Source organism: Protomyctophum parallelum, assembly GCF_964188405.1.
Source record: "Protomyctophum parallelum genome assembly, chromosome: 18".
NCBI lineage: Eukaryota > Metazoa > Chordata > Actinopteri > Myctophiformes > Myctophidae > Protomyctophum > Protomyctophum parallelum.
In genome coordinates, this window is record NC_139716.1 from 27,227,859 (window position 1) to 27,299,947 (window position 72,089).

The window sequence follows — 72,089 nt, forward strand, 5'->3', positions numbered from 1 at the left end:
TACAAGGGGGTTACTTTGGCCAGTTTAAAATCTTGGGGGACCTGTCCCTGTTTGATGGTTAAAGGCCTCACTAGAGTAGGTTTTGAGGTCCCTAGATATGACTGTTTTGTGACAGTCAAACTTTAGTTTTTGTATTTTGCGGGTACAGAAAATCATAAAATGATCACTGAGCCCACATACAATAACCCCTTTCTTTGAGATTCTGGATTTGTCCGAGGTCAGAATGAGATCAATGACAGTTTGAGAAGAATCACACACTCTTGTGGGTTGGGTAATTAGCTGACTGATACTATGCAGATCACAAAACCGACTAAATGACTTGAACACAGGAGCTTCCTTATGACGCATATCCGTATTGTAGTAGGGGGTGGTGTTCCTCGTTCAGCTCCATGATCACTGCCGCTGGGGTGGCTTCGGCGAACAAGACGCCTGCGGTGGTATGTGGGGGTCCACTGGCGTTGGTTGTCTGCAGTTCATGGGCTGATCTTGAAGTTGCGTCCGTGGTCCGTTCCGTGGGGGAGGCGCTCGAGGCGCTCGCGGCGCTCTGGAAGGCGTGGAAGCCGTGGTGCGTTGCGATGGGAACGGCCGTTGTTTGCGGAAGCAACAGTTGCTGCTGTGAGTGCAGTCTTGCTTGTGATCGGGTAACCGGTTCTCTCTCTCCCTCACGCACACACACACACACTCTTTCTCTCCCTCTCTCGTGGCCATAGTGTTTCTGTGTGCTTTTCCAGGTTATTTTTCTGTGTGTCCGCGGCGCTGCCTGTGTCGCACTCAGAAGTTTAAAATGTGCGGTCTTGTGTTGTGTGGCTGGCTGTGCGCTTCGCCTCGCTCCGGTCTCCTCAGTGTTGTCACCTCAGCTCAACCAATCAAGAGCAGCAGCGCTGCTGGCCCCGCCCATAGGTTCCCAGAACTCAGTGTTAGTACTACCTCAAAAGCAGGGCCGAAAAAAGGTTCTGAGAACCTGGTCTGAAACCGTGCCGTACCGCTGTGCGCTGTGGAAACAAACCCAGAACTAAAAAAATAGGTTCAGGTTCTGGAAAGTTCTGGTTCCACCTAGCCCTGGAACATGACTGCCATGATAATTATCATGACAGTCATGCAGTAACTTTGCCCTGTTTTTTGCAGTCGCTGCATTTACAAGATTTCCGTATATATAAACATTCAGATTTCAAATATAAAGTACTCACAAAGTGTCCCACGGGTGTTAGTTAGTAGCAGCGCGAGCGATTAGAATTGCTGCGTCCCGCGTTCTTTAATAAAAAGCATTTTTGTCCGAGCTCTCCGGCTACTTTTTTCAAACGGGGTTCGTTTGGGAAATCCACAGTTGCACACCGGGAGCACACTCGCCTATTAGTCTGTATTGGCAGGGCGGTCAGCGTACCGATATCGAACACACCGAGTGCCACCCTCCTCCCGACCGATAGGGGCGCGTAGTTGAAAGCCAATGGCAAAATAACACCTCGGATAAAAATGCTTTTTATTAAACAACGCGGGATGCAGAAATTCTAATCGCTGGCGCTGCTACTAACTAACACCCGTGGGACACTTTGTGAGTACTTTATATTTGAAATGCGAATGTTTATATATTTTAATTATTTGTAAATGTAGCGTCTGCAAAAACCAGGGTGAAGTTGCGTCATGAATCTCGTATGAATATGAGAGTCATGTTTACAGGGCTAGGTTCCACCTTGCTAGTGGAAAAGGGGCCTTGGAATCCATCTGCAAAAAAGTTAAATAAAAAATGACTCTGCCTCCTTATTATTATTATTATTATTATTATTGTCTCCACCAGGCCGAAGGCATGTGGGGAGAGTATGTTTTGCACTCCGTCCGTCCGTGTGTCCGTCCGTGTGTCCGTGTGTCCGTGTGTCCGTGTGTCCGTGAACAGCTAATCTCGGCCACCGTTAACCCGGTCGATGCCATATTTTGCACACACACTCCCTGGATGCCAACCATGAACCTCTGCCCCAAACTTTCCAGAACGGCCTGTTATAGCGCCACCAGGAGGCCGCTTTGTGCAAAACAAGTTTTTCGATGCCATATTTTGCACACACACTCCCTGGATGCCAACCATGAACCTCTGCCCCAAACTTTCCAGAACGGCCTGTTATAGCGCCACCAGGAGGCCGCTTTGTGCAAAACAAGTTTTTGCACAGTACACCTACAGATTTTGTCCAAACATCACGCAAATTGGTACACAGTCTCTCTAGAGCCATTCAACGAAACGGGCCTTTCAGATTTATCAGACTCCATCCTGATTGGTTAAGATTGGCTTCCAAAGTTCACAGGAGTGCTCAGTTTCAAACAAAATGCTGCAAATCATGAACACATCGCGTGATTTCCGTGAAATTGTGCACCCACATTCCCACTAGGCCGAGGACGAAATGCCACATGAACAATTTCAACTCAGCCTCAAGGTGGCGCTATAACTGGCCGAAAAGTGTTTTTACCTCTAACTGCACGGATCTGTGGATAACCTGGTGGAGACCTGTGCCCGGAAGGGCACTTTTTCTAGTTATTATTATTATTATTACTATTATTATTATTATTATTATTTTAGTTTGTACTTTACAAGGATATTGTATAGTAATGCATGGGTTGCACATTCTGGAGTCTCAACAACATTTCACTGCTCTCAGGCATACGTGACAAATATTGTAGTCTCAAGCATACTGTACATGACAAATACTGTACTCTTTGAATCTTACAATCTAAACCTCTTGCTCAATCTGAGAAGACTGAGCACAATAACTTGTTTGTTCATTTTGTTTTGTTTACCACAGCTTTAGCCTTGAGCCCGGCTATGACTTCCTGTCCATCTACGATGGGCCAGACAAGAACAGTCATCTAATTGGTAGCTTTAATGGCAGCAGACTTCCAGAGAACATTGAGAGCACTTCCAACTTTATGCACTTGGCGTTCCATAGTGATCGCTCAGTGAGCTACCCTGGCTTTCACTTGGAATACAAAGGTAGTTGTGGGGTCTGTCTCTCAAGTGGGATTCTGCCGTGAATTATAATGCAAAAGATAAAAAGATTATGTCTATGGATGACTGAAAATCGGTTCTGACGTTGCAGTGGGATTTAGTTGGATGTGTGTTGTATATGTATGCGAGAATTTGCAATTGGAAGGATGTTACGCAACTAATGTCTCTGATGTCGATGCCAACTGTGAGAACAGCCACTGATCCACCCTTGGTCATTTTCATTTAGTTTCACAAACGTCCAAAGTGTAATACTTTTTAATACGACAGTTTTGTCAAATGGGTGCTCAATTTGAACCTGACTTACTTACAATACTGCCAAATTGCGGCAGTATTGAGTTCACAAGTTCCTTCCTCCTGCCTGCATCTGGGATCTCTCAAGCAGAAACGATGAACCGGAAGCAGCGGGACAACAATCTGATATCTCCACAATAATTTCGAGTTGTAGTCTTGTTAGGTTGTGTTTACATTTGTGCTGTGGCACAGCTTCATTATGTCATCAGTCTCACGTTGATCCCGCCTCTAGCGGCCGCATACCGCTGCATATCGCTCCGGTCTGATTTGGTCCAGAGTACATCATCTCTGCTCGAGAGACACCAGACCAGGGTTCCCCAATAGGCGGCCCGCGGGCCGAGCGCCCCCTTGTGGCCCCTGGTGGAATTGAAAAAGAAAAAACCTCGACCTCGCGCGTGCGGTCTCGGCCCCCAGCCTGGTACCGTAGTCATGAACGCAGCATGACATAATTGTATGCTGCATGGAAATGCTCCATATTAATCTGTGATGTGTACTGATGAGACTTCCTTACGAATGTCTTTCTTTGCTATGAATTTCAGACTCTGCACAACAACCGTGGTCTGCGTCTGGTAAGCATCCAGGTTTATCTGCAGCGTTTGTCTTCAATTTCAGGCTGTTACTCACAACAGGCATCAAAATATGTGTCTGGCAAGCATCCAGGATTAGCAGCACTGTTTAAGCTCATTCAATTTCTCACTTTAGGCATCTAAAATAACTGCTTATTTTTCTAAAGAGCTCAGAGTATGCTCATCATCTCTTGTCAGGCAAGCATCTCCATATTTCCATATATTAGTTTATCGCATGACAGTGTTGTGCAAAAGAAGAATGCGTCACAAAAGGCATTTTTTTCTGGAAAGTAACCAGGGGTCATCGATTTGCCCGTACACGGACAAATGTGTCTGTGGCAAAGACTTGTCGTGGCATATTTTAGATTTTCTTTTTTGCATTTTCTTTTATATTTTCTGAGGTGGGTGGGTCTTTCAGTACCTCCATGATGCTCAGTGACATCATAGAACGTAGGTTTGTTTCCCTGCCCACATCTCTGTTTTTTATTTTCTACAGGCAGGTGTTCAGGTGAATTTCACCCGTGTTTAGCCATGTTTCTCTCTCTCATTTCATGTTCCAGGAATGGGTGGATAAAAGGTTCCCATCTTAATTTTTTTTTTTTTACCGACTTTGCTCCCCTATGATATAGGGCCCCCCATAATATCTACTTTGTGTGTGTGTGTGTGTGTGTGTGTGTGTGTGTGTGTGTGTGTGTGTGTGTGTGTGTTTTTTAACATTGGGTAAAATATACCTGAGTTTAGTGATGGTGTGACAAAAAGGATGTTTAGCGTTCTAGGGTTAATACGGACCACAATGGAAACAAGTCCCCAGGACTTTTTGTGTGTTATCGTTTTAGCCCTTGGGGCCCTATTTTTGTCTCCACCAGGCCGAAGGCATGTGGGGAGAGTATGTTTTGCACTCCGTCCGTCCGTGTGTCCGTCCGTCCGTCCGTCCGTGTGTGTGTCCGTGTGTCCGTCCGTCCGTCCGTGTGTCCGTGAGCAGCTAATCTCGGCCACCGTTAACCCGGTCGATGCCAAATTTTGCACACACACTCCCTGGATGCCAACGATGAACCTCTGCCCCAAACTTTCCAGAACGGCCTGTTATAGCGCCACCAGGAGGCCGCTTTGTGCAAAACAAGTTTTTGCACAGTACACCTACAGATTTTGTCCAAACATCACGCAAATTGGTACACAGTCTCTCTAGAGCCATTCAACAAAACGGGTCTTTCAGATTTATCAGACTCCATCCTGATTGGTTAAGATTGGCTTCCAAAGTTCACAGGAGTGCTCAGTTTCAAACAAAATGCTGCAAATCATGAACACATCGCGTGATTTCCGTGAAATTGGGCACCCACATTCCCACTAGGCCGAGGACGAAATGCCACATGAACAATTTCAACTCAGCCTCAAGGTGGCGCTATAACTGGCCGAAAAGTGTTTTACCTCTAACTGCACGGATCTGTGGATAACTTTGTATGCCAACTCCCTAGAGGCCAAGGAAAAACCTTTGTCTGGAATTTTTCACATCTGCTCTTTAGAGCGCCACCAGGAGGCCGACATATGTAAAACACATTTTCTATTATTACTCCTTCAGATTTTATCCAAATTTCACGCAAATCGGTACACATGATCTCCATAGTCATGTGATCAAGACAGGTTTGTTTGATTTCTCATATTCCATCCTGATTGGCCACGATTGGCTCCTACAGTTTTCAGGAGTAGCCCGCTTTGTACAATTCGCCATAACTCCTCAACGCAGCGTCCGATTGCGATGAAACTGTGCACGCATATTCCCACTAGGCTGAGGAAGAAATCCTGGTGGAGACCTGTGCCCAGAAGGGCACTTTTTCTAGTTGTCAGTGCTTTACCCCGTGTCCCTAAACTTCGTCTTTTTTTGAAAAACATTTAAAAATTGTTCAACTAGTTATTGTCACAGCCCCCTGTAGCTTGGCCTACCAGGGACTACTCTACCTGTCTCCACAAGGCCTGCAGGTTGGGGAATTGGGTGCCAATCAGTACATTGGGAGCACCTGCCAGTATCCCCAGTGTGCTGGGATATATATATATATATATATATATATATATATATATATATATACATATAATAGCAGATCGACAAAGCTGCACAATGCATAACATCTCTTTTTGCTACTTTTTTGCGACACTCACACCACAGTCTAACGTAGGGATGAATTGATGAAAAATCATGAAATATGGAGATGTGTTTCTGCTTGACAGTAATGATATGCACTCATGGTAAGATACAAGAAAGATATCAAGTATATAGTATTTATTTATGCAGCAATGTACTTTCAAATAGAATATGTTAGACTCGTACAACAATCTTATATGACTAACTTGCAATACTTGCTGTGCTCTGTTTTATCAAGTGTAGAGGATTTAAGTGGTATTGAATTGGTACCGAATTTGCAGCTCAACAAACGCTAATTAATCCTAGTATGTGATGGAGGACAATTTCACCATACATTTAAATCTTCTCGCGGTATGATTATTGTGAGCGATTTAACCGGTCCCATCCCAAACTAGTAGAAGTAATAATAATCATCATCTTCAGTACACATGATGAGTGTGTTGTTTTGTTAAGTGTGCGGCCAGGCTCCCATGAACCAGAAGATCGTCGGAGGGCAGACCGCGCCGCCTGGCAGCTGGCCATGGCAGGTCAGCATACAGTCTTACTACGGTCATTTCTGTGGAGGTTCCCTCATCAACAATGAATGGGTGCTGTCCGCTGCCCACTGCTTCCAAAAGTGAGACATAATTTAATTAATTGAAATGATTAATAATAAATCCTTGTTTTTTGCACGTCAATAAAGTAGAAAGGTCATTTTTTTTTGAAAATTGCTGATTTACAAGCTCACAAGGCATTGCGATGTGACGTGTTATCAAAATATTTTAGTTAAATTAATCGCAAATTTATAGAATAATCCCTGAGAAAAATCGATAGTTGAATCCCTATCAGTGTTCATAAAAGGGATGTGTGCGTTTTGCATGTGCGTGTGTGAAATCATCATCATACCAGGAAGTGGCAAAAAAAACTACTTTCTGGCCTCGACAGCCCATACATCCAAACAGAAAAGTTCTATAGACCAATTCATTGTTTACAAACATTGGGACTGGGCGCACGGGTGACTGTTTCATGTAATCAATTCCCAACTGATCTCCGAACCTGTTGTTTTGGGGAGCGCTGGTTTCAGTCCATTGAACCTCCTCTTGTGAGTTAATTGGCTAGTGAGATGCACCCTAGGAGACATTTATACTTCAAAGCCCAACAATATTGCACACAGAGAACAGCTGATATACAAGCTCACATCGCATCGCAGATGCGACTGTTGTGAGCTTAGAGGTCTGCGTGCGTGACACCATTGCGGAACGAAGCATAAATTATATTTGATGGGCTGCAGGTGCATGTACAGCTGTGCACAAATAGGCTCTGCTGCCGTGATCATGAGCGCACCTCCCGTTCTTATGACATCGACTGGAGGTGTGGTTTTGAGGACAACTGTTTTTAATTGCTATTATTGTTCAAACACAACAGAAACCAGGGATTATATATTTCAAGGGCGAGAGATCACAATAAAAATCCAGTTAGTGCAGTTAGAACTTTTCCATTGCATCTTATGAGAGGTGGTGTTCTTCTGCTGCCGTGATGCACGCGCATGCTGTTGCTTATCAGTGTGTACCACTCAATTTACCACTCACTTTATGTATGTGCATACCTCAGGTAATTCATTGTTACCCCCTCCTCCACACACTCTCTTGCAGCCCTGATCCCAATAACAACTATATCATCTTCTTGGGCCGCCAGTCCCAAGAATTGATGAACCCCAATGAGGTGAACCGCACGGTGGTGCAGATCATCAACCATCCTCAGTACGGCCAGATGTCCAATGACAACGACATGGCTCTGCTGAGGCTCTCCCACCCCGTCACCTTCACGCCGTACATCCGCCCGGTCTGTCTGGCGGCGACGAACAGCACCTTCTACAGTGGAACTATGAGCTGGGTGACTGGCTGGGGGACGGAAGGTAGTGGTGGTGAGTAATAAGTGCATGCAACGCACTAACAGTCCGACAGGCATTAGTCCCAAACACATTAGTCCGACAGACACCCTACCCAAAACCCGAAAACCTAATCCTAACCTCACAGGAAAGTCACGGGTGAGTTTTAACCGGCAGCTCCATGTCAGGACTCGGGAGCCACAGGTGAGTCTTAACCAGCAAAGCATAATATGCATACAACATAAAAACCCAACGAAACCAGCTAAGAAATATTGTTACTGCCATGACCAAATCAGCTAAAAGAAACTTTATCAATGATAAAGCTGAGGAAAACGAAAACAATCCTCGGGAGCTCTGGAAGCTACTCAACAACCAAATAGGCTGCGGTCAGAAACTGAAAACCAGGTTTTTGGTGTAGAGCACATTAAAACCTTCTACAAAAACCTAGGTGTTTTAAAGACGATTTTAAACTAGTTATGGTAACAACTGATGAGGTACTTAAGAAATTGAGTGCCCTCCAACCCCACAAGGCCACTGGCCATGACAATATTCCCTCCAAATTTCTCAGAGACTCTGCCATCTCTATAGCTCCAATCATCAACCACATAGTAAACTTCTCCATCAAACAGGGACAGGTCCCCCAAGATTTCAATCTGGCCAAAGTAACCCCCTTGCACAAGAAAGGGAGTAAATTAGACTACTGCCCTATTTCTATTCTAAGCTCCATCTCGAAAGTGATGGAAAAAATAGTCTATGAACAGGTTGAAAAGTATCTAGCCACAATTAAATCCAATCTGGCTTCAGAACATCCCACTCCACTGACACATGCCTCCTCTATTTGAGCCACCACATCAAACACGAGGTGGATGCTGGCAAATACTGCGGCATGGTCATGCTGGACCTCCAAAAGGCTTTTGACACAGTGAACCACTCCATACTAGGCAGCCGCGGTTTACCGAATTTCGGTAATACCGTGACAGTAACAGCCACGGTGTTGATACCGTGAGATTTCTGAGTTTACGGTATTTTGAATACAGCGTTGGTGGGCGGCGCATGCTGCTCATATGCAGTGCAACTCCACTCGCAGACTAAGGCAAAACATTTATTTTCACCACACTGAAAGCTGCAGTAGATTGAAAAGTTGCTTCCTACCTTATATGCAACAACATATTATGTTGTCGGACTGTTGCATGTTCGACTATGTTAGAACAGACCTTGAAGTCAGTGGTGGAAAGTAACTAAGTACATTTACTGAAATAATATACTTACTGTAAGTTCAATTTTGAGGTATTTGTAGTTTACTTAGTATTTCCAATACTTTTACTTCTAGGATCCAAATATTGTACTTTTACTCCACTACATGTATTTGAAAGCTTTAGTTACTAGTTACTTTGTGGACTTCGACCATTTGGAAACGGCCAATCTATAAGCTCACACTGCCTCGCGATGCGACACATTGTGAGCTTGTAGATCTGCTATTTTCAAATGATCTTTGAAAACTTGAAATGGGAAATTCTGTACAATGATTACTTTAAATTTTGGTACTTTACGGTACATTTTGATGCCAATACTTTTGTACTTTTGCTCAAGTACATTTAGAATTCTGAATTACTCTTACTTGTAACAGAATAAGGCCTGACTCACACGTGCACAACAGATTGATGTATGCTTGTTGTATGAGACTTATTGACTGATGCAAGCTCACAATGCATTTCCAATGGGAGTCACATGGTTTGACACAACATTTGTGTTGTATGAGGGGGTGGGGGGCAGTCGAAACACAGCCGAAAGCCGTACAACACAAATGTTGTGTCAAACCATGTGACTTCCATTGGAAATGCATTGGGGCAAGATGTATCACACCCTTTGTATACATCTAGCATGCATCAATGTTGTATGCTAGATCGAAAGGTGTGAGTCGGGCCTAAGACAAATGAGTCCCTTTTCCTCTCTTCCATTATAGTTCCCCTGGCCTCTCCCCAGAACCTTCAGGAAGTCGATGTGCCGGTCGTGGGGAACCAGCAGTGTACATGCAGCTACTATGGCCTCACAGACAACATGCTTTGTGCTGGCCTCAATGAAGGAGGAAAGGACTCCTGTCAGGTGACAGATCATACCTTTTCTCTGTCCATCATATCCTTCTATCCAGTGTTGTAGTGCTACTTTTAGAAGTGGGGGGACGTGGCACCCCATTGTATCTGCAAAGATGTTTCATTTAATCATAACGCCCCATAAGACACGTGCGCACACACATGCACGCGCATTTGCGTGCACAACACACGCAGACACTCACTATAAAACATGCAGACAGACATCTATAGCCTGTTTAGAAACCGGGTTTACCATGATTAATCGTATCCATAAAAGTAAATAAAAGTCAAAAAACATATCTTTGCCCTAAAATAATTTTAGGCGTTGCCATGTATTTGGTGTACTTGGTTTGTTTATTGATGGTATGACAAAAAGGATGTTTAGTGTTCTCGGACAGGGGTTCTCAAAGTTTTTTGCTGGGGACTTATTATAAACGATATCATGAATCTCTCATTTCCTCAGGGAGACTCTGGCGGGCCGATGGTGAGCCGCATGATGAGCAACGGCACGCCACCCCGCTGGGTCCAGTCCGGGGTGGTGAGCTTCGGCCAGGGCTGCGCCCTGCCCAACATCCCGGGAGTCTACGCCCGCGTGTCGCGCTACCAGGACTGGATCAGCATGCACGTCACCTCTGACCCGCCAGGCTTCGTTAGGTTCATGTCCGACGGCATGGACACCGACGTGGGTTTCCAGTGTCCTACTACACAACCACCCATTAACTGTTAGTTAATTCATTTAACAATTATCAATGTAATTAATTCTGGCCAGGGAAGAACTGAGCACTGGGCATGGGACATTATTTTATATACATGTTTATCTTATATTAGCTTACTTATTGATGGGATCATTGGTGTTGAGTTCCAGTCTGTTTAATGGATGTGGATAAAAACAATAGTTTGGGAGATTAGCAAGCTTTTTATTATTAATGTGTAATGAATTTTAAACTATCTTCCCTAATGGGAAGATACTAAAAATTCCTAATCTTGTCAGTGCTTTTGAATTGCATTGAGGATTTTCTTTTCATCTTAAAATATTGACTGTATATTTCCATTTCCCCAACACCAGGCAGTGGGAAGAAAATTGATTCAAGCTGTAGAAAACTACATTAAGTAGTCAAATATGTATATAACCAGCTACTTATCTTTTCAAAAGCTGTTATAAAATATTGCTCTTACCCTATCATTACATTAGAAGACACATTAGCTTAACCACATGGGCTGGAAACTGCAGGTTTTCCCCTCAATAATTACTACTGGAAATTATGTATAATTATGTAATTTTGTTAAAATCTACTTCATTTTCCTTTCAAGCTCCATGTGGAGGGAATGTGACTGGATCTTCTGGGTTAATTCTTTCTCCAAACTACCCCCAACCCTACCCGCACAACAAAGATTGTGACTGGCTCATTGCTGTCCACTCTGACTATGTCATCTCATTAGCTTTCATCAGGTAAGCAGTGGCGCTATGATACGTTAGTTCTTTCTTTAGTCCAATTAACTAATTAGATGTTCTTGGGTTAGGTCTTTATTTGCATATAATATGCCGAACCCTGCTGTAATAATTGATGTTCGAACAGTTAATCGTAATAAATGTATTATTAGGATGTTTCTGGTGTACAGGCATTTATAGAGACATGAAAAATGTCACACACGTCAGATGATTAAAACAAGGACTTTGTGGAGGACACTGAGCACATGACATCAGATGAAATGCACTGGAGCAGTAGGTCAGCATTATGGTCCAGTAGTCTTGTGTTTCCAGATAATATGAGATCTGCCTTCTGAACAATTTGTCTGGGGACTCTATAAAATGCAATGTAGTAACAAAACTACACTGACTACTTTCAAAACCAATCATGCCTCCACCTCAATTATGAGTTTAATACCAGGGGGATCCAAGTAAATTATTAATTGTATAGCGATAGTTATGATTGTAAATTGGAGTTGCCTTGATTCAACTCAAATGCAATTATCTCCAAGCAATTTACCTTTCTGTCATAAACCAAGCTCATTATTTTGAAAACAAATGCTCTCTCTCTCTCTGTCACTGCAGTATGTGATTTGATATACAGCACTACAATATGAAACGATCTTTTCACACTGCATAGCCATTGCCTTCTGGGAAGATTTTGTGCTACCGCGGTGTCACAACAATTTAATCTCGGAGAGATCTTGGGAGAGATACTTCTTTTGTTGTTCTTCTTTGTCTGGAGGGGCAAAGTAAATCGCCTGGCATGACTCACTGCTATAGCACTGTGGTGCATGCTATGCAAAAAAGATAATAATCCTATTATAATAATATCCTATTAGTCTATGGTATTGGTTACTCACCAAAATTATTAGGTTTTTACTAGTTTACACTTTATTACTTGAGTAATATTATATATTTTTGCTTTTTACTCCCTGTTCTCCCCAATTTTAGCAGTAAAGTAATACATAGTTTTAGTCAATACATTTCTCCCCACACACATTGTCACTGCTGTATCCTTCGTCCGGCTCCTCCCACCCAACACTCCCTGCTCACAGGTACAGGTACAGGTACAGGTACAGGTACAGGTACAGGTACAGGTACAGGTACAGGTACAGGTACAGGTACAGCCCCAGTACGGAGTACGGTGACAAATATCATCCTCCCAGCTTGGCTTCCCTCAAAGCCAGATGCACCACAGTTGATTCAAAGCCCCAGACTCTGCGGTGGTGGGCAGGCACTTTACCACTGCGCCACCCGAGCGCCCCTTTATTACTTTATATACAATCTTGGAATCCATCTGCAAAAAAGTTAAATAAAAAATGACTCTGCCTCCTTATTATTATTATTATTATTAGTTTAGTTTGTACTTTACAAGGATATTGTATAGTAATGCATGGGTTGCACATTCTGGAGTCTCACCAACATTTCACTGCTCTCAGGCATACGTGACAAATATTGTAGTCTCAAGCATACTGTACATGACAAATACTGTACTCTTTGAATCTTACAATCTAAACCTCTTGCGCAATCTGAGAAGACTGAGCACAATAACTTGTTTGTTCATTTTGTTTACCACAGCTTTAGCCTTGAGCCCCGCTATGACTTCCTGTCCATCTACGATGGGCCAGACAAGAACAGTCATCTAATTGGTAGCTTTCATGGCAGCAGACTTCCAGAGAAGATTGAGAGCACTTCCAACTTTATGCACTTGGCGTTCCATAGTGATCACTCAGTGAGCTACCCTGGCTTTCACTTGGAATACAACGGTAGTTGTGGGGTCTGTCTCTCAAGTGGGATTCTGCCGTGCATTATAATGCAAAAGATTATGTGTGTATGGATGACTGAAAATCGGTCCTGCATCTGGGATCTCTCAAGCAGAAACGATGAACCGGAAGCAGTGGGAAAACAATCTGATATCTCCACAATAATTTCGAGTTGTAGTCTTGTTAGGTTGTGTTTACATTTGTGCTGTGGCACAGCTTCATTATGTCATCAGTCTCACGTTGATCCCGCCTCTAGCGGCCGCATACCGCTGCATATCGCTCCGGTCTGATTTGGTCCAGAGTACATCATCTCTGCTCGAGAGACACCAGACCAGGGTTCCCCAATAGGCGGCCTGCGGGCTGAGCGCCCCCTTGTGGCTATTCATTTTACCTATTATTTTATCACAGGATTTTTAAGCCATTTTTTTCAGCCAGTTTTAATTGTCTAATGTAATCCTTTACGCTACGGCCACTACACTCCCTCTGCCAACCTGGGGAGAGCAACGGACTGACCTCATGCGTCCTTCAATCCATGAGGAGTCAAGCCACTTCTTTTCACCTGACAGTTTAGCCGAGTATACCATCCAACTAGTCTAAACCTGCACCCACAGGGATGACCTAGGAATTGATATGATTTGTAGGCTACTACTCATTTGGATTTGTTTCATTGGGCTGCTGCACAACTTTGAGAGCATCACAGGCATTCACTTGCAGAGATCAGTCAACACTATGCTGTTTTCTCTAACTGTGTTTGAGCAAGAGTTATAGCTTGACAGCTGTCTGCTGCATTGTATGTATTAATCCCTTTTGTACGTTTGTATGTGCACCATGTGTGTTTTAGTGTGTAGGCTCTTGCATCTGTGGGTGTTGTGTATATTATACCATACACTGTAAGCTTGCCTACCTTTCTGTGAGTGACTGTGTGTGTGTGTGTGTGTGTGTGTGCGTGTCCATCCTTCAGGCTCGCTCGCGACAGCCTGCAGCGACCCAGGTCTGCCAATGAATGGCAGTCGCAATGGAGAAGGGCGGGAGCCTGGCAATTCAGTGACCTTCTCCTGTGATCCAGGATACGAATTACAGGGGGAGAGCAGAATCACCTGCATCCACTTGGAAAATAGTTTCTACTGGCAACCCAGTCCACCAAGCTGCATCGGTGAGAGGGAGAGGGAGAAAGAAGAATAATGCCGAGAGAGAGGGGGAGGAGATGGAAAGAGAGAGGGAGCGGTGGAGAGGGAGATGTGGGAAAGTACATGGGGGCAGAAATGAACAAGTGAAGGAGCAGTGTATAGGGATTAGGAGTAAAATAAATGATACATGTGAGAGACGGAGAGTACTTTCTATAACTTATGATAACATCAGAGAATGTATTTCTTATCAAACCCGTAAAAGATATACAGGTATATATGTAGGATAACAGAAAGCACTCGAGAGTCGAGACACATCTTGAGCTGTTGCCAAGTGTTATCCTCACTGTAGCTAATCAAGGGCTGAGGTCAGCCAATATGTTGTTTCATCACAGCTTAACTGTTAGTTAATTAATTTAACAATTATCAATGTAATTAATTCTGTCCAGAGAAGAACTGAGCACTGGGCATGGTACATTATTTTATATACATGTTTATCTTATATTAGCTTAATTATTGATGGGATCATTGGTGTTGAGTTCCAGTCTGTTTAATGGATGTGGATAAAAACAATAGTTTGGGAGATTGGCAAGCTTTTTATTATTAATGTGTAATGAATATTATAACTTTCTATTAGGGAAGATAGTTTAAAATTCCTAATCTTGTCAGTGCTTTTGAATTGCATTGAGGATTTTCTTTTCATCTTAAAATATATTTCCATTTCCCCAACACCAGGCAGTGGGAAGAAAATTGATTCAAGCTGTAGAAAACTACATTAAGTAGTCAAATATGTATTTATAACTAGCTACTTATCTTTTCAAAAGCTGTTATAAAAAATTGCTCTTACCCTATCATTACATTAGAAGACACATTAGCTTAACCACATGGGCTGGAAACTGCAGTTTTTCCCCTCAATAATTACTACTGGAAATTATGTATAATTATGTAATTTTGTTCAAATCTACTTCATTACTTCATCTACTTTCAAGCTCCATGTGGAGGGAATGTGACAGGATCTTCTGGGTTAATTCTTTCTCCAAACTACCCCCATCCCTACCCGCACAACAAAGATTGTGACTGGCTCATTGCTGTCCACTCTGACTATGTCATCTCATTAGCTTTCATCAGGTAAGTAACTTTTTTTGTTATGTTCTTTATATTTGTCTGGATGGGCAAAGCAAATCGCCTGGCATGACTCACTGCTATAGCACTGTGGTGCATGCTATGCAAAGAAAATAATGATCCTATTATAATAATATCCTATTAGTCTATGGTATTGGTTACTCACCAAAATTATTAGGTTTTTACTAGTTTACACTTTATTACTTGAGTAATATTATATATTTTTGCCTTTTACTCCCTGTTCTCCCCAATTTTAGCAGTAAAGTAATAAGTAAATAAGTATATAATAAGTAATAAGTAAAGTGTATGAACATGGATGCAGCATACATTCTGCATATAGGCTATATTTGCCGCTATATAGGCTATATTTGCCCCTTTCCATGTGGGGAGTGGGAAAACAGTAAAACACCCGTTTTAAATGCATAAGACCAGTTGGGGGGGCATCCTCGTATAGCTCATATGATGCTAAATGATAACCCACCTTTTGAATATAGCATTCAACATGAGTGTGGGTTGCAATTATAGTGCCTCTTGAGCAGATTGTGCCATAACATCCAGTCCAGTTGTAATGTCAATATCAAGAAATGTGCAAATACAAATCAGTTAACCATTGTGCTAGTTGAATTTAATTATTCCAATGTGTACAGCACATTTCTAGTAATGATATGCCTAATGCCTTGCCCTGAAAAAAAAGTCTAGTGCACACTGCTGTCCGTGTATAAAACAATATACTCTACTAATCTCCAGTAGCATTAGCCTCATAATACTGTGCTTCTGTTCTGACAATTTAGAATATATGGCTCTCTCGCACACACACACACCCCCGGACACCCCTCTCTGCAGTTAGCCTAGCTGTTAGCGGTAGAACAACAACTGCAAGCAAACTCGTCGCGACAGCTTTATGGCTCTCCCTCACGCACACACACACACACACACGCTCTTTCTCTCCCTCTCTCGTGGCCATAGTGTTTCTGTGTGCTTTTCCAGGTTATTTTTCTGTGTGTCCGCGGCGCTGCCTGTGTCGCACTCAGAAGTTTAAAATGTGCGGTCTTGTGTTGTGTGGCTGGCTGTGCGCTTCGCCTCGCTCCGGTCTCCTCAGTGTTGTCACCTCAGCTCAACCAATCAAGAGCAGCAGCGCTGCTGGCCCCGCCCATAGGTTCCCAGAACTCAGTGTTAGTACTACCTCAAAAGCAGGGCCGAAAAAAGGTTCTGAGAACCTGGTCTGAAACCGTGCCGTACCGCTGTGCGCTGTGGAAACAAACCCAGAACTAAAAAAATGTTTATATATTTTAATTATTTGTAAATGTAGCGTCTGCAAAAACAAGGGTGAAGTTGCGTCATGACTCTCGTATGAATATGAGAGTCATGTACAGGGCTAGGTTCCACCTTGCTAGTGGAAAAGGGGCCTTGGAATCCATCTGCAAAAAAGTTAAATAAAAAATGACTGCCTCCTTATTATTATTATTATTATTATTATTATTATTACTATTATTATTATTATTATTATTATTTTAGTTTGTACTTTACAAGGATATTGTATAGTAATGCATGGGTTGCACATTCTGGAGTCTCACCAACATTTCACTGCTCTCAGGCATACGTGACAAATATTGTAGTCTCAAGCATACTGTACATGACAAATACTGTACTCTTTGAATCTTACAATCTAAACCTCTTGCTCAATCTGAGAAGACTGAGCACAATAACTTGTTTGTTCATTTTGTTTTGTTTACCACAGCTTTAGCCTTGAGCCGGGCTATGACTTCCTGTCCATCTACGATGGGCCAGACAAGAACAGTCATCTAATTGGTAGCTTTAATGGCAGCAGACTTCCAGAGAACATTGAGAGCACTTCCAACTTTATGCACTTGGCGTTCCATAGTGATCACTCAGTGAGCTACCCTGGCTTTCACTTGGAATACAAAGGTAGTTGTGGGGTCTGTCTCTCAAGTGGGATTCTGCCGTGAATTATAATGCAAAAGATAAAAAGATTATGTCTATGGATGACTGAAAATCGGTTCTGACGTTGCAGTGGGATTTAGTTGGATGTGTGTTGTATATGTATGCGAGAATTTGCAATTGGAAGGATGTTACGCAACTAATGTCTCTGATGTCGATGCCAACTGTGAGAACAGCCACTGATCCACCCTTGGTCATTTTCATTTAGTTTCACAAACGTCCAAAGTGTAATACTTTTTAATACGACAGTTTTGTCAAATGGGTGCTCAATTTGAACCTGACTTACTTACAATACTGCCAAATTGCGGCAGTATTGAGTTCACAAGTTCCTTCCTCCTGCCTGCATCTGGGATCTCTCAAGCAGAAACGATGAACCGGAAGCAGCGGGACAACAATCTGATATCTCCACAATAATTTCGAGTTGTAGTCTTGTTAGGTTGTGTTTACATTTGTGCTGTGGCACAGCTTCATTATGTCATCAGTCTCACGTTGATCCCGCCTCTAGCGGCCGCATACCGCTGCATATCGCTCCGGTCTGATTTGGTCCAGAGTACATCATCTCTGCTCGAGAGACACCAGACCAGGGTTCCCCAATAGGCGGCCCGCGGGCCGAGCGCCCCCTTGTGGCCCCTGGTGGAATTGAAAAAGAAAAAACCTCGACCTCGCGCGTGCGGTCTCGGCCCCCAGCCTGGTACCGTAGTCATGAACGCAGCATGACATAATTGTATGCTGCACGGAAATGCTCCATATTAATCTGTGATGTGTACTGATGAGACCTTACGAATGTCTTTCTTTGCTATGAATTTCAGACTCTGCACAACAACCGTGGTCTGCGTCTGGTAAGCATCCAGGTTTATCTGCAGCGTTTGTCTTCAATTTCAGGCTGTTACTCACAACAGGCATCAAAATATGTGTCTGGCAAGCATCCAGGATTAGCAGCACTGTTTAAGCTCATTCAATTTCTCACTTTAGGCATCTAAAATAACTGCTTATTTTTCTAAAGAGCTCAGAGTATGCTCATCATCTCTTGTCAGGCAAGCATCTCCATATTTCCATATATTAGTTTATCGCATGACAGTGTTGTGCAAAAGAAGAATGCGTCACAAAAGGCATTTCTTTCTGGAAAGTAACCAGGGGTCATCGATTTGCCCGTACACGGACAAATGTGTCTGTGGCAAAGACTTGTCGTGGCATATTTTAGATTTTCTTTTTTGCATTTTCTTTTATATTTTCTGAGGTGGGTGGGTCTTTCAGTACCTCCATGATGCTCAGTGACATCATAGAACGTAGGTTTGTTTCCCTGCCCACATCCCTGTTTTTTATTTTCTACAGGCAGGTGTTCAGGTGAATTTCACCCGTGTTTAGCCATGTTTCTCTCTCTCATTTCATGTTCCAGGAATGGGTGGATAAAAGGTTCCCATCTTAATTTTTTTTTTTTTACCGACTTTGCTCCCCTATGATATAGGGCCCCCCATAATATCTACTTTGCGTGTGTGTGTGTGTGTGTGTGTGTGTGTGTGTGTGTTTTAACATTGGGTAAAATATACCTGAGTTTAGTGATGGTGTGACAAAAAGGATGTTTAGCGTTCTAGGGTTAATACGGACCACAATGGAAACAAGTCCCCAGGACTTTTTGTGTGTTATCGTTTTAGCCCTTGGGGCCCTATTTTTGTCTCCACCAGGCCGAAGGCATGTGGGGAGAGTATGTTTTGCACTCCGTCCGTCCGTGTGTCCGTCCGTCCGTCCGTCCGTGTGTGTGTCCGTGTGTCCGTCCGTCCGTCCGTGTGTCCGTGAGCAGCTAATCTCGGCCACCGTTAACCCGGTCGATGCCAAATTTTGCACACACACTCCCTGGATGCCAACGATGAACCTCTGCCCCAAACTTTCCAGAACGGCCTGTTATAGCGCCACCAGGAGGCCGCTTTGTGCAAAACAAGTTTTTGCACAGTACACCTACAGATTTTGTCCAAACATCACGCAAATTGGTACACAGTCTCTCTAGAGCCATTCAACAAAAGGGGTCTTTCAGATTTATCAGACTCCATCCTGATTGGTTAAGATTGGCTTCCAAAGTTCACAGGAGTGCTCAGTTTCAAACAAAATGCTGCAAATCATGAACACATCGCGTGATTTCCGTGAAATTGGGCACCCACATTCCCACTAGGCCGAGGACGAAATGCCACATGAACAATTTCAACTCAGCCTCAAGGTGGCGCTATAACTAGCCGAAAAGTGTTTTTACCTCTAACTGCACGGATCTGTGGATAACTTTGTATGCCAACTCCCTAGAGGCCAAGGAAAAACCTTTGTCTGGAATTTTTCACATCTGCTCTTTAGAGCACCACCAGGAGGCCGACATATGTAAAACACATTTTCTATTATTACTCCTTCAGATTTTATCCAAATTTCACGCAAATCGGTACACATGATCTCCATAGTCATGTGATCAAGACAGGTTTGTTTGATTTCTCATATTCCATCCTGATTGGCCACGATTGGCTCCTACAGTTTTCAGGAGTAGCCCGCTTTGTACAATTCGCCACAACTCCTCAACGCAGCGTCCGATTGCGATGAAACTGTGCACGCATATTCCCACTAGGCTGAGGAAGAAATCCTGGTGGAGACCTGTGCCCAGAAGGGCACTTTTTCTAGTTATCAGTGCTTTACCCTGTGTCCCTAAACTTCGTCTTTTTTTGAAAAACATTTAAAAATTGTTCAACTAGTTATTGTCACAGCCCCCTGTAGCTTGGCCTACCAGGGACTACTCTACCTGTCTCCACAAGGCCTGCAGGTTGGGGAATTGGGTGCCAATCAGTACATTGGGAGCACCTGCCAGTATCCCCAGTGTGCTGGGATATATATATATATATATATATATATATATATATATATATATATATACATATAATAGCAGATCGACAAAGCTGCACAATGCATAACATCTCTTTTTGCTACTTTTTTGCGACACTCACACCGCAAAGTCTAACGTAGGGATGAATTTATGAAAAATCATGAAATATGGAGATGTGTTTCTGCTTGACAGTAATGATATGCACTCATGGTAAGATACAAGAAAGATATCAAGTATATAGTATTTATTTATGCAGCAATGTACTTTCAAATAGAATATGTTAGACTCGTACAACAATCTTATATGACTAACTTGCAATACTTGCTGTGCTCTGTTTTATCAAGTGTAGAGGATTTAAGTGGTATTGAATTGGTACCGAATTTGCAGCTCAACAAACGCTAATTAATCCTAGTATGTGATGGAGGACAATTTCACCATACATTTAAATCTTCTCGCGGTATGATTATTGTGAGCGATTTAACCGGTCCCATCCCAAACTAGTAGAAGTAATAATAATCATCATCTTCAGTACACATGATGAGTGTGTTGTTTTGTTAAGTGTGCGGCCAGGCTCCCATGAACCAGAAGATCGTCGGAGGGCAGACCGCGCCGCCTGGCAGCTGGCCATGGCAGGTCAGCATACAGTCTTACTACGGTCATTTCTGTGGAGGTTCCCTCATCAACAATGAATGGGTGCTGTCCGCTGCCCACTGCTTCCAAAAGTGAGACATAATTTAATTAATTGAAATGATTAATAATAAATCCTTGTTTTTTGCACGTCAATAAAGTAGAAAGGTAATTTTCTTTTGAAAATTGCTGATTTACAAGCTCACAAGGCATTGCGATGTGACGTGTTATCAAAATATTTTAGTTAAATTAATCGCAAATTTATAGAATAATCCCTGAGAAAAATCGATAGTTGAATCCCTATCAGTGTTCATAAAAGGGATGTGTGCGTTTTGCATGTGCGTGTGTGAAATCATCATCATACCAGGAAGTGGCAAAAAAAACTACTTTCTGGCCTCGACAGCCCATACATCCAAACAGAAAAGTTCTATAGACCAATTCATTGTTTACAAACATTGGGACTGGGCGCACGGGTGACTGTTTCATGTAATCAATTCCCAACAGATCTCCGAACCTGTTGTTTTGGGGAGCGCTGGTTTCAGTCCATTGAACCTCCTCTTGTGAGTTAATTGGCTAGTGAGGTGCACCCTAGGAGACATTTATACTTCAAAGCCCAACAGTATTGCACACAGAGAACAGCTGATATACAAGCTCACATCGCATCGCAGATGCGACTGTTGTGAGCGTAGAGGTCTGCGTGCGTGACACCATTGCGGAACGAAGCATAAATTATACTTGATGGGCTGCAGGTGCGCGTGCAGCCGTGCACAAATAGGCTCTCCTGCCGTGATCATGAGCGCACCTCCCGTTCTTATGACAGCGACTGAAGGTGTGGTTTTGAGGACAACTGTTTTGAATTGCTATTATTGTTCAAACACAACAGAAACCAGGGATTATATATTTCAAGGGCGAGAGATCACAATAAAAATCCAGTTAGTGCAGTTAGAATTTTTCCATTACATCTTATGAGAGGTGGTGTTCTTCTGCTGCCGTGATGCGCGCGTATGCTGTTGCTTATCAGTGTGTACCACTCAATTTACCACTCACTTTATGTATGTGCATACCTCAGGTAATTCATTGTTACCCCCTCCTCCACACACTCTCTTGCAGCCCTGATCCCAATAACAACTATATCATCTTCTTGGGCCGCCAGTCCCAAGAATTGATGAACCCCAATGAGGTGAACCGCACGGTGGTGCAGATCATCAACCATCCTCAGTACGGCCAGATGTCGCATGACAACGACATGGCTCTGCTGAGGCTCTCCCACCCCGTCACCTTCACGCCGTACATCCGCCCGGTCTGTCTGGCGGCGACGAACAGCACCTTCTACAGTGGAACTATGAGCTGGGTGACTGGCTGGGGGACGGAAGGTAGTGGTGGTGAGTAATAAGTGCATACAACGCACTAACAGTCCGACAGGCATTAGTCCCAAACACATTAGTCCGACAGACATCCTACCCAAAACCCGAAAACCTAATCCTAACCTCACAGGAAAGTCACGGGTGAGTTTTAAACGGCAGCTCCATGTCAGGACTCGGGAGCCACGGGTGAGTCTTAACCAGCAAAGCATAATATGCATACAACATAAAAACCCAACGAAACCAGCTAAGAAATATTGTTACTGCCATGACCAAATCAGCTAAAAGAAACTTTATCAATGATAAAGCTGAGGAAAACGAAAACAATCCTCGGGAGCTCTGGAAGCTACTCAACAACCAAATAGGCTGCGGTCAGAAACTGAAAACCAGGTTTTTGGTGTAGAGCACATTAAAACCTTCTACAAAAACCTAGGTGTTTTAAAGACGATTTTAAACTCGTTATGGTAACAACTGATGAGGTACTTAAGAAATTGAGTGCCCTCCAACCCCACAAGGCCACTGGCCATGACAATATTCCCTCCAAATTTCTCAGAGACTCTGCCATCTCTATAGCTCCAATCATCAACCACATAGTAAACTTCTCCATCAAACAGGGACAGGTCCCCCAAGATTTCAATCTGGCCAAAGTAACCCCCTTGCACAAGAAAGGGAGTAAATTAGACTACTGCCCTATTTCTATTCTAAGCTCCATCTCGAAAGTGATGGAAAGAATAGTCTATGAACAGGTTGAAAAGTATCTAGCCACAATTAAATCCAATCTGGCTTCAGAACATCCCACTCCACTGACACATGCCTCCTCTATTTGAGCCACCACATCAAACACGAGGTGGATGCTGGCAAATACTGCGGCATGGTCATGCTGGACCTCCAAAAGGCTTTTGACACAGTGAACCACTCCATACTAGGCAGCCGCGGTTTACCGAATTTCGGTAATACCGTGACAGTAACAGCCACGGTGTTGATACCGTGAGATTTCTGAGTTTACGGTATTTTGAATACAGCGTTGGTGGGCGGCGCATGCTGCTCATATGCAGTGCAACTCCACTCGCAGACTAAGGCAAAACATTTATTTTCACCACACTGAAAGCTGCAGTAGATTGAAAAGTTGCTTCCTACCTTATATGCAACAACATGTTATGTTGTCGGACTGTTGCATGTTCGACTATGTTAGAACAGACCTTGAAGTCAGTGGTGGAAAGTAACTAAGTACATTTACTGAAATAATATACTTACTGTAAGTTCAATTTTGAGGTATTTGTAGTTTACTTAGTATTTCCAATACTTTTACTTCTAGGATCCAAATATTGTACTTTTACTCCACTACATGTATTTGAAAGCTTTAGTTACTAGTTACTTTGTGGACTTTTTGGAAACGGCCAATCTATAAGCTCACACTGCCTCGCGATGCGACACATTGTGAGCTTGTAGATCTGCTATTTTCAAATGATCTTTGAAAACTTGAAATGGGAAATTCTGTACAATGATTACTTTAAATTTTGGTACTTTACGGTACATTTTGATGCCAATACTTTTGTACTTTTGCTCAAGTACATTTAAAATTCTGAATTACTCTTACTTGTAACAGACTAAGGCCTGACTCACACGTGCACAACAGATTGATGTATGCTTGTTGTATGAGACTTATTGACTGATGCAAGCTCACAATGCATTTCCAATGGGAGTCACATGGTTTGACACAACATTTGTGTTGTATGAGGGGGTGGGGGGCAGTCGAAACACAGCCGAAAGCCGTACAACACAAATGTTGTGTCAAACCATGTGACTTCCATTGGAAATGCATTGGGGCAAGATGTATCACACCCTTTGTATACATCTAGCATGCATCAATGTTGTATGCTAGATCGAAAGGTGTGAGTCGGGCCTAAGACAAATGAGTCCCTTTTCCTCTCTTCCGTTATAGTTCCCCTGGCCTCTCCCCAGAACCTTCAGGAAGTCGATGTGCCGGTCGTGGGGAACCAGCAGTGTACATGCAGCTACTATGGCCTCACAGACAACATGCTTTGTGCTGGCCTCAATGAAGGAGGAAAGGACTCCTGTCAGGTGACAGATCATACCTTTTCTCTGTCCATCATATCCTTCTATCCAGTGTTGTAGTGCTACTTTTAGAAGTGGGGGGACGTGGCACCCCATTGTATCTGCAAAGATGTTTCATTTAATCATAACGCCCCATAAGACACGTGCGCACACACATGCACGCGCATTTGCGTGCACAACACACGCAGACACTCACTATAAAACATGCAGACAGACATCTATAGCCTGTTTAGAAACCGGGTTTACCATGCTTAATCGTATCCATAAAAGTAAATAAAAGTCAAAAAACATATCTTTGCCCTAAAATAATTTTAGGCGTTGCCATGTATTTGGTGTACTTGGTGTGTTTATTGATGGTATGACAAAAAGGATGTTTAGTGTTCTCGGACAGGGGTTCTCAACGTTTTTTGCTGGGGACTTATTATAAACGATATCATGAATCTGTCATTTCCTCAGGGAGACTCTGGCGGGCCGATGGTGAGCCGCATGATGAGCAACGGCACGCCACCCCGCTGGGTCCAGTCCGGGGTGGTGAGCTTCGGCCAGGGCTGTGCCCTGCCCAACACCCCGGGAGTCTACGCCCGCGTGTCGCGCTACCAGGACTGGATCAGCATGCACGTCACCTCTGACCGGCCAGGCTTCGTTAGGTTCATGTCCGACGGCATGGACACCGACGTGGGTTTCCAGTGTCCTACTACACAACCACCCATTAACTGTTAGTTAATTCATTTAACAATTATCAATGTAATTAATTCTGGCCAGGGAAGAACTGAGCACTGGGCATGGGACATTATTTTATATACATGTTTATCTTATATTAGCTTACTTATTGATGGGATCATTGGTGTTGAGTTCCAGTCTGTTTAATGGATGTGGATAAAAACAATAGTTTGGGAGATTAGCAAGCTTTTTATTATTAATGTGTAATTAATTTTAAACTATCTTCCCTAATGGGAAGATACTAAGATAGTTTAAAATTCCTAATCTTGTCAGTGCTTTTGAATTCCATTGAGGATTTTCTTTTCATCTTAAAATATTGACTGTATATTTCCATTTCCCCAACACCAGGCAGTGGGAAGAAAATTGATTCAAGCTGTAGAAAACTACATTAAGTAGTCAAATATGTATTTATAACTAGCTACTTATCTTTTCAAAAGCTGTAAGCTGTAAGCTATAAAATATTGCTCTTACACTATCATTACATTAGAAGACACATTAGCTTAACCACATGGGCTGGAAACTGCAGTTTTTCCCCTCAATAATTACTACTGGAAATTATGTATAATTATGTAATTTTGTTAAAATCTACTTCATTTTCCTTTCAAGCTCCATGTGGAGGGAATGTGACAGGATCTTCTGGGTTAATTCTTTCTCCAAACTACCCCCATCCCTACCCGCTCAACAAAGATTGTGACTGGCTCATTGCTGTCCACTCTGACTATGTCATCTCATTAGCTTTCATCAGGTAAGCAGTGGCGCTATGACACGGTAGTTCTTTCTTTAGTCCAATTCACTAATTAGATGTTCTTGGGTTAGGTCTTTATTTGCATATATGCCGAACCCTGCTGTAATCATTGATGTTCGAACAGTTAATCGTAATAAATGTATTATTAGGATGTTACCGGTGTACAGGCATTTAGAGACATGAAAAATGTCACACACGTCAGATGATTAAAACTTTGTGGAGGACACTGAGCACATGACATCAGATGAAATGCACTGGAGCAGTAGGTCAGCATTATGGTCCAGTAGTCTTGTGTTTCCAGATAATATGAGATCTGCCTTCTGAACAATTTGTCTGGGGACTCTATGCAATGTAGTAACAAAACTACACTGACTACTTTCAAAACCAATCATGCCTCCACCTCAATATCAAGTGCCGCATTAAAGACTTGGATTGCTTCTGCAAAGTTTTTTTTTCTTCCGCCTGGTTTTAGCAACGAAAGCTGGAAGATTGTCCTCAATCTCCTGTTGAGCTTTTAGAGACTGAATTATGAAGTTAATGGTCCAATAGTTCCAGGGGGATCCAAGTAAATTATTAATTGTATAGCAGCGATATAGTTATGCATAGCCATTGCCTTTTGGGAAGATTTTGTGCTACCGCGGTGTCACAACAATTTAATCTCTTTATACCTCTTGGGAGAGATACTTTTTTTGTTATGTTCTTTATCTTTGTCTGGAGGGGCAAAGCAAATCGCCTGGCATGACTCACTGTGACTCCCTTCTGGCTCCAAAACTGTGGAATGCACTTCCCATTGCAGTCAGAACTGCAGCATCACTCCCAATCTTCCGCCGTAGCCTGAAAACCCACCTTTTCAGACTCCATCATGGCCCATAGCACTTACCCTAACCCCTTAGATAGCATTTCTGTTGGCTTAGATAGCATTTGACACAGACTTATAGCATGTTATGTAGACAGCACTATAATTGTATTGTATATAGTCATAGCACGCCATAGTACATATGTATAGCATAGTAGTGAATATGTATATTTTATTATGTATAGTGTATGTATAGTTTCATCATATAGATATTCCACTGTTACCTTCTTAGCTTACGCATGTTTCATGATAAATGCTTTTATGTGATGTATTCCCATGCTTTTGTTCTTGCTTAAATGTAAGTCGCTCTGGATTAAGAGCGTCTGCTAAATTGTAAATTGTAAATTGCATGACTCACTGTGGTGCATGCTATGCAAAAATACTTGAGTAATATTATATATTTGTGCCTTTTACTCCCTGTTCTCCCCAATTTTAGTAGTAAAGTAATACATAGTTTTAGTCAATACATTTCTCCCCACACACATTGTCACTGCTGTAACCTGCTCGCTCACCTACCTCACCCCCCCAAGAAAATGTAGAGCCTTCATCCGGCTCCTCCCACCCAACACTCCCTGCTCACAGGTACAGGTACAGGTACAGCCCCAGGTACAGGTACAGGTACAGGTACAGGTACAGGTACAGGTACAGGTACAGCCCCAGGTACAGGTACAGGTACAGGTACAGGTACAGGTACAGGTACAGGTACAGGTACAGCCCCAGTACTGAGTATGGTGACAGATATCATCACCCAGCCTGGCTTCCCTCAAAGCCAGTTGCACCGCAGTGGATTCAAAGCCCCAGACTCTGCGGTGGTAGGCAGGCACTTTACCACTGCGCCACCCGAGCGCCCATCTGCAAAAAAGTTAAATATGCCTCCTTATTATTATTATTATTATTATTATTATTAGTTTAGTTTGTACTTTACAAGGATATTGTATAGTAATGCATGGGTTGCACATTCTGGAGTCTCACCAACATTCATATGCGCTCAGGCATACGTGACAAATATTGTAGTCTCAAGCATACTGTACATGACAAATACTGTACTCTTTGAATCTTAGAATCTAAACCTCTTGCGCAATCTGAGAAGACTGAGCACAATAACTTGTTTGTTCATTTTGTTTTGTTTACCACAGCTTTAGCCTTGAGCCCTTCTATGACTTCCTGTCCATCTACGATGGGCCAGACAAGAACAGTCATCTAATTGGTAGCTTTCATGGCAGCAGACTTCCAGAGAAGATTGAGAGCACTTCCAACTTTATGCACTTGGCGTTCCATAGTGATAACTCCATAGTGAGCAGTGGCTTTCACTTGGAATACAAAGGTATGGTTGTGGGGTCTGTCTCTCAAGTGGGATTCTGCCGTGCATTATAATGCAAAAGATTATGTGTATGGATGACTGAAAATCGGTTCTGATGTTGCAGTGGGATTTAGTTGGATGTGTGTTGTATATGTATGCGAGAATTTGCAATTGGAAGGATGTTACGCAACTATGTCTCTGATGTCGATGCCAACTGTGAGAACAGCCGCTGATTCACCCTTGGTCATTTTCATTTAGTTTCACAAACGACCAAAGTGTAATACTTTTTAATACGACAGTTTTGTCAAATGGGGGCTCAATTTGAACCTGACTTACTTACAATACTGCCAAATTGCGGCAGTATTGAGTTCACAAGTTCCTTCCTCCTGCCTGCATCTGGGATCTCTCAAGCGGAAACGATGAACCGGAAGCAGCGGGACAACAATCTGATATCTCTACAATAATTTCGAGTTGTAGTCTTGTTAGGTTGTGTTTACATTTGTGCTGTGGCACAGCTTCATTATGTCATCAGTCTCACGTTGATCCCGCCTCTAGCGGCCGCATACCGCTGCATATCGCTCCGGTCTGATTTGGTCCAGAGTACATCATCTCTGCTCGAGAGACACCAGACCAGGGTTCCCCAATAGGCGGCCCGCGGGCCGAGCGTCCCCTTGTGGCCCCTGGAGGAATTTAAAAAGAAAAAACCTCTACCTCGCGCGTGTGGTCTCGGCCCCCAGCCTGGTACCGTAGTCATGAACGCAGCATGACATAATTGTATGCTGCACGGAAATGCTCCATATTAATCTGTGCTGTGTACTGATGAGACTTCCTTACGAATGTCTTTCTTTGCTATGAATTTCAGACTCTGCACAACAACCGTGGTCTGCGTCTGGTAAGCATTCAGGTTTATCTGCACCGTTTGTCTTTAATTTCAGGCTGTTACTCACAACAGGCATCAAAATATGTGTCTGGCAAGCATCCAGGATTAGCAGCACTGTTTAAGCTCATTCAATTTCTCACTTTAGGCATCTAAAATAACTGCTTATTTTTCTAAAGAGCTCAGAGTATGCTCATCATCTCTTGTCAGGCAAGCATCTCCATATTTCCATATATTAGTTTATCGCATGACAGTGTTGTGCAAAAGAAGAATGCGTCACAAAAGGCATTTTTTTCTGGAAAGTAACCAGGGGTCATCGATTTGCTCGTACACGGACAAATGTGTCTGTGGCAAAGACTTGTCGTGGCATATTTTTTTTTTGCATTTTCTTTTATATTTTCTGAGGTGGGTGGGTCTTTCACAGGGTTGGGAGGGTTACTTTAAAAAAGGAATCCCCTACAGTTACAAGTTACTTGCTAAAACATGTAGTCAGTAACGTAATCCCGATTACTCCATTTAAAAAGTAACTACAAGTTACTTTCAGTTACTTTTGGATTACTTTTAAGTAAAACTCAATTTAATTAGATAATACAAGTTTTACCATTGATAGACAAGAATGTTGAGCCTATGAAATTAAGATAAGGACAACTGAAATATGGTTAAGGTCATTTAATTAAGAATTTGACCTCTCTGAACAGTTACATTACTGTAGAGTCATTGTGTCAACTTATAACAGATCATAAGAAAAATGCATCTTGACCTACAGAACCATTTTGATTGATTGACAACAACCAACAACTTTGACAACCAACAACTTTGACAACCAACAACTCCATCCATGTGTGGTCAAAGTGGCAAATAAAAACTATTTTTGACATTCCTGGCTGACACTCATTTAGATAGACATGGCATGAGTTTAAAACATTGTAAAGACTCATTTATATAGTCTACAAAGAACTCAGCCCTATACAATTATATTTATACCCCGTAGGCTACTCTTTAAATAAAAAGCCTCATTGTATTTGACCTAAAAGAGAAGACTGCGCAACCCATTATTTATCCCCAATCCAATATATCATATCGTCACCTTATTAAACTAATGGCCTAAGTCATTTTTTTGCTATGTTGGCCTGTCGCGTGTCCCCCCACTGTAGTGCGTGCATGTGCACATCTTGTTACCGGGGCGGACCGGGGGGTTTTCCCAATCACCCAAATCACTGAATGCTCCTTTAAAGATTCCATATTTGTGGTTTCAATAATTGGGTCTTATCAGTACAGTTAGTGCTTCCATCACACGTTACATAACATGAGAAAAGGGCCATTTAGGTGCAGAGGTGAGTGGGTGCGTGTCATACGTTATTAGAGGTTGCTTGCTTTTCAGAGGACAGGGTTACTTGAGGTCAGGAGGAGATCAAGTTCTACCAGTTCTACCTTATCAAACCCAAACTATTTGGTTTGGTACGGTAGCTTCCATAGTTTGTGACATCTTGATGAGACATCCTAGAGACAGTCTTAGACCTTGCATAGTTGTGATGTCATGCATGAGAATGGACAATGGAAACAGAAAGATAAGAGTGAAAACCATCATGTGCATGTACGTACATGATGGGTGATTAGATAACGATAAAAAGAGCATGCCAGGATTTAAAGAAATGCACCGTCACACCTAGTTCCATGCTAGGGCTACTAACTTTGATCAGAGGTGAACAAGCTTCTAAGTGGATATTGTGGACGCCCAGGCTGCGGATCACTGGTCTCCACGGATTAGGATTGTGGAGAGTTATTATAGTTATGTATTGTTACACCACCAAGATCAAGCTCAGTGAGCAGATGGAGGTTCTGGGTCTGTAAGCTCAGTGAGCAGATGGAGGTTCTGTGTCTTTAAGCTCAGTGAGCAGATGGAGGTTCTGTGTCTTTAAGCTCAGTGAGCAGATGGAGGTTCTGGGTCTGTAAGCTCAGTGAGCAGATGGAGGTTCTGGGTCTTTAAACTCTCAACGGTGAAATCGTTTTTCAGCAAATGTATTTGCTCAGTACTGCCCTCATTTGCTTTTGTAGCAAATACATCCTTCTGAATAGAAGTGTTTTTGCTGCACCATTTTCCACTGTAAATAATACATAATAGGCTACAGACACATGTGGCTGTGTACAGACATGTTGATGACCCCTGGGGCCTATTTCACGAAACTTGGATTAACTAATCCAGGATTTAGGCCAAAGCCAGGCTTTTTAAATCCTGATCTTTATAGCCTGGTTTATTCCGTTCCACTAAAGCCAAGCGAGGCTCAGAATTGGTGGATTTGGCGAGCCGGGATCAGCAAGCCAGGCTTAATAGACAGTCTGGCTTTTTGTCTCTAGACTCCTTATGTGGATCACAGATTTACTGATCCTTCTTCTTCATGGGGTATTAAGGCAGTTTGCATCCTTAATAGTTGCATTACAGCCCCCTTCTGTATATCTCATTATCTTTACTAATCTATTCAAGACTTACTGATACAAGGACTTAAGCTTCTAAAATAAATACTGCTGCTGTAATTAAAGAGAGAACATACTCTCAATAGTGGATAGACTGAATGATTAACTACCCCAAAAATATAGTTTACATTTTACCACTACTATTAACCACTACTAAAACAGAATTCTTAATATTGTAAGCATAATGATATTGTCGCATTGTGATATTTGGCCATAACTCCCTCCTCTGAGGGAGCTACCTTTGGAGAAGGGGGTTGTGGTCCAGACAGGGCCGGGTCATGGTTCATGTAGCATGCCAAAGTTTGTGCTGTTGCCAATGAGAATGCATTGGGCGTTTAAGTTAAATAACTCAGAAACTACAAAACATTTCAAAGTAAAAAGTTCCAGCATGTGTCTCTACAGTAAGCTGAATTTTACAAAGTGTGAATGGAGTTTCTAGGTGAAAGTGATTTTTTTAAGTGCCACTATCTGCCTATAAATGTCTCAAATTTGAAAGCACTATATTTCTAAAACTATGAAACATTTCAAAGATTCCTTTTCAGGCACACATGTCCACCGTAGGATGAACCTAAATAGGTTTGAATGGGGTTTCTAGGTGTAAGTATGTAGGACTAGTAGTGGGTGAAACGTTACAATGGTAATAAATTATGTTGTAAAACAATGAGTAATGGTAATATTTAGTGGTTTTCACTTTTACAAAAAAAATAATAATAATATAATATAATATAATAATTCTTCTTAACCGTGCACTTGCACGACAGCAAACCTATTCATGGGGAACATTCACCAAAAGCAGCTGATCTACAAGCTCACAAGCTGTCATGATGTTGTGCAGCCTATATATTTTGGTTATTTGATTTTATATAGTGCTTAAATTAGTCCTTTAATGCAGACCGATACAAATAAGGCAACATAAAACCATAATAATTGAATGAATCTGGAAAACATCATTGGTTTGTGATCAGTTTGACTGCTTAATGTAATGAACAGTAAAGACATCAGGATTAGGTTAAACCTGGCTGTTAGCCTGGTCCGGAGCAGGCTAAGTCCAAAGCATTAGTTTCCATGGTAACTTATGTAGCATCACTTTCATGAAACCGAATCAAGCCTCAACATATCCAGGTTAACTGGTTAAATTAATCTGGCAAGATCAACAAGCTTTCATGAAACCGGTTAAGCACTGATCCAGGATATATTAAACCAGGATATGTGTTAAAGCCCGGCTTAATCTCTAATCCAAGTTTCGTGAAATAGGCCCCTGGTCAGGAGACTGATTATAATAATAATGTTGAGGCTGAGGTTGTGATTGATGTGCACTTTGAGATCAAAGTTAAGAGACTAGGGGCTCCATTTCCGTCACCGCTAAACCCCTTATCCCTCAACCCCTTTGCCTTTTTTACTATTTTGAAAAACATTTTTGAATAGTTCAACTAGCCAATCTACATTGACACGTTGTGAGCTTGTAGACTGACCATTAATTTTAACTATTAAAAAATGTTATGCAAAATAGTAAAAAAAAAGGCAAAGAAGTTTAGGGATAAGGGGTTTAGCGGTGACAAAAATGGAGCCCTATATCTCTAAAGAACGACATACATCATATTAGATTATGATCATCTTTACAGTGCTAGCCTATTACGAACTGCAATCAATGGCAAACCACTTCACCTGTGGGCAGTGTGCAATTTGCAACTTGCATTCAACTGCATGTGGCATATTATCACATTATTCTGTTGTATCTGTTGTGAGATCTTAATTTTATTGCATATTAAAATAATAACTCTAGTTTTTGGATAAGGCAGGTTTGGGGCCACAATGCATATAGTAAAACAATAGCTGATCTACAGCTCAAACTGTGACGTGTTTTGAGCTCGTAGATCTGCAATTATTGCAATTCTTTTTTATTGGAATCCTGAATAATTGTTTAGCTATTTCTGAATTAGAATCCTGAAAATGAACGTTATTATTTAATTTCAAATACATTTATATTAACTTAGATGCAAATACATTGGACATAAAAGGGCAGAAGTAATTTGGCCTAAATAAGGTTTATAATTGCCTAAGTTAAAATGGCATGTTCAGATATTGGCCTAAGTCATTATATCCTTACATGTTACATGATTGACATACACCATTATTTGTATGTCAATAGTCATATTTTTTCATATTTTCTGGAATTTAAATAATTAAGAAATATAATATATTCTACATTTGGCACAGTTTTTTGTGTTTCCTGAAAACCTTGAAAAAATGACTTAGGCAATTTGTTTAATAAGGTGACAATATATGCTCTCCTATCTAGTATCTCTGCAGTGTTGCCTGGTCTGATTATTATAAGCCACATTGGGCTTATTTTTCTGAAGTTGCTTGTAAATAATGGTAGAACGGTTGTGAGCTTAGATCGTCTATTTTCAAATAGCCAACATATATAAATATGCACTTTGTTTAATGGACGATATATATATAGCTTTGAAGTGCTTGTGTGGCCTTTTATAGTCGCTTCTTTTGGGCTTGTTTTCATAGACCTGGTTGCTCAGAGAGTCAGAGAGGTGCGCGCTGCGCTCAACTCCAATCCATTCCGTTTGGTGTTATAATAATTTATAACTTGTTTGTCAAATTAATGAGGGGAAGGGGAGAATGTAATCCTCATGTAACCCCCGTTACAACACCCCCGTTACTGTAATCCAGATTACACATTTTAAAATGTACTCTAAGACGTTACAGTTAAGTTTTTTTTTTACTCTGATTACAGTAACGGATTACATGTAATCCGTTACTTCCCAACCCTGGTCTTTCAGTACCTCCATGATGCTCAGTGACATCATAGAACGTAGGTTTGTTTCCCTGCCCACATCCCTGTTTTTTTATTTTCTACAGGCAGGTGTTCAGGTGAATTTCACCCGTGTTTAGCCATGTTTCTCTCTCTCATTTCATGTTCCAGGAATGGGTGGATAAAAGGTTCCCATCTTCATTTTTTTTTTTTTACCGACTTTGCTCCCCTATGATATAATAATAATAATAATAATATCTACTTTGCGTGTGTGTGTGTGTTTTTTTTTTAACATTGGGTAAAATATACCTGAGTTTAGTGATGGTGTGACAAAAAGGATGTTTAGTGTTCTAGGGTTAATACGGACCACAATGGAAACAAGTCCCCAGGACTTTTTGTGTGTTATCGTTTTAGCCCTTGGGGCCCTATTTTTGTCAGTGCTTTACCCCGTGTCCCTAAACTTCGTCTTTTTTTGAAAAACATTTAAAAATTGTTCAACTAGTTATTGTCACAGCCCCCTGTAGCTTGGCCTACCAGGGTCTGTGCTTCCTACTCTACCTGTCTCCACAAGGCCTGCAGGTTGGGGAATTGGGTGCCAATCAGTACATTGGGAGCACCTGCCAGTATCCCCAGTGTGCTGGGATATATATATATATATATATATATATATATATATATATATATACATATAATAGCAGATCGACAAAGCTGCACAATGCATAACATCTCTTTTTGCTACTTTTTTGCGACACTCACACCGCAAAGTCTAACGTAGGGATGAATTGATGAAAAATCATGAAATATGGAGATGTGTTTCTGCTTGACAGTAATGATATGCACTCATGGTAAGATACAAGAAAGATATCAAGTATATAGTATTTATTTATGCAGCAATGTACTTTCAAATAGAATATGTTAGACTCGTACAACAATCTTATATGACTAACTTGCAATACTTGCTGTGCTCTGTTTTATCAAGTGTAGAGGATTTAAGTGGTATTGAATTGGTACCGAATTTGCAGCTCAACAAACGCTAATTAATCCTAGTATGTGATGGAGGACAATTTCACCATACATTTAAATCTTCTCGCGGTATGATTATTGTGAGCGATTTAACCGGTCCCATCCCAAACTAGTAGAAGTAATAATAATCATCATCTTCAGTACACATGATGAGTGTGTTGTTTTGTTAAGTGTGCGGCCAGGCTCCCATGAACCAGAAGATCGTCGGAGGGCAGACCGCGCCGCCTGGCAGCTGGCCATGGCAGGTCAGCATACAGTCTTACTACGGTCATTTCTGTGGAGGTTCCCTCATCAACAATGAATGGGTGCTGTCCGCTGCCCACTGCTTCCAAAAGTGAGACATAATTTAATTAATTGAAATGATTAATAATAAATCCTTGTTTTTTGCACGTCAATAAAGTAGAAAGGTAATTTTCTTTTGAAAATTGCTGATTTACAAGCTCACAAGGCATTGCGATGTGACGTGTTATCAAAATATTTTAGTTAAATTAATCGCAAATTTATAGAATAATCCCTGAGAAAAATCGATAGTTGAATCCCTATCAGTGTTCATAAAAGGGATGTGTGCGTTTTGCATGTGCGTGTGTGAAATCATCATCATACCAGGAAGTGGCAAAAAAAACTACTTTCTGGCCTCGACAGCCCATACATCCAAACAGAAAAGTTCTATAGACCAATTCATTGTTTACAAACATTGGGACTGGGCGCACGGGTGACTGTTTCATGTAATCAATTCCCAACTGATCTCCGAACCTGTTGTTTTGGGGAGCGCTGGTTTCAGTCCATTGAACCTCCTCTTGTGAGTTAATTGGCTAGTGAGATGCACCCTAGGAGACATTTATACTTCAAAGCCCAACAATATTGCACACAGAGAACAGCTGATTTACAAGCTCACATCGCATCGCAGATGCGACTGTTGTGAGCTTAGAGGTCTGCGTGCGTGACACCATTGCGGAACGAAGCATAAATTATATTTGATGGGCTGCAGGTGCATGTGCAGCTGTGCACAAATAGGCTCTGCTGCCGTGATCATGAGCGCACCTCCCGTTCTTATGACATCGACTGGAGGTGTGGTTTTGAGGACAACTGTTTTTAATTGCTATTATTGTTCAAACACAACAGAAACCAGGGATTATATATTTCAAGGGCGAGAGATCACAATAAAAATCCAGTTAGTGCAGTTAGAACTTTTCCATTGCATCTTATGAGAGGTGGTGTTCTTCTGCTGCCGTGATGCGCGCGCATGCTGTTGCTTATCAGTGTGACGTTGTCTGTTAAGGCGTCTATAGTAGTATCTACGCCTATAAACTCAATTTACCACTCAATTTACCACTCACTTTATGTATGTGCATACCTCATATCATTCATTGTTACCCCCTCCTCCACACTCTTGCAGCCCTGATCCCAATAACAACTATATCATCTTCTTGGGCCGCCAGTCCCAAGAATTGATGAACCCCAATGAGGTGAACCGCACGGTGGTGCAGATCATCAACCATCCTCAGTACGACGGCCAGATGTCGAATGACAACGACATGGCTCTGCTGAGGCTCTCCCACCCCGTCACCTTCACGCCGTACATCCGCCCGGTCTGTCTGGCGGCGACGAACAGCACCTTTTACAGTGGAACTATGAGCTGGGTGACTGGCTGGGGGACGGAAGGTAGTGGTGGTGAGTAATAATGCGGGTGCATGTATGTGTTTGGTCCAACGCACTAACAGTCCAACAGGCATTAGTCCCAAACACATTAGTCCGACAGACACCCTACCCAAAACCCGGTGCGGCTTATAGTCCGGAAATTACGGTAAACGACATGACATCAGCTTGTGACTGCAACTTGTTTCTGTTCGCAGATGACTCAGCACTGCTAGTCTCGGACAGGAACAAACTGCAGGTTGAAAAGGCCCTCGGCTCTGAACTCGGTAGAATCTGCACCTGGCTCGCTGATAAATTATATTTACACCTGGGAAAAACTGAATCCATTCTCTTTGGATCAAATAGTAATCTCAGCAAGGCAGATGGTTTCTAGGTTAGAGTGGGTGACAATATTATCACACGAAAATCTGAAATTACCTACCTAGGTTCCATCCTGGAGGCTAATCTTTCTGGTGATAAAATGGCCACCGTAATCAAAAAAGTCAACCAAAGAACAAGATTATTTTACAGGATCTCCTCACTGGTCAACAAAAACACCTTGAAGACCCTAACAGGAGCCCTCATACAAGGGTTCATTGACTATGCATGCACCTCTTGGTACTACAGCACCTCAAAGGCCCTTAAAACAAGGCTCCAGACTTCCCAAAACAAACTGGTCAGGCTCCTACTTGGCCTCACCCCCCGAACCCACCTCACCCCTGCCCACTTTGACAGGCTGGAATGGCTTAGGGTTGATGACAGAGTACAGCATCTTGCAATGGGTCTGTTCCACAATATTCAATACACCACCAAGATACCAATGTACCTGTCTAAATACTTCCTTAATGTTAACCAAGTCCACACCCACAACACCAGAGGGAGTGCAACAAACCATGTGCAACCCAGATTCGGCACAAACAAGGGACTAAATTATTTTAGCTCCTATGCCACCAAAATATGGAACGCCCTACCAACAGTCATTAAGACATGTGAATCCCTTGACTGGCCCCCGTAAAAATCTGAATCCCCACCACCCACCCCTTTTTCCCCTCGTTGTATGTTTCTTTCCCCTTTTTTACCTTCTCCTGAATTTCTGTTCCGTTCTTTTTGGCTACATACACTGCGCAAAAAGCATGGAATACGGATGTGTCTATTACAGGAAACTCCCGTTAAACTTTCCAACAAACACCGGTAAACATCCGAATTGTACCATCACACCTGTATATTACCGTATATTAACTGTATATGCCCGCTAAACTTGAGGTTTACGGGGACAATACAGTGCCCATAATTGCCTGTTAACTCCTCTTTTCACGCAGTGATAGAAGTGTCTATTTGTACGTCTCTAAATGTTTTGATGATTTGAACAAGGTGGACCCTCTTGTAAACAAGTGTAATGCTTTATTGGGTCGTCCACTCACAGTTAACAGTATTTGTATTGAGTTGTGCTTGAAATGTACTGTAATTCTGCAAACTGTTAATAAATATTTCAATCAATCAATCAATGGCATGACATACAGGTTATGCAACAACATATTATGTTGTCGGACTGTTGCATGTTCGACTATGTTAGAACAGACCTTGAAGTCAGTGGTGGAAAGTAACTAAGTACATTTACTTAAATAATATACTTACTGTAAGTACAATTTTGAGGTATTTGTAGTTTACTTAGTATTTCCAATACCTTTCCTTCTAGGATCCAAATATTGTACTTTTACTCCACTACATGTATTTGAAAGCTTTAGTTACTAGTTACTTTGTGGACTTCGACCATTTGGAAACGGCCAATCTATAAGCTCACACTGTCTCGCAATGCGACACATTGTGAGCTTGTAGATCTGCTATCTTCAAATGATCTTTTTGACATTCTGTACAATGATTACTTTAAATGTTGGTACTTAACGGTACATTTTGATGCCAATACTTTTGTACTTTTGCTCAAGTACATTTTGAATTCTGAATTACTCTTACTTGTAACAGACTAAGGCCTGACTCACACGTGCACAACAGATTGATGTATGCTTGTTGTATGAGACTTATTGACTGATGCAAGCTCACAATGCATTTCCAATGGGAGTTACATGGTTTGACACAACATTTGTGTTGTATGAGGGGGTGGGGGGCAGTCGAAACACAGCCGAAAGCCGTACAACACAAATGTTGTGTCAAACCATGTGACTTCCATTGGAAATGCATTGGGGCAAGATGTATCACACCCTTTGTATACATCTAGCATGCATCAATGTTGTATGCTAGATCGAAAGGTGTGAGTCGGGCCTAAGACAAATGAGTCGCTTTTCCTCTCTTCCATTATAGTTCCCCTGGCCTCTCCCCAGAACCTTCAGGAAGTCGATGTGCCGGTCGTGGGGAACCAGCAGTGTACATGCAGCTACTATGACCTCACAGACAACATGCTTTGTGCTGGCCTCAATGAAGGAGGAAAGGACTCCTGTCAGGTGACAGATCATACTTTTTCTCTGTCCATCATATCCTTCTATCCAGTGTTGTATTGCTACTTTTAGAAGTGGGGGGACGTGGCACCCATTGTATCTGCAAAGATATTTCATTTACGCCACGTGCGCACACACATGCACGCGCATTTGCATGCACAACACACGCAGACACTCACTATAAAACATGCAGACAGACGTCTATAGCCCGTTTAGAAACCGGGTTTACCATGCTTAATCGTATCCATAAAAGTAAATATCTTATCTTTGCCCTAAAATAATTTTAGGCGTGAGAGAAGTGGGGGGTACGTATGATGTTTTATTTAATTTTTTTGTGAAAAGTCATGATGAAATATTATATTAGCTCAAGTTGCCATGTATTTGGTGTACTTGGTGTGTTTAGTGATGGTATGACAAAAAGGATGTTTAGTGTTCTTGGACAGGGGTTCTCAACGTTTTTTGCTGGGGACTTATTATAAACGATATTATGAATCTGTCATTTCCTCAGGGAGACTCTGGCGGGCCGATGGTGAGCCGCATGATGAGCAACGGCACGCCACCCCGCTGGGTCCAGTCCGGGGTGGTGAGCTTCGGCCGGGGCTGCGCCCTGCCCAACACCCCGGGAGTCTACGCCCGCGTGTCGCGCTACCAGGACTGGATCAGCATGCACGTCACCTCTGACCCGCCAGGCTTCGTTAGGTTCATGTCCGACGGCATGGACACCGACGTGGGTTTCCAGTGTCCTACACAACCACCCATGACCACCCATGACCCTGAACCATCCCCGTGGCCAGCCACCTCATACCCACCGTGGCCACCCATGACCACCTATGGCCCCGTATACCCACCGGGGTGTACCACGCGCCCACCACCACCCATTAAACCGTGTGAGAGTCTCTTTTGTGGCGGCCCGAACACCGTCCATTTCACGTATTTCACGTATGTCTTAACTCTCGCACTGATGCTCTACAGCGTGGCTAGTTTTGCATAAGGGCTTTTCAAGGCACCAAGTTGCGTTAAGTTACATTGGCCATAGGGGAACCTCTCTTTACATTGTTTATTTTATTGTGTGGATTTGGTTGTTTAAAGCCCCATTGTGCGATAGATAGATAACTTTATTGGATTGGCAGTTTAAAAAAAAAAAATCTAGAAAACATCAACATGGACTATACACAAAAAAAGCAAAAGCTTGTTTCCATTGTGGTCCACCATGTAACATAAAACCTACCACAGGCTCAAAACGGTCTCAAACTCAACATAAAGACAAGCACCGTGAAAATCCAATGTGTCTATTAAATATTGCACAATGTGGCTTTAACATATAAGGGAATGTTCACTCTAGCCCTGGGGGTCAAAAGTATGTTGCTTAGTTTCTAATTGCAATAAAAAAAGTAAAAATGCAATCTTAATTTTGTATCTTATGAAGATATGTTGAATGATTTGCAGCTAAACTATTAAAGTTTTACTTTTATTCCAATATCCATTTGCAAACTTTGTCTGTCTCATATGAATCTCTGCAATTGCACAGAAGGAAAGGCCATTGGATTCTTTTTTTTTTTTTTGTCATATGAAAGCAGGGAATCATAACTCAAATGGACATATTGGTTGTTCAGTTTGACCCACCAGTTGGAGATATAGCTTATAGAGTAATGTCTTGCAGAAAACAGCGAGTTGAGAAAACAGGCTTGAAAGGTTCACTTCTGTGGTCTAATAGAAAAAATAGAGTCTGCAACACTGGTATGAAAAACTCAGCTCCACTGGTTTATTTGATTCAACGTTTCGATCCCTTATGATCTTCTTCAGGTGTTTAAGCATGTATTTCATATTTATTTATTTGTACGTCTGTAAATGTTTTAATGAATTGAACATGGTGGACCCTCTTGTAAACAAGTGTAATGCTTTATTGGGTCATCCACTCACAGTCTTTGTATTGAGTTGTGCTTGAAATGTACTGCAATTCTGCAAACTGTTAATACATATTTAAATCGATCAAAAAGAAAGAAGGAGAGAGGGAGGGATGGAGAGAGAGATTTCTTACTTAATTAATTATAAATAAATACATAAATATAATTATTAATTATGTGACTACCATGGTAGTTTAAACCATAACATATTGTTGTATATCTATAGGTATGAGAGTCTTTGTCATTGGTCATAGTTTCAAAATCACTTTGAAAATAGCTGGTCAAATGGCACCATCATGTGGACAACCTGGCTATAGCTCAATATGAGTATCAGCAGAAAATATATCACTATTAAGTAAAGTCGGTGGTGGAAAATGTTTGATTGATTGATTGATTGACTGTTTGCAGAATGGGTACATTTCAAACAAAAGACAGACAGTAGGCTGATAGGAAATGGGGAGAGAGACATGCAGTAAAGGCCGTCGGGATCGGGAGTCGAACCCGCGGCACACTGCCAGACTGAATTACCAGCCATGGTGCCTGGCCCTGGACCATTGAGCCACGGCCCAGGCCAGTGCCACGGTTTTAACGGGTTAATCCTTTTAAGCCTTTAATTGTCATACATGGACCAATTACCCGTTTCACTACAGTGCAGGTGGCATGTATGCACAGATATTATGTAATGTCTGTTGTTCCATGCAGGTCAACCTGTTTCACCCACAATGCAGGTGACGTGCACAAATTGTAATGTTCTTGGAAAGTTGCTTTGTTAGCAGATGAGCCAGAACTCGACTCCTCGTCATCGTCACAGACAACAAAGAATTAGCTGTAAAAATCTCCAGGGGGGGGGGGGGGGGGGGTTTAGCGCCTCGGGGGGGGGGGGGGAGAGAACCAACGTAATAAATGTAGTTGTACCTACGTCAAGTAATAAGTTACACATTTGGTGACCACATGGCCTTCAGTGCCACATATAGCCATTCCACAATCTCTGAATGCTATATAAGCATTTGAAAACTGTGCGAGGCCTCAGTCTGGCTCACAAGACTATTAGCCTACTCTAGCACTGCCCTTCGATCTAGTCTAGGACAATATTTCTGGTTGGGTGAAAGTGGCAGCACAGATCTGAAAAATGAATTCATGGAATGCAGTAAAAATAAATCAAAATGTGAAGCGACAAGTGAGGGGCGCTCTTATCATACATGTTCTTGATGTATGACGATATTGTCAATGGGAATTGAATCTTTGGGTTAGGACAACCTAGCCGATTTGCTCTTCTAAATATGACGTAAATTCTCCATTCATTGTCAATGGCATTTAATGTTTGTGAAAACACAAAAATAGCCTATTTGCTCAGACACATGACGTGAATTCTCCATTCATTTGTGTTAGGACAAGAATCTTCTATAGCTAAATAAAGGAGCGCCCCTCAAACGTTAGGAATGGTTCCTCACGGGCTGAGGAAGAACTCATTGATCTTTAATGACTTAAACCCAGAGTTCCTCAGGTCTCTATACTACAAGCTTTACCCACAATACAGATGCTGCAGTTTAAGAGGTTAATAGGAATACCAACGAGCTCGCTCCAGGCGTACAGCTGGCGGAACTGCTCAGGCTGGTATCTGTGTCCTAGTCTGTTGAGATTGCAATGCATGCAATGGCTATTGGCTATATTATTGTTCAGTCCTGTGATATTGGTTGTGGGGGAGACAAGTGTGAGAGACTGGCCCATTTAGTAGCCTAATGGATAAAATGTTAAAGAAGCAGGTGTAACAGTAGAGTAGGCTACTGTAGCAATGCGGCTGAATAATACTATGGTAGCCTACAACAGTAAGTGGAGATCGGGGGCAACATATACGTAGTCATTTTAAGCTTATTATGACTGACAATCTTTGGTGACTGAGTTTAGGTCATGATCTCATGTTACTTATTACATGTGATGTCCCAGTGTTTCTAGTTGTTGTGTGCCTGTCTTGTCTCACCTCCCTGTGATTACTAGTCTTCTCCACCCGTGTCCTGTTAGTCGCCCAGCCGCAATCCCTGAGTTGATTGTTAGTTCTGTTCACCTGTGTATTGTTATACCTGTGTCTACTTAAACCCCTCAGTTCCTCATGTTCCCTGCTAGTTTATAGATGTGTTCTAGTTCTCCTAGTGTTTTCAGTATAATAAATACTTGCATTTTACCTTCTCTGGTTGTCTGTGCAGCATTTTGGGTCTTGAGTTGCACTATGACAGGAATGGACAGTTTGTGCTGAATGTGCTGAATGCGGACAGGCAAGCTTGTGCTGCGTTTGTCACGAGGTGCTGTACCAAGAAGAGACATTTCCTCTGAGGCTATCAAAGTCCTGAACAATGAACTACCATGCCAATGCCATACGCCTAACATCTTTAAACAAGCCTTTTTGACTCAAAACAGACAATTTAGGCTTCACAATTTATTAATGTTTAATAAAAAAATGCTTTGTTAAACCAAAATTACATCTGCTGCAAGTGCTCTAAACAAACATTGTAATATCTTTAAAGTCCATAGACTCGGCTGACGAACAATTTACATGATAAATGCTCTAAACAAATGTGACCAGATGGACACTGATAATACTTTGGGATAAATCAATGTGACTACGCCACTCTCTTTAAGGGGAGAGACCCTGAACCAACTATACATTTACTGTTACTGTGGTGACCAAAATCAGGTTAACAAGACAGACAGAGGCTTTTGTGTGTACAACCATTGAACACTTTATTTAAATATCATATCAGCATAAGGTTTATCAAGAGTACTGGTTGTGTACAAACACCTCCAATGACCGGGGACAATAAGACTTTAATAATAATGCCAACACAGCACACTGATAAGACTAGAACACTGCAAAAGGTTAGAATCACTGCGACTTAATATGCACACAAACCACTGAAATTACACTTTGTTAAAACACTGCACACTTAAAACAAGGGGAGAAGGGAACAGTACGGTCATAATAATAATAATAATAATGATCTGACTCTATATACACTGGACCTAGCCCCTTTCGGGACCCTACATAAAGCTTTTCTGAAATTTTTATGAGTTTTATGTTGGGTCCCTGGTCACTACTATATTTTCGTATGTGAATTCCAGAACGCGGAAGTAGACATTCTCTCTCAAATATAATCTGCGCCATGTGACGGCATTTTTTTGATTGAGTTATTCTGAATTCGGTAACTTTAAGTACCTATACATCCCGCTGCGAATATCTCCTGTGGCGCGGAAGCCGTTAAGTATTTTTAATCTTTGTTTGACCGATTTGGTCGCTTTATTTCTTCTTGTTTGTTTACCGTTTATTGTACCGCCTCCCGGTGTGCGGTTGGCTTGTGCGGCTACGTCCCTGCCTCTGATCTGCTGTGTCATAGCTATAGCGCCACTAGCTAGCCAGATAGGCGGTACAATGAGGTGTCAATAAACAAGGAAGGAAGAGAAGAATCCAAGCGTCCAAATCGGGCAAACATATATTAAAAATACTTAACGGCTTCCGCGCCACAGGAGATATTCGCAGCGGGATGTATGGGTACTTATACTTTACATATTCAGAAAGCCTCACACTGAGAAATATCGTCACAGAGCGCGGAGAGGCGCTAAACATGTTGTTTATGTTTAAGAATGGGTGCGTACCAGGTGGCATGGTAGTAGTGCAACAGGACCCAATGCTATCTGGGTCGTCAAAATGTCAGAAACTTCAGTAGCATTTGGGTTCTGCTTGGAGGGTAGCCCCTTTCGGGACCCTACGTAAAACTTTTTTGATATTTTGTTGAGTTTTACGTTGGGTCCCTGCTCGCTACTGTACTTTCGTATGGAAATTCCTATATGCGGATATGGAGATTCTCTCTAAAATAGGACCCGCGGCATGTGACGCCATTATTTTCCTTGAGTTATTCTGAATTCGGTAACTTTAAGTAGCTATACATCCCGGTGCGAATATCTCCTGTGGCGCGGAAGCCGTTAAGTATTTTTAATCTTTGTTTGACCGATTTGGTCGCTTTATTTCTTCTTGTTTGTTTACCGTTTATTGTACCGCCTCCCGGTGTGCGGTTGGCTTGTGAGGCTACGTCCCTGCCTCTGATCTGCTGTGTCATAGCTATAGCGCCACTAGCTAGCCAGATAGGCGGTACAATGAGGTGTCAATAAACAAGAAGAATCCAAGCTTCCAAATCGGGCAAACATATATTAAAAATACTTAACAGCTTCCGCGCCACAGGAGATATTCGCAAAGGTATGTATGTGTACTTATACTTTACATATTCAGAAAGCCTCATACTGAAGAATATCGTCAAAGAGCGCGGGGAGGCGTTTTAACATGTAAATATGAGCCAGTAAATGTTTTAATCAGGTGGCATGGACGACGCGGAACAGGACCCAATGCACTGGGTCGAACAAATGTCAGAAACTTCAGTAGCATTTGGGTTCTGCTTGGAGGGCTACTTGGAGGGCTACACTGGACCTAAGGTGAGGCACTTGAGTAGCAACTATGAACTATCAATAAAATAAACAGGAGGAAAAGAGCAGCGGCTGCCTGCTGACCACGATCCCAGTGTCAGCCTACAATATACAAAAATATAATTACTCCTTGAGCACCATCATTACAAACAATACATACAATATACTGGCAAGCCCATCTTCCTACCTATAGGCCCGAGGCATGTACACCCAAACGGCAGGAGCATGGGCTGACCAGGGTCTGGGTCTGTCTAGAACTCTACAATATAATACAGAAAATCATATTATTTACACATCACAAAACAATGTAGGTTTAGTCATAACCCATGCTGGGTGAATGCAATAAACTCCATCATGTACATGAATCTCTGGTTGCTATTAAACAACATATAAGTTAACTCCTACCTCAGACTCTTGTTACAGTGCATAAACAGTACTTTGCTGGTTCCCAGCAGTCCTACTGCCCAGCACCACCAGAAACTGTGGAGTGCAGTGACAGTAATGAGTACATATAAAACTACTCATGAAACAAACAAATAAAGCATAAACCGCATTGTAACATACCTCTTTTAGTAAAGTTTGGGCGCACGGTGCTGGCCACCGGTGAATGACGCCACGGCCAGGACTGAACCACGCACACAACGGACGAGAACAAACGCGACTCTCTCTGCTCTCACGAGAGCTTCTCTTACTATATAAAGGCTGTTGCTGCTGCCTGCTCTGAGCTCCCAGGTCCTAAGGTCCCACCTCTCACACAAACATTGTAATATCTTTAAAGTCCATAGACTCGGCTGGCAAACGATTTGCATGATAAATGCTCTAAACAAACATTGTAATCATATCCTCAAAGTCCATAGACTAAAATAAATAGTAATAATAATAAATAATTATGATTATGATTATTATAATGCATCATGATTAAAGCAAAAACTCGAAAGAAATACAAATACAAATCTCTAATAAACAAAATTAAAACAATAGCCTAGCCTATACAAAAAAGAAGAAAGAAAAACATATTCAATCAGGTGTTCCTTTTTAGCAGTCACTATAATGTGTTTTATGGATGATCATGTGATTTGTTCAGTATCTACAGTATGTAGTGTATGGTTAATGCATTGGAAGTTATGTTGTTGATAATGTCTTTATGTACTGCTCTGCTCTGGGGTTTGTTGTTGATATCAGAGCTGTGTCTCTCTATGCACAGATAATCTGATATATCAAATGTGATATCAGAGCTGTGTCATCGGTGCAAAGGTAATCTGTGATATCACATGAGCAGAGCCACACCGCCATACTAAATGCAATAGCTTTGCAATACATGGTTAATGGTCAATCTGAGCTGAAGAGTCTTAATGAAATACGATGATTATCTTCAGTCTATACCTTTTTTGGTCATAACCGTCACGTCACTGTGTAATATTTTTAATATGTATTTATTATGTATCTGTTATACACTTAGAGAGTACTGTTTACATGGTGAACTGATGACCAAAAATAAAACATTGAAAAGTGAAACTGAAGTAAAGGTTGAGAACGTCTAAGCCACGGTGTAGAGAAACAGCACGAGAGTGAATAGATGAATAAAGTAGGAGAAATGGATCGCATTCGGGCCACAACAAAATATACTCTCACATGGTCTAACTGGTGGTAGTGGATCTGATGCAGTCATGGGTGGTATATGTGGTGGTGGATGTGATGACGTAGTAACATGTGGTGGTGCATGGGATGATGTAGTCATAGGTGGTCTTGGATGGGATGATGTAGTGACATGTGGTGGTGTAGCAGTAGTGGCTGCATCAGGGCCAGGTGGTGGTGGGTGGGGCGATGTATTGATGGGTGGTGCTGGTGAGGGTGATGTAGCCCTAGGTGGTCTTGGATGGGATGTAGCCATAGGTGGTGCTGGTGGGGGTGATGTAGTCATGGGGGGTGCTGGCGGAGGTAATGTTGCCATAAGTGGTGGTGGGTGGGATGCTGTAGTAACATGTGGTGCTGGATGTGGTGGTGTAGCAGTAGTGGCTGCAGGGCCAGGTGCTGGTGGTGTATCGGGTGGTGTTGCAGTAGTGGCTGCAGGTGGTGGTGGAGGTGTATCGGGCGGTGTTGCAGTAGTGGCTGCAGGTGGTGGTGGAGGTGTATCGGGCGGTGTTGCAGTAGTGGCTGCAGGTGGTGGTGGAGGTGTATCGGGCGGTGTTGCAGTAGTGGCTGCAGGTGGTGGTGGAGGTGTATCGGGCGGTGTTGCAGTAGTGGCTGCAGGTGGTGGAGGAGGTGTATCGGGCGGTGTTGCAGTAGTGGCTGCAGGTGGTGGTGGAGGTGTATCGGGCGGTGTTGCAGTAGTGGCTGCAGGTGGTGGTGGAGGTGTATCGGGTGGTGTTGCAGTAGTGGCTGCAGGTGGTGGTGGTGGAGGTGTATCGGGCGGTGTTGCAGTAGTGGCTGCAGGTGGTGGTGGAGGAGGTGTATCGGGTGGTGTTGTACCGCCACACACGAAGCTTGCATCAGCGTCGGTGCCGGGGGATGTAAACGTGACGAAGCCCGGTGGGTCAGCGGTGATGTGGCTGTTGATCCAGCCCTGGAAGCGAGACACGCGAGCGTAGACTCCTGGGAAGTCGGGCCGAGCGCAGCCCACGCCGAAGCTCACCACCCCAGACTGGACCCATCGGGAACCGTTACGGCTCACCATTGGCCCGCCAGAGTCTCCCTGATGAGGAAATGAGGGGATTCATGATGTATGTAAGTTAGTTTTTTTCTTATGAAAGCAGAGAGTCTTCTGTTTCATATGGTATATAGTATGTACATGTCGCTATAGGCCTTATTTTGTGAATAATAGTTCAGGTCCATGCCTTCTCTAAAGTTATCTCTGGTGGGCGCAAGCTGCATTCAATAGCCAATTACTGACAAACTGTACATGGGATCAATGTGTATATTGTTTTCCTCCTAAAAGTAGAAATTCAGGGCTTTCATTCGGTGTATGGTATGTATAGGATATTATTTGTGTTCATATAAAAAAACTGAACTGAAATGTCTGTCAACTTCAACCTTCCATATCTCTGCTGTTTTTTCAAGCGAGCAGAGTGCAGGCAAAAGCAGGTGTTAGAAAAAGGTCAATATCTCCAGAATGGAAGATGGTAAAATCATGTTTTTTTTTTAAATTGAAGTGGACATGGCTTTCTTTTGATGTATGCGGTGTGATTCTCGCTATAAGAGAACAGTTTGCTGTGGGCCCCGAAACAGATCCTTCGTCCAATGTTAATCCCTTAGCATAGCCCAAGACAGCCTTGCAGAATAGTCTAGCAGCAGGAGTGTTAAAGCGGCACTATACTTGGGGTAGGGAAGGCCCCGATTGTTGGGAGGAACGTTTGCTACTCCTAATATGCAGATTATCTTGTAGCGTGCGCATACCTTTGTGAGTTATATGAACTAGAACAATGCCCGTTGAGAGGTGATCAGGTGTGATCAATATTGGATAATAAACGGTCAATACATTGTGATGTCAGAACAGGCCAGCTCCATATATGGAGATCTAGGGGTGATCAGTGCCCGTTGGGGGGGTGATCAGGTGTGATGTCAGAACAGGCCAGCTCCATATATGGAGATGTAGGGGTGATCTGGATTTAGGCCCTGTCCGGAGCCTGGCTTTTGTGCTGGTACTGGACAACCGGCGATCTGGGCAAACGCTACTGGGCAAACACTACATGAGCATCAAGAGCAGCACCTCCAGACTCTTGAACAGTTTCTACTTGTCAACAATTAGACTGCTGTGACGCCGCACAGACTGAACTGAATTGGTCTCCTTTTAGTAGAGACTACTTTATATATATACGTGTACATAGGCTACATCACTATTATTTAATTATTTTTATATGCATACACATATTGTACCATGTAGATTAGTCATGTACTATGCACTTTATTTATTTTAACTGCAATGATGAGCCTGCACAAACAAGAATTTCTGCATGTTACTTGTAATGTGATGTGACAATAAAGTTTGATTCTGATTCTGATCTGACGGATCTGGATGTGGAACGCGTGTGTCAAATTTGAAGTCGGACTTACGTGGATTACAGACGTGGTGCATTTATAGATAGATACGTTAAATTTGATAGAGCACCGACGTCTGATGGCGGTTTGACTCAAATGGCTATGAAGAATCAACTGACGACGAGAAAACGGTGGTAAATAATGTATCACCTGACATGAGTCCTTTCCTCCAGCTTCGAGACCGGCACAAATCATATTCTGTGTGATGGTGTAGAACCGTTGGTCATAGAAGCAGTCACACTGTTTATTTCCCACGACCGGCACGTCAACTTCCTGAAGGGTCTGGGGAGAGGGCAGGGGAACTAATGGAAGAGAAGACATACATAAATATATATAGTTCTACTATAGGTTCAAGGGTTCAAGGTTGTACTTTATTGTTACATCTTAAAGGACCACTTCACCACTTTTCAACCTATCTTCATATAATAGGTCCTCACTAGGGTTGCCAACCGTCCCGTAAAATACGGGTTTGTATCGTATTTGACAGCTAAAATACCTGTCCCGTAATGAACCGATACGGGACGCACTTAATCCCGTATTTTGGGGTCGTGGAAAAATGACAGCGTGTTATGGTGATTCTCAGTCACTCGCTCCCATTCAGACACACAGAAGAAGGGGCAGCGATTCTAAGCTATAGGAAATGGAAAGCAAGACAATGAAACCTGGTGTCTGGAAGGGCGCTAGGCTCAGCTAGTCAGCTCATTGGTCAGTACTCTTCATATGCACGCAGCAGGCCAGCAGCAGAGCCAATCACTGATGTTAAACAGCATGCTGCTGGTATGGGGCGCGTTCGGAAATACCGCACCGGAGCGCACTCGACTATTAGATTGCATTGCACAGTGCGCTCAGTCAGTGCGCTATTTCCGAACGCGCCCATGGTGAAAACCATAAAAAAAATTAGAAGCAGAGGAGAAGCCACGGAGCCCTGAGTCAGTTCCTTGTTCCTCAAACAACTCTAGAGGCTAACATGGTATGTCTTGTCTAGTCATTTGTCAAATAAGCATGTTGATTTTGTTGCTTGCATAAATATGAATTTAAAGTAGCCTAAACAGAAGAGTGGGTAGTGGGTACTAATATTGAACAGCACCTGACTGACCCGAGAATGATAAGGTCAACTCAAGTTTATGATTTGAATATTTCATGGCTTAATAATTTGTATGCTGTAAATCTGTAAAAAAAATACAGTACATGTCAAGCACAACTCAATACTGCGGTATCTTTCCAGCGTACGGCGGTGGACAAACAGAGGAAACAGGATATGATGTGATGAGGTTGAAGCGGCAGCTTTATTTTTGTATTAAAAAGCAGTCCAACAGTCAAGGCAAAACGATGAGAACAAAGGAAATCCTCCGTGGTTCTCTGGATTATGCAACACACAGTACAACTCTAGCCGAAATGAGTTTAACCAGATCCAGGACCTCGATCAAAACACAAACCTTTCCTTATATATTGTAACAGGTCCCTCCTCTCCCCGGACATACGGCAGGCGTTTCCTGACTTTTGACCAATGAGATAGCTCTTTCTGGTTGGAGAGAGAGGCGGGACCTAGTCTAGCAGAGAGGACAAAAGAACCTGATCCTGTTTCAACTGGAGTCCTACTTTTTTTGAGTGGTGCAACCACTCCTACAACCAGCTTGCAATGTCCTCGTACGTGTTTGTGTGTCTGTGTGTCTGTGTGTGTGAGCATGAGTCTGTGTGTCTGTGTGTGTGAGCATGAGTATGTGACTTAAAAATAGCAGTAGGGGGCGCCAGAAACAGTGAGAGGGGTAGTGACTCTAATGAGAGAGAGTGAGAGAGGTAGTGAATACATAGTTTAAAACTTAACAAGACTTAAATGTAAACTGTGAACAGACTCTTATGAACATGGCTAGTAATCATAACTAAAAGTATATGAAACGGAAACAGACTTATAGTTAGGCAATGTTTAACGGAACTATAAAATAGAACTGAACACTCTACATGAAATGAATTAAGAACAGTGTGAACCAGTAACGAAGACTATAATTCTTATAGTCTCATAGTACCTTCTTAAATCAGTACAGGTAAAACACTCACTATTAATAGTTATGGATTCTCATCATTCTCTTATTGACAGATTTGTTGTTCATAGAATCATCGAGTTTTACCCTGTAGGATTAAACTACCAGTTAGCAAATGGCTCTGCCCGCCAGGGTACCGTGCTTCAAAGGGTTGTAAACAATGACCCTTTGTTTTCACGTGTGAAATGTAAATGCTCCCTGTCTCTATTTTGAGAGAGAGAGAGAGCCTTTATGCTCTAGTTAAAAATAGCTTATCTTGACTTAGTGGCATATTGATTTAGTTAGTAAGTTCACTTATAGAAATTATACGACAATACAAAACAAAAAAAAGAGGTTCCACCGTTTTCAATTCATCATAACATTTAGAGATGTACAGTCCACTATATACAAGTGATATTTAAACACTTCTCTATAGCCAAAAAAAGGAAATCATCATAAAGGATGTAAAAATGACAGTTGGTAGGGCGTTCCACATTTTTGTGGCATAGGAGCGAAATTTATTTGCACATGGTTTGTTGAACTACCTGGTGTTGTGGGTGTGGACTTTGTTTACATTAAGGAAGTATTTAGACAGGTACATGGGTATCTTGGTGGTGTATCAAATCTTGTGGACCAGACCCACTGCATGATGCTGTACTCTGTCGTCAACCCTAAAGCCATTCTAGCCTGTCAAAGTGGGCAGGGGTTGAGGTGGGTTCGGGGGGGTGAGGCCCAGTAGTAGCCTGCCCAGTTTGTTTTGGGAAGTCTATAGAGCCTTGTTATAAGGGCCTTTGCAATATGTTAGGAGCCATTGAGCCTTGTTCTAAGGGCCTTTGCAATATGTTGAGCCTTGTTCTAAGGGCCTTTGCAATATGTTAGGAGCCATTGAATTGATTGTATTTAGGGGGCACGGTGGCATAGTCGGTAATGCTGCCTCACAGCTAGAAGGTCCTGGGTTCGATTCCCTGTTGGCACTGGGGGCGTGTTCCCTCCTCCTTTTTCTGTATTCATTTTGTATTCATAGACGTGAAATTGGGGGGGTTTGCCTGGAAATGACCCAATTTTTCTATTTGATTTTCAAATAAGGGACACCAATTTTTAATAAGGGACACCGGCTGTGCCACGCGCCTGGCGCAACGGACACGCGGCTTCGCCGCGTGCCCGGGTAATGTCCCTTATCTGAAAATATGATAGTTGGCAACCCTAGTCCTCACTATTAATCATGAAGAAATGGTGCAATTTTTTTCTACTCGGTCTGTGTCTCATAGGAGGGCTGTGGGCAGTTCAGAAACCGTCTTCCAGTGACATCATCGATGGGGAATACAAGCTAATAGAAACTGCAGGCTTTCTAGTCCTGAAAAGTTGCAATGCGAAAATGGAAGCCATCGTTCTCACGATAATGAAAATCGAAATATTTTTGTAAAAAAAAACTTGTTTAAAAAATAATCTGCCTAATGATGAAGACGGTTTCTAAACTGCCCACAGCCGTCCTATGAGACACAGACAGAAAAAAGTAGTAGAAAATGATTATTAGTGAGGACCTATTATATGCAGATAGGTTGAAAAGTGGTGAAGTGGTACTTCAGGTGTGTACAGGCACATAATGTTTGTCTTCCTTCAGACAACGCAGCAGCACAGTCACACAGCAAACAAAGGGATCAAATCTTTGCAAAAAAGAGAAAACAAAGAATAAAAGTAGTAGTAGTAGTAGTAGCAAAGTTAGGGATCCGAATATAGGGATCCAGCTGATGGGGAAGCTTATACAAATATGAAAGAAATATACATGTATGCAATACTCAAAACGCAGCCCTATTCATCTATGCAGCTTGCCTGAACTGTTGAACTTCCCTGCCAGTGACCCGCCAGCTCATCTAAATGGTAAACAGAGTTTGCTATTCTAATATCACCAGCATTCAATCTTTCCAATCTTTGTGAACATCCAATTTGTAACCGTTGCCATAGGAAATTACATAACACTATAGCTATCAGCTATTACTATAGCCTATACAATTAATTTCACAGCTAGACCTGCAATTGAATGAATACGGCAAAACCCTATGCGTTTGCCATAGGAGTTGATATGTGGAAAAACCCTTGTCAACAACAGCCTGTCAACTGTTACGCAACACACAACTATAGTTGTGTCATCTCCTATTGCACTTATGCTGCGTTCACACGGGCAGATGCAAAGATACAGTCCACCATTCATTTTCAATGGAAGCCAGCGACATGAGGATACAGTGATGCATCCAAAGTTTGTAGCTGCTGCAAAAGATACAAAGCTATACAAATTGAAGCTGAGCTGGGTTCAACTTCCAGAAGTAAAGCTACAAAGCTACAGCTGTAGCTGAAATCACACACGTCACCACGGAAGCACGCTTGATGACGTCATGACCGTGTGAGCAACAGTTTTCACAAAGCGACAACGCGACAAATTTATGCTGTGATCTTTGCATCTTTTGCATTGTGTGAATGCAGCATTACTCACCTCCAGATTGTTCTATTGTCCCCCAGCCAGTCACCCAGCCCATAGTTCCAGCGTAGAAGGTGCTGTCCGCCGCTGCCAGACAGACCGGGCGAATGTAAGGCGTGAAAGTGACAGGGCTGGAGAGCTTCAGCAGAACGATATCGCTGTCTTCACTCGCCAGCTGAAAGTAGTCAGGATGGCGGATGACCTGTGTAACCCTCCTGGTTAACTCATTGGGGTTGGTTCCTTCTTGGCTCTGGCGGCCCAAGTAAACAATCTCACCGTCATCAGTGTTCCTGAAATAATTTGGAAAAAGAGAGTCTGATAACCATGATGTGTTGCGAGGGAGGGGATGGGGGGGGATAAAGGGAGACACTAGGCTATGGCTATTTGGCGGTCCTTGTCATGGAAGAGTTTGGGAACCCCTGTCCTGTTGTCATGATTTGAAATAGTGATCTTCATAAATACTTACGGTAACCTACAATAATATGGATGATCATTCGCTTCATTTGTTCATGGCAGGATGTGGTTCTGTTTATTGATGTCCAATGGGCAGCCTAATGGAAGCCTGATGGAAGTCAATGAAGGGCTGAGATCCAGTCCAAATTGATTTGATTTCTCACCCTCTGAAGCAGTGTGCAGCGGACAGCACCCATTCTTTGTTGATGAGAGAACCTCCACAGAAATGACCGCCAGAAGAACGGTGTATGCTGGCCTGCCAAGGCCAGTTCCCCGGGGGGGAGTCGTGACCTCCAACGATTCTGGTGTTCTGAGACGCCTGGCCGCACACTAACGAAAAACAAAACAGAGACCACAAATCAGAGAGATGTTTTATGAAGTCGTGTGCAACAGCACAGCAATCTTGAATCTTGACCACCCTCTGCTTAACACGGCAACTTGCTGCTCTCAATTGCACCCCTAGCTAACTACATATATTATATCTATATATATCCTATACTTCCTATATATATCTTCTTCCCAAAAGGACGGAGCGAGACGCATGACGTAACCGACGCAACGCAAGGGAGGAATTTCTCTCACCCAGCGTTGCTTATGTATTCTTGCGTCGATTACGTTCGACTCTGTCAAGCACTTAAGTAGGCATGGTTTGCTCCCCCTCCCACCCCCCTCCCATCTCCCAGGCTGACAACAATGTCATGTGGATGAATGTCATGAATGTCATTGACCAAATCAGCCCCCATTAACCAAGAGTCTAAGACAGTTATGGATACAGTATGTATATTATTAAGCATTGGAACACACATCTTATTTCACTTTTGTCCATTCATTTCACGTTATAATATTCATATATCACATATTCTCATCTTAAATATGGGGCCAGAGCCCCCTGTGTTGTCCGTCAAATTGGAGATGGACAGAGAGAGGCTTCCTGACTCCTCTCAAATCTCGCGAGAGTTTGTTGTTGGGATAAAGAAAGGTCGATAACAAAGTAGATATGTGTAATGATAATGACCAATAAATAATGTAAAAGACACTGGTTTGGATTATTTATACACTGGATTAACAGTTTCAAGCTTTAGCATTAAACAGTACAGGCCTACTGTTGATCAGGACTTAATAAACACGACGTTCATTTAGTTTATTCACCATACACCGGCTCAACATGTAAACGCTGTTCCCTCCACAAATCACATCTGAATACCTGCGCCCACTGCGCATGCGTATATCTAATAGAAACTGCAGGCTTTCTAGTCCTGAAAAGTTGCTTGTGTGTGTTGCCGTAAATCTGAATTGTGCATGATTGAACAAATCAATCAATTAAGCAACGATAAAGGTGAAAATATTAGATTCCGGGACAGTGTGTGTGTGCGCTGAATTTGGCAGCAGAAATAGGACATTTCATGAAACAAACAAACAAACAAACAAACAAACAAACAAACAAAACCAGTTTCACATGGATGCTTACCAGACAGTTGTGGATAAGAGCCTGGAATTCAAAATAAAGGAAGACATTAGGTTCAGTCAACAGCTAGCATAGTCGTGTCCATGTGTGAACTTTGTCGCCTAGTTCTAAACATATTAAAATTGATTCTATTTCACAGAACTAAAACTGAACTGAAGATGTCCTGTTTTTTATATAGAAGTGTATATTTGTACGTTTGTGATGTGATGTGATTGTGATGAATTCAAAATGGTGGACCCTGTTGTGAACAAGTGTAGGCCTAATGCTTTACCAGTGTGTCGTCCAGAGTAACAGCTAAAAAAAGACAAGAGACAAAACAAACTAAATTTCCAAGACTGGTTTGGCAAACTTTGGTTATGTTGAACATATAGAGCACCAAAGTCGGACAAAATGTCAGTGCTGAAATAGGGTTAGGGTTAATACTGTAAGATTCCATAAAGCATGATCTCAGAGTTATATATTATCAGTACTACTATTAATAGTGCTATGCTATTAGGCTATAATACAATAATAATTTTGTGACACACCTGTCACAAAATTATACAAGGTCATTGTACTCTAGTCTAGACAATCCCAATTAAGGTCCCACATCTAATCCCAAAGCCTGTGGAGTTAGTTTTATAGCATAGGCTAATAGTCATTCATAATGGATCCGTAACAAAATAAAGTTGTATTTTCTCTGTTTTAGGCATGGGTAGAAACCTCAAAGAATAATCAATGGCCTTTCTTACCTTTGAGCTGCAGGACGAGCATGAGAGATATCCCACACAGCTGCTTGTGGAGGGCCATGTTTCTATCTCTCCATTCCACTTACCTGCCTGGCACTGTCAAATAGTTTTGCTTTGTACTCAACTCCTCCCATACAGTGGCAACTGACTATTAAACTATTTTGACGTGTCGCTGGCTTCCTCATTCCTATTCTGATCCACAACACCTTGCTCTCTTGTCTGGGGTGGAGGTGTTCTTCCTGTCATCATGACGCACTCAACAATCTGAAGGTCAATCTGAAGTATACGATCACAATGAATACTGGAAGACTCACCCCTGTGCGTGCCCGTTTTTCCTCCCGGAATGTTCCCCAGTGAGGGGGATAACTTTGTAATATGCTATTGCCTGTTTGTATTATTTTTGGAAAAATATAAAAGATACTCCTGTGGAAAGGCTATATTATATTACTTATATTGACCCTATAAACCATTTAGTATTATTTAGTATATGTAAGGTTTTGCCCCCTCAAATGGTACCTCGTCAGATAATCCCCACATATCCTACAACAACTTCTGTGAACAGACTTCACTGTAGTAGCTTTTCATAAATTATATTTGTACTTAGGCTGTCTGCTGTCATGAAAGTTTATAGTTAGAGAAATTCAAAATCCCCAGCCTCTCCCACCCCTCACTGGGGATAATTCTGGGAGGAAAACAGAAACGGGGTGAGTCTTCTTGTTACCATCACAAATTAACCCAGAGGCTGATTTTACAAATGCCTTCGGAAAAAACAGCTTTCTGAAAAACCTGCATGTTTAACTGCATGTTTCTATGTGGTGTTCAAATGTTTTCATGTCAAGGACAGCCAACATGATGTATATACATAGGCTATTTGGCCATGTACTCCCATGTCAATAGATTTAATGTTGGAACTGTTTTTACTGTCATTACTGTTTCAATACATGTATTTTACTGTTGGAAGCAAGGATTTGAGTTAAAAATGTTTGCTTTCAAACATGCACACATTTTCAAGAATAGCAGATAGCTTGTGAATAAGCAGCCATGGCATAGAAGGCTACAATGACAATCCTGATAAAAATAAAAATATATATATTTTGTGATGTATCCATCTCCCCATATCAATTAACCCATTAAACCCATTAGTCATATATTGCATTTCTGCACATTGCTTGTTTTATCCTGTATCATTACTATTATTTTAGTTTGTTTTGTTTTTATTCTTTGTGCAGCACTTTGTAACTATTTCGAAATATAAATAAAGCATTATTCATTACTAGAGTGTTGCCTGTTGGACACTGGCCTACTTGGAATTTCTTTCTCACCTTTATTTATACTCGGAAATACAATTGAGGGCTGCAAGCCCTCATTTTCAACGTAGCCGAGGTTACAATACACAAAATACAGTCACAAAACAATACATCAAACACAACAGGGTAAATTACAAGGAAACTTTATACAGAACAACCATCAGTAAAATAAATCAATTGAAGCAGGAGCAATCACGGTGAAAAATATTCTGGAGCATTCCTTTGAACTGACCGAAGGATGGCAGGGAGCTCAGTTTTAAAGAGTTTTGGAGTTCATTCCATGAAGTTGGGCCATTGACAGAAAAAAGCTGTCTTGCCCGAGGAACCTTGAGCCTTAAGAAATCACTAGAGCGGGTCTGATAGGTGCTATTGTTCAGTTCCATCATGGAACAAATATAGCCAGGGAGCATCCCAGCAATGGCTTTATATAAAAATAGGTGCCAATGTGTATCTCGCCTCTCAGTCAGAGAGGATAAACCTGAGTTATCATAAAGTTCACAGTGGTGGGTACCATAACCATCACCAGTAGTCAACCGCAAGGCAGAGTGGTAGACAGTGTCTAGCCGCTTTAAAAGTGAAGGAGCAGCAGACCTATAAATAATGTCCCCGTAGTCCAGGACCAAGAGGAAAGTGGACTCAATAATAGCTTTTTTACAGGAATTTGGAAAACAGAATTTATTCATATACAGAAAGCCTAGTTTTTGTCTTAGTTTGGAGACAAGATCAACAATATGAAATTTAAAAGAAAGTTCATCGTCAAGCCAGATGCCAAGATATTTGTATTCTATTCAGAGACCCTCTCAATCGTGGATCCATCTGAGGAAGTTATAAGTACACTATGCAAGTCAATAATGATGCAAGTTGGAAATTAATGCCCCACCCAGTTATGCCTGCGTTCCTTTTCTGCCCATACATGGAGTTCTTTGTCAGGCATGCCCAAATATGGAGTCTATATGCAGATGTCAGAAGGATGTCAGAACAAGCCAGCTCCATATATGGAGATATAGGGGTGATCAGGTCCAGAGCCTGGGCAGAGGCTTTTGTGCTGGTTCTGGACAACCGGCTATCCGACAGACTCGACACCGGGCACTGCACTCCCCGTGGGGGTGTGGAACATGTTTGTCGAATTTGAAGTCGGTGGGGTGAACGGTTCTCGAGTTGTGTGGATTACAAACATACACACGTACATACAGAGACTTTATTTTTAGATAGATTTTAGCAGTATTGGCAGTCCTGTGCTAAAATTTGATTTAAAAAACCGAAATTTGGCAATAATTATGGTAGAGGGACGTGAGGATCCTTCAGGAACTGAAGCTCACACTCGTTTGTAAAACAGACCTTTGACCTTGGAGTGCAATGGAGTCTGACTCTGGTTACACACAAAGCTGTGTGTAGACTGTGTACCACAATGTGATTATTTGATTGGCTGAGCACAGAATGTGATGATGATGATGATGAGAGCGCCCCTCACTTAACACAAGTTTGAATTTTATTTATTACTTGTCAAATAATTTCAGTCATCAATGTTTATATAGCTCATTGTGTATATTGCGTATAGCTTTTTTCTTTTTTGGCTGCTTGCAGCTATAGTTATTATAATTAATAATCAATTCAACTTCTATCACATTTCATTCATTAAATGCAACTAGCTTCAACAGAAAATAATTATGAAAAAACGGAAGGAAAATATTAATAAAATAATTTATTAAAATACATTTACTGTGTTACAATCATATAATATAGGACGATATACAATTTATATTATAAATAAAATAGGCAGACACAATTGCACTGCCTTAAGCCACGGTGTACAGAATCAGCACGAGAGTAAATAGATGAATGAAGTAGGAGAAATGGATCACATTCGGGTCACAACTAAATATACTCTCACTTTGTCTAACAGGTGGTGGTGATGTAGTCATGGATGGTGATGGTGATGTAATGGCTGCTACTGCTACCTCATTAAGGCCAGGTGGTGGTGGTGTATCGGGCGGTGTTGCAGTAGTGGCTGCAGGTGGTGGTGGAGGAGGCGTATCGGGTGGTGTTGCGGTAGTGGCTGCAGGTGGTGGTGGTGGAGGTGTATCGGGCGGTGTTGCAGTAGTGGCTGCAGGTGGCGTATCGGGTGATGCTCTACCGCTACACACGAAGCTCGCATCAGCGTCGGTGCCGGGGGATGTAAACGTGACGAAGCCCGGTGGGTCAGCGGTGATGTGGCTTTTGATCCAGCTCTGGAAGCGAGACACGCGAGCGTAGGCTCCTGGCTTGTTGGGCTCTGCACATCCCACGCCGAAGCTCACCACCCCAGACTGGACCCAGCGGGTACCGCCGTGACTCACCATCGGTCCGCCAGAGTCTCCCTGATGAGGAAATGACAGATTAATGGTGTATTTTTTTAAGAAGTACATGTATATTCTTCATTTTGCATTTATTAGCCCATTAAGACACAAGTTAAATTCTACAAATGACTTCCAAATCAGCAGTTCTCAAACGTTTTCGTATTTTAAAATGTTCCAACACTTAAGATTTTTCTAAAATTGCAGATGTACAATCTTGCAGCTTTTACATCAACGGGTTATTTATGCTTTATGTATTCAGATTTCTGCTGCAGGGCACAGGAACTGAAATACAATTTATGATGAATTGAACATGGTGGACCCTATTGTAAACAAGTGTAATGCTTCATGGTGTCTTGTATTGAGTTTACTTGAAATGTACTGTAATTCTCCAAACTGTTAATAAATACTTCAATCAATCAATAAAACCTGAAAAATAATGTTCGAAGTTTCTGTATTATGTGATGTAAAATTACTTTGTTGGGTTATATTGACTTGACTTATATTGACTGGGTTTATGGGTTTAATAAATTGCTATATTAAATGTACTGTTTGATTGTAAGCCTAATTTAATAAATCTTTTTTTTTATTTACACTTTGATTATTGTCTCCACCAGCCGAAGGCTAGGGGGAGAGTATGTTTTGCACTCCGTCCGTCCGCGTGTCCGTGTGTGTGTGTGTGTGTGTCCGTTAGCAGCTAATCTCGGCCACCGTTAACCCGGTCGATGCCAAATTTTGCACACACACTCCCTGGATGCCAACGATGAACCTCTGCCCCAAACTTTCCAGAACGGACTGTTATAGCGCCACCAAGAGGCCGCTTTGTGCAAAACAAGTTTTTGCACAGTACACCTACAGATTTTGTCCAAACATCACGCAAATTGGTACACAGTCTCTCTAGAGCCATTCAACGAAACCAGTCTTTCACATTTCCAGAACGGCCTGTTATAGCGCCACCAGGAGGCCGCTTTGTGCAAAACAAGTTTTTGCACAGTACACCTACAGATTTTGTCCAAACATCACGCAAATTGGTACACAGTCTCTCTAGAGCCATTCAACGAAACCGGTCTTTCAGATTTCTCAGACTCCATCCTGATTGGTTAAGATTGGCTTCCAAAGTTCACAGGAGTGCTCAGTTTCAAACAAAATGCTGCAAATCATGAACACATCGCGTGATTTCCGTGAAATTGTGCACCCACATTCCCACTAGGCAGAGGACGAAATGCCACATGAACAATTTCAACTCAGCCTCAAGGTGGCGCTATAACTGGCCGAAAAGTGTTTTTACCTCTAACTGCACGGATCTGTGGATAACTTTGTATGCCAACTCCCTAGAGGCCAAGGAAAAACCTTTGCCTGGAATTCTTCACATCTGCTCATCCTGGTGGAGACCTGAGCCCAGTAGGGCACTTTTTTTTTGCCATATTATTTACTCTTGAATAATATGGCAAATAATATAAACTCTTGACAGAACTCTATCATTCTGATAGATAGAAAAAGAAAAAGGAGAAAGAAATCTGCCTGTTTTCCATTGGATAAAGCTGAAGAGGTGGATGCAGTCTTTTCCATAATCCAAACCATGACCTGCAGAGCCAGCTATGACAGATAGATTCAGACTTAAAGCTTCACATATTACTTTAACTTTCCTCTTCTACCCTGGATTTGAACCTGGATAGCAAGTGCTAACATTTTTACCTTGGGTCAGGGGAGAAATGTAATCTTGACCATTGGGTCAAAATTCTTGTCAAAACCTGTATCTATACTCCATTAGTCTCGCGTTGCCAGACTTGCCTCTCGCAATTTCCAAATGCTTTCATCATACGTCTGGACCAACGGAAGAGATGTCATGAGTAAACTATAAAAGCAGAAGTGGAACCTCCTCGCCACTTCCGTTTCGTCTTTACAGTCGTGCACATTTATCCTAATATGAATAGAAATCATCTAAGCATATATAGCTCGTTGCTTAGCAGAAAAGGAAATAAAACAAATAAGCTCTAAAGATATTTTAAAATATATTTTCGTATAAGCTCTAAAGATAGTTTAAAATATATTTCCGTGAACTGAAATGGTAGCTTCCTTACTCAGATTTCGGGAGCTGTAGTTCCAGACTCTATATAGCATTCGGAGATTGTGGAATAGTTGTCTGCGGCTACACGAGACTAATACTCTATGAAGTGAGACATGACCTTTGATCTAATTTTGTCTCAAGAGAAGAGCAGGGGGTCAAAATCTTTACTGCATCTTTGCGAGTTACGATGAATACGTTCAATTTGATTGCCGATTTGACAGGTTGTCAAAGCGAGATGAGACAGAATGACCGAGAGAGTAGAATGATTGTCACCTGACATGCGTCCTTTCCTCCAGCCATAAGACCAGCACAAATCATGTTCTGTGTGACGGTGTAGCGTGGGTGTAAAAGGCAGTCACACTGTTTGTTTCCCACGACCGGCACCTCAACTTCCTGAAGGGTCCTTGGAGAGGGTAGGACACCTATAATGGAAGAGAAGACGTACAGGGTTTCCACCAGTAATTATTTTGGCATTCAAATGTAAGATAGTTTGTCATATTTTAGCCATCTGAAATGTTTTACTTTTAGACATTTTGGCAGGCCTTCTCACCTCCAGAATCGGAGGTAAACCCCCAGCCGGTCACCCAGCTCGTGGTTCCAGTGTGGAAGGTGCTGTTTGCCGCTGCCAGACAGACCGGGCGAATGTAAGGCGTGAAGGCGACGGGACTGGAGAGCTTCAACAGGACAATGTCGCTGTCTTCATTCGCCAGCTGAAAGTACTCAGGATGGCGGATAACCTGTGTGATCGTCCTGTTCACCTCGTTGTGGTTGGTTCCTTCTTGGCTCTGGCGGCCCAAGTAAACAATCTCACCACTAGGAAGGTTGCTGAAATAAATAAAAAGAAAGAAAGAAAAAAGTGGTTCACTTTAAGGTTAGGAATACATTTAGGATTAGGCATAGTTTTACTGCATGTTAAGTTTAGGAATCAGGTAAGTTTTAGGCATAGCTTTACTGAGGTTATGTTTAGGAATAAGTTTAGTTTTAGAGTTTAGACTGTTCTGAGATGGGTGGATTTGACCCGGGGAGAGCGTGTTTTGGGGCAAACCTTCTTATTCACTGCCAGTAAGGCCATGGAATAGTATCTCCACACATCTCCTTTCACAGGAGGTTTTATATATTGTTTTGAAATATTTCAATTTCATAATGGAAGTCAATGACGGTCAGATCAGACTGAAATCCCTCCCAAATTTGGAGTCCTATAGGCCTACAGGTATATCATAGAGACATATTAAATCCTCACCTTCTGAGGAAGCAGTGGGCAGAGGACAGCACCCATTCTTTGTTGATAAGAGAACCTGCACAGAAATAACCTACGAGAGGATGGTTTATACTGGCTTGCCAAGGCCAGCTCCCGGGGGGCGAGTCGTGACCTCCAACGATTCTGGTGTTCTGAGGCGCCTGGCCACAAACTAACAAAACAAAACAAATATAATCAGAGAGATGTTTTATGAAGTTGTGTTCAGGACTGGAGTAGAGACCACTCTGTTCTTATCACAGTCCACTCCCCGTTCACAATTCCTTCATGCCCATCTAACACGCCTGCCTACGCTCGGCTTGATGTACTGTACAAGTACACCCCCTGGACATGATGCTAGTATACATGACGCAGAGACTTACCCCCAATGATCTAACCCTTGATGTGGATTGCCAAGCAGGGAGGCACTGGGTCCCATTTGTATAGTCTTCGGTATACCCGGCTGGGTATTGAGCCCCGACCTCCTGATCTCAGGGCGGACACTCAAAACCACAAGGCCACTGAGCTGGTACAGTATACCAACCGTAGAACCCTGCATATATTCCCACTAAATACAGCCCAAGCCAACTAAAAGTATGGATTATGCCTCCACAAATAGCCTTTTCTTTTTTAAAGGAGGCTATTACTTATGAAACTAAACTTATGTCAACACCACTTTTACACTGACTTTTACCACTTTTCAGGATATCACTGTTTAAATTCATCTTTAATGTGGCAGAATAAATAGGAAATGTAATGAAACAAACAAGCAAACAACAAAACAAACAATACAATTAAATACATTTTAAACCGTTTCACATGGTTGCTTACCAGACAGTTGTGAAAAAGAGCCTGCAATTTAAAAGAAAAAAGAAAAAAGAAAAAAAAGGTTTCAGTCAAGGTTAGGTTCAGTATGTGTGAACTAGATTTAGTTTGACAGACAAATATAATGGTTCATTCAATATCTGGACTGCAGTTTCCACTGAAACTAGACAAGAGCCAAAACAAAAACTACATTTCCAGCTTATTTTGGGAAAGTGAATTTGGTGCATATGCTAATGGTCCATGCCTGTGTGCAAATTCAAATCCACTGAGGAGAAGCAAGCAGAACAGGTTTTGGTGATAGTTTTGAGGAGAGGTTTTGGTGACAGAGATTTCCTTATTTATATGTGTAGGCTAGTGTATGATGTACACTAGCCTGTGACATGTGCTGAGTCTAGCCGCAATTTGCAACTCTAGATTTTTTAATAATGTGATGAATCTAGAGTTACAATACCCTCCATTGACTCCCCACTCATCAAATTTGCGATTTGCTTGTATAAAACAGCGTTAAACTCACCAACATTGTGTAGGGCAAGCTTGAATTATCCTCTTTCAATCTGCCGAGCTTGTGTGTCATACAAATCCACCGTAGACATGTTAGGAGTTAGGAGCTACTTTCTGTCAAGAAATTCTGTGCAGGTGATTCTTTTTCTAAGTGTTGGAGTTTGGAAGCGCTCGTCGTAAGTCACTGAACGGCCCTGTGTGCCATCTGTTTCGCATTTGCACATAATGCAGGAGGCAGCAGCGTGACCCCTTAATAAAAACGAGTGCTTCCAAACTCCAACATTTAGAAAAAGAATCACCTGCACAGAATTTATTGACAGAAAGTAGCTCCTAACATGTCTACGGTGGATTCTTATGACACAAAAGCTCGAGTGGGGAGTCAATGGAGGGTATTGCAACATCCCATTATTTAAAAAAAATGCAAATTGCGGCTATACCAGCACTGACATTGTCGTGTATTTTCACACAACTAAACTGATTAAACTAGAGAGAAGACTGATGTTCTCTAAAGCAAACTGGAGACTGTAGAGTATAGAAAACCTTGTCAAGAGCATCGGACGGATGAAGAAGCAGGCAGCGAGGTGAACTGGAGTGTTTATGACCATTTATTCAATCAAAAGACCAAGTCCAGAATGACAAAATAGCATAGCTTCCCGCGGCCGTGGGCTGTGGAGTACACAGACTGCCTGACAGTGGCGTGGTGGCCAGCCAGCCCAACACAACTCCCTTACATTTTAGTTCCTATAGGTTTTTAAGCATCCAACTACGAACAGATTGGGTGTGGTTAAGATTTAACATACAGTTCATCAAATGGCACAGCCATAGCATGTGGCTGCCTACGTATGTTTTGATTCACACCTGGGACAAGCTTCAAACACTTTGAGACAATGGGTACTTGTATGTTTTGATTCACACCTGGGACAAGCTTCAAACACTTTGAGACAATGGGTACTTGAGCCTCCTCTCTCAGCACATTAACACACTGACCAAAATGTATATCCTATAGTAATAATGAATATCATGACATTTGGAGACCACAACATCTAACAGTTTTGTTCTTTTGCATTTGATTATTGCCCGCATGCCTGTCCATCCTGGAAGGGGGTCTCCTCTTTGTGGGTCTGTAAACCTGACTGTACAGCCAATTCAAATGCAATTGGCTTTAGTTCATTAGATCACATCACTGTAGGTCAATGGACGGCAACAAAAGATGCAAATGTGTACACGTAAAGTTGGTGTCAAACATGCAAGTTCTTTGGGCTCAATTCCACACAATCGAAGAAAATCTGAATAGTAAATGTAAGTTCTACATCAAAACCAGTGACTCACAATGGCAGAGCAAAGAATGCTCATTTTGTAATTGGTCATGTTAAAGTCAAAACTTATCGTTATAGAGAATGCATGGGGTAAGATGAGCCAGTGGATAAGTTGAAGAATGTATTAACAATTGCAAATATTAAAAGGTCCTGCATAACAAACTTGATTTAACTAAATTCAATAATAGATATATACTATCTATCTGGCCTATTAATGGTACATAAATAAATAAATAAATAGGGAAAAGTCTTATTAAATTATTTTCGATAAGTGAATACATTTTCTGTTCACGTTTAAACTTAAAACATTCAAATATCATTAATAAGACTGCAACCGGGCAGGCGATATAAAGTAGAAATATCAAGGAATATATTTTCTTACCTTTGAGCTGCAGGACGAGCATGACAGATATCCCACACAGCTGCTTGTGGAGGGCCATGTTTCTATCCCATTTTCAGCATTGTCAAATGGCTTTAAGTACTCAACTCCTTCCTGTGGGTGTCTACCTTATCGTGGTGGTTTGCGTGCCCTGAAGCCTATGCCGTCCGGAGTTTCAAAGCTCCTGGCAGTTTCCGGTTAAGTTTTTTTTATCTTGATGATATGGCTATGATACAGCTCATGTGTCACAATTTCAGACCAGAGAGTAGGACCAAAATGCAGGTGGACAGTCAGGAACAGGTTCAAAAGTGTTTATTAACACCCAAAACATGGAACACGAAGAGCAGAGGGAAAATAACAAACACTAGAAGCAAGGAACACTAGGAGATACCATTTCAAATACAAGAGCAACAAAGAAAACTGTGACTATATAACTAATAATCCAACAAGGGACTGAACAAACAGGGGAATATAGGGAGTAACAGGACACAGGTGAAACTAACTGACAATCAAACACAGTACTGGTGAGACAAGGCAGGAACAGAACTACAGGGGCAGACAGGAAGGCACAAAGCAATACTACAAAATAAAGAGTGTGACAACAAAGATGGCTTCCAGACATCACAAGAAAAAAGGCCAGAACATCAAACAGGGTGGGTGGTGGGGGTCTGGAAGGAGGGTCACTGGGGTAAGGGACTTAATACTGACTGTCATGGACTGGGCAGGGCAAAAAACTGTCAAAAACACAGAAACAACTATACACAAGGAATCACACAGAAAGGCAGGCAGGCATAACACACAGACAAGCAGACAGACAGAAGGGTGGGACAAACCTAGCCCCGCTCGGACCCTACGTAAAGTTTCTGACATTTCGATGACTTTATGTCCCATCTCTCCCACGCTAAATGGAATACAGACGTACATTAGGGTTACCATATTCTGAATGACCAAAAAGAGGACACATGCGCGCGTCCATGTGCACGTGCACGGTGTGCGTGTGCATGTGTCGTGCGTGCGCGGTTCTGTTTGAATTAAATTCAGATTGCAAAATAATCTATAACAAAAAAAGTTATGCTCCTGCGCTATATTAGTTATGTATTTATTTAAAGCAGTGGCTCTCAAAGGTGTGATCCAGGGACCCTCATGGTTCCTTGAGGGGGTTCCAAATAGACCCATTATAGGTCTGTAACTGAGAGTGTAACACATGGACCCAAATGAACCCTTACAGGTTAACTCTGAGAGTGTACAAATGGAACCAAATGGACCGTTTTATAACTTTTAACTCTGATACTGTACAAATGGAATAAAATGGGACTCCAAATGGATCCATTTGGTTTTACTCTCAAGAGTTATGGGGGTCCTTGAAATTAAAAAGTTTGAGAACCTGTATGCAATGGCTTATCTCTTATAAAAAGAGAGACCAGCCTATTCTCCAAACCATCCTATCTTATGCTTTGCTTGGTTGTACAAAATAATATTCTGTCAATTTAATTTGCAGAAGGACTCAGCCTGTGCACAGCTGCCTTGTCTGTGTTGTTGACATGGGCTTGCAAGACAGAACTTTTATTTGTGACACATAGGCCCAATCCCAATCCACTCCCTTGCTGACTCAATGAGCCCTCACTGACTTAGCTGCGCGTTCATGTGAAGTCTGCGAGGGCTTGAGGGATGTCCCATTTGAAATCGGTAAGTCAGTGAGGGCTCAGCCCCGCCCCTTTATGTGCCCTTTGCCAAAGTCAGCGTCGATGCTGACTTTAGGCTGACTTTGGCAAATAAATTACCCACAGTTCATAGCGTTACCAGTGGAATGAGGGGGATCCTCCGAACGTCAATCATTTAGGTATGCAAATTAGTTATGTATCGCAATTAGAATGTCAACAAACACAATAGTGCTTTCTCACTGTTCTCAAAAGGAGACGGAATGGAAGGATATAGGCTGTATATTTAATAACAATAATAATATTAAGGGAAATATGATGAGAAATGACTAATGAGCAAAGTAAAAGAATATGGAAATGAAATGTATAATGCATATTATTATATATGAATATTACAACTCATATCACACAGGAAAGTGTATTTATTAAACTAATAATAAAACGATCATCTTAAATACTAAAATAGACATGACATGTATAAATAGGCCAAGCATGTAGGTAGGCACTGGCTGTGAATGAGGACAGTTTGTATAAAGTGATGCAAAGTGTCATGAATGGCGGACTCATCTTCAAAGTGCTGTCCCATTTCTTTCACAACAATTTGGAGCCCTTGCAGCCTCTCACCCTCAAGCACTTACAGCTGACGTCATTAAAGTCAATGAGGGTACAGGGCTCAGGGCTTGAGGGAGGCAATTGGGATTGGGCCATAGTTCCTTTGCAGACAATACAATCTGCATCTCATTGGTCAGTCACAAAGCTAAGAAAACAGTAGGAACGCTTCTTACGCTTTTCTGCACAATTAATCCAAAAAGTGAAGGGCTAAAAAGGTTTTACACTAATTCAAACTTAGCAACGGCCAAGAAAATCCAAGTTTAAACGGTTACACGAGCGTTACAGCGGTTGTTTAGCATGTTTTTCAAGGAAGTTGAAAAGCTTTAGCGCCTCCCCGGCGCCTCCCCTGGTCAAAAATGTCCAACTGACTTCAGTTCACTCGACATGCACGCGCACACGCACAACTTCCTTGATAAATATGGAAGCGGCTGACTAGGAGGCAGCAAAATGTGTTATTAAAAACAAGCACTTCCAAACTCTGACTCTGGGCATTTCTTGACAGAAAGTAGCTCATAACGTTTCTAAGGTGGATTCTTATGAAACAAAAATGTTGCAGATAGAAAGATCGAGGGTAATTCAATCTTTTCGCACAGCTGCAATGTTGGTGAGTTTAACAATGTTTAATGCAATCTATTTATGAGCAGGCTACATTAAAACAGGCTAAAGAAATCGTCAGTGATGTTACCCATGTAACTCCCTCTGGGAGAAGATATAAAGAAAGTGGAAGTACATCAGGTTTAAAAAATCGTTTGTACCAGCATCAACTAAGATGTTGAACGAGACTCTGAAACAGCAGTAACTGTGTGAGGCTAGATTATCCACATCATGTGTGCAATTGTGTAATGTTGTGTCTTCCTCTGTACATTTTTGTTGTCATTGATGTGTGGCTGTAGCTGGGGTGAAAGCCCAAGACAAATTTCCCTAGTGGACAATAAAGTTTACCTTGACCTTGACCTTGAATCAGACATGACTTTTCTGTTTGGATGAATGGGCTGTCAAGGCCAGAAAGTAGTTTTTTGCCACTCAGTGGGCGTTCCCGCATAACTTCAAGGTACGATGATGTCACGTGCATACCCTCTATTCACAACCTTATTCTTTCGGTCATGACCCACACTTCATGACCATAGGTGAGTGTAGGAACGAAGATTACTCAGAAGAAAGAGAGCTTTGCCTTCTTGTATTCCGACAAACATTATAAACCTTGACACAGCATTTATTTTATCTTCTTCTTTTTTCAAGTCAACTTCGTCTTGATTTTACTGTGTCTTCCGTAAAACACATTAACAGAAAGGCTATCTATAGGATTATTACAAATGATAATTCATGTGATAACATGCTTTTATCTCAGATTTAAACATTTCCATCACAGAATTGGGGGGCATTGAATAGTTTTATACATTATTTATTGCAATGCAGACAGTTTGTTTTATCAGGTGATTATCCATTGATTATGTATTCAGAGTGCAATCACAATTAAAACAGAAGCAACTTATATAGTTATAGTAGTTATATGACTATGGAGTTACATTTGTCTCTTTATTAACCAAACAAAAGAAAATTTAAATTTAGTAAGTATTTTGTTTTATGTAGTTTAATTTTTAATTTTTAATTAAAAATAATAATAATAATAATATTTTTTTTAAAGTTTTGTTCTCAATTATTTTTTCTTTTCTTTCAAATCTTTTTTTTTTTTGCTTGCAAATATATTTTTTGATTGCGTTTTTAATTTGTTTGAATTAAAAATAGTTTTTTGTTCTGTTTAGATTTTTTCTCTCTCAAATGTTTTTCTTTTGTTTGGTTAATTTTTCTTTTGTTTGGTTAATAAAGAGACAAATGTAACTCCATATATGACCCGTTAACATAACTTGAAGCAAAATCAGAACATGCTCTCTCTTAGTTATTTCTTCAGAACTTTTATTAGACTCTAGCTGTTTTCTATACTATAGCTGAGAACCTCTAGTGGAGAACAGTGATGTTATTGTGTCTCTGCGAGCCTGATGCCAGGGAGATGGTTTGTACAATGTTCTGATTATTAAAGATAATTAATATATTTTCACATTTCATTATTGTGATAGACATGCATACATCCTTCTGATTGATTGTGTAACCCTAAGCCAGTGGTTCCCAAAGTGGAGTCCGGGGACCCTCAGGGGTCCTTGAGGGAGTTCCAGGGGGTCTGTACAAATCGAACCAAACAGACCCTGACGGGTCCATTTGGTTCCATTTCTACACTCTCAGAGTTAAATTAACATTGATTTTATTACTATAATAATTGGGGTCCCAGATATAAAAATGCCATTGAATGGGGATCCGTAGCCTAATGCATGTGAAATTAAACGGGTTGAGAATCACTGCTAGAGCCATACCAATCTTCTCTTTTGGGGGTCCCTGGCATAGCTCCTCAAATGGGGGGTCCGCGGGCTAATTGGTGTCAATTTGGGGGTCCTTGACACAAAACAGTTTGGGAACCACTGCCCTATTAAGCTTTAGCTAAGCCATGCTGTTGTACAGAATTAGTACAAGAGTGAGGACAATAGTGAAGTAGGAGAAATGGATTACACGTGGGCCACCACAAAACAGACTCTCACACAGGGGTTATGGTTTAGTACCCACTGGTGTAGTACCCATTGGTTCTGGTGTAGTACCCATTGGGTCTGGTGTAGTACCCATTGGGTCTGGTGTATTACCCATTGGATCTGGTGTAGTACCCATTGGGTCTGGTGTAGTACCCATTGGGTCTGGTGTAGTACCCATTGGGTCTGGTGTATTACCCATTGGGTCTGGTGTAGTACCCATTGGGTCTGGTGTAAGGAAAGGTAAGGTAATTGGTGTAGTACCCATTGGCTCTGCTGAAGTACTCAGTGGTTCTGGTTGTGCTGGTGTTGCTGGATCGGTTGGTACACTGCACACGTCGTCATCAGTGTCGGGACCGCTGGAGGAAAACCCGATGAAGCCCACTTGGTACGTGATGCTGTCGCCGATCCACTGCTGGAAGCATGACACACGAGTGTAGACTCCCGGGAAGCCGGGCTGAGCACAGCCCTCGCCGAAGCTCACCACCCCGGCCTGGATCCACCTTGCACCGGTGTGGATTACCATTGGACCACCAGAGTCTTCCTGGAGGAGTTTTTAATTTTGGTACATCCTTGATATTCACAATGCCTGAGATAAAAAAAATGC

At 42.0% G+C, this 72,089-nt stretch overlaps 3 protein-coding genes and 1 long non-coding RNA gene across 5 annotated transcripts; 3 read left to right on the forward strand and 1 right to left on the reverse strand.

The window, feature by feature from the left end:
• Nucleotides 1-389: 389 nt before the first annotated feature.
• On the forward strand, nucleotides 390-28,142 carry LOC310876049 (ovochymase-like; the record flags this gene model as incomplete). The annotated part of the gene is made up of 17 exons (XM_083789496.1): nucleotides 390-565; nucleotides 2,784-2,971; nucleotides 3,817-3,846; nucleotides 6,431-6,593; nucleotides 7,609-7,880; nucleotides 9,808-9,947; nucleotides 10,398-10,656; nucleotides 15,282-15,420; nucleotides 17,153-17,340; nucleotides 18,183-18,212; nucleotides 20,784-20,946; nucleotides 21,962-22,233; nucleotides 24,155-24,294; nucleotides 24,745-25,003; nucleotides 25,615-25,753; nucleotides 27,746-27,933; nucleotides 28,072-28,142. The coding sequence occupies 17 exons, from the start codon at nucleotides 390-392 to the stop codon at nucleotides 28,140-28,142; spliced, it is 2,817 nt and encodes a 938-aa protein (XP_083645622.1).
• A 633-nt stretch (nucleotides 28,143-28,775) lies between these two features.
• On the forward strand, nucleotides 28,776-40,128 carry LOC310875877 (mast cell tryptase-like). Its single transcript, XM_083789296.1, has 5 exons — nucleotides 28,776-28,801; nucleotides 35,220-35,382; nucleotides 36,445-36,719; nucleotides 39,000-39,139; nucleotides 39,642-40,128. Exons 2-5 carry the CDS (start codon nucleotides 35,237-35,239, stop codon nucleotides 40,122-40,124), a joined length of 1,044 nt encoding a protein of 347 aa, XP_083645422.1. The 5' UTR covers nucleotides 28,776-28,801; nucleotides 35,220-35,236; the 3' UTR covers nucleotides 40,125-40,128.
• A 6,712-nt stretch (nucleotides 40,129-46,840) lies between these two features.
• On the forward strand, nucleotides 46,841-47,712 carry LOC310875897. Of its 2 annotated transcripts, none has more exons than XR_014570697.1 (3): nucleotides 46,841-47,274; nucleotides 47,398-47,541; nucleotides 47,575-47,712. It is a non-coding gene; the product is annotated as an uncharacterized lncRNA (long non-coding RNA). The 2 variants fall into 2 exon arrangements; XR_014570698.1 differs by having other exon boundaries at nucleotides 47,398-47,499; nucleotides 47,563-47,712.
• A 1-nt stretch (nucleotide 47,713) lies between these two features.
• Nucleotides 47,714-66,700, reverse strand: LOC310876050 (transmembrane protease serine 9-like; the record flags this gene model as incomplete). The annotated part of the gene is made up of 13 exons (XM_083789497.1): nucleotides 47,714-48,196; nucleotides 49,690-49,841; nucleotides 54,046-54,320; nucleotides 54,648-54,813; nucleotides 55,952-55,972; nucleotides 56,220-56,242; nucleotides 56,680-56,686; nucleotides 58,495-58,629; nucleotides 59,875-60,340; nucleotides 62,658-62,806; nucleotides 62,935-63,209; nucleotides 63,625-63,793; nucleotides 66,643-66,700. Coding segments are annotated over 13 exons (2,379 nt in total), but the record flags the coding sequence as incomplete, so codon positions are not given.
• Between the last annotated feature and the right edge of the window lie 5,389 nt (nucleotides 66,701-72,089).

What these genes read in the sequence shown, in the direction of transcription:
- LOC310875877 (XM_083789296.1), top strand. Translation starts at nt 35,237, where the DNA reads ATGAACCAGAAGATCGTCGGAGGGCAGACCGCGCCGCCTGGCAGCTGG. An exon ending in GCTGCCCACTGCTTCCAAAA is followed by an intron (nt 35,383 to 36,444) that starts GTGAGACATAAT and finishes ACACTCTTGCAG; the next exon opens with CCCTGATCCCAATAACAACT. An exon ending in GGGGACGGAAGGTAGTGGTG is followed by an intron (nt 36,720 to 38,999) that starts GTGAGTAATAAT and finishes CTTCCATTATAG; the next exon opens with TTCCCCTGGCCTCTCCCCAG.